The 72,089-nt window shown below is 41.4% G+C and overlaps 1 long non-coding RNA gene and 1 pseudogene across 1 annotated transcript; one reads left to right on the top strand and one right to left on the bottom strand.

The window, feature by feature from the left end:
• The first annotated feature begins 11,021 nt into the window (after positions 1-11,021).
• On the top strand, positions 11,022-15,205 carry LOC132020486 (uncharacterized). The gene is made up of 3 exons (XR_009404992.1): positions 11,022-11,076; positions 12,796-12,986; positions 15,044-15,205. It is a non-coding gene; the product is annotated as an uncharacterized LOC132020486 (long non-coding RNA).
• Positions 15,206-53,991: 38,786 nt separating this feature from the next.
• Positions 53,992-55,141, bottom strand: LOC132020238 (zinc-regulated GTPase metalloprotein activator 1F-like; annotated as a pseudogene).
• Between the last annotated feature and the right edge of the window lie 16,948 nt (positions 55,142-72,089).

The following is a 72,089-nucleotide window of genomic DNA, read 5'->3' as shown; positions in this document are numbered from 1 at the left end:
CCCTGGCCGTGGGGAGAGTGTGGGAGCTGAGTAGGACGCTGTGGCAGGCTCATCAGGGGTGGGGTGATCCATCCAAGTCCTGGGTCTGGCAGAGTTTACAATCAAGCCAGAGGGAACAGAACACTTTTGCGTCTCAGCAAAGCTTCTCCTTAGCCATTGGGCTATTTTTCCTTGGCTCCTTTGTCAAGCCTGGGTTCCTCAGTTTTGACATTTGTTTTTCCTTTTGGACTTTTCCTCTCATTACAAATAGGTGTTGTGAATTCAAGCTTTGGGCAAGACAGCTGCATTTTAGGCATGGAGCATTAGCTATATACGGCACCTAGGAAAGGAATCCTGTGCCTGGGACTCAGAGGCAAGGCCTGGGGTTTGGTGGGAGAATTGGGTAGGACAGGTCAACCATTTGGGAATAGGACTGGGTTTCTGGATTGCTAGGTGGGACAGCTATACAACTCCAAAGGGCTCTGCTCACAGAGAAAGAACACAGCTCGTGCTCTGGGCAAAGCTGTAAACTCCTTTCCTCCCATCCCCCATTCTCTCTCCACCTTCCGAGTTTTTAAGTGGTTGGACTAAGTGCCAATTTCCTTAGGAGCTAGGACTGGATCCAAGAAAGGCACTCTTGGGGCTGGGGGAGTTCATCTAGAATTCTGCTGCAGACATACGGACATACACGTACGGGAGCCCAGAGTCAGTATTCACTGTGACGTTGGAAGAGGAACTCTGCTTAAAAGGGCTCTGGGCGGGGACCCTTCTTAGAATTGGGTGGGGAAATGAGAGGAGACCTTGCTGCGATGCCTCAAGGATGTGTTTACCTTTCCCCTTTCCATGGTCCCTTCCATACTCATTCCTCCTCATGGGTTTCCCATGTGCCAGTGGTGGCATTACAATGATGATAAGGATGGGAGTCTGCAGTGAGGCATAGGTGTGTGAACTTCACCATTCTCTCTTGTGTGCCTTGGCTTAGAGATCAGAACTGCCTGGTGACAAGCACTGGATGGAAACAAATACTGCTCCAGTAATAGTTGGGTAAGCACTCCATAGCCCCCTTCTCTGTCTACTACCCTCAACCCTGCTGCTATTACAGAGATCTTTGGAGAGCTGTTCTAGGTACAAGACTGAGACTTAGAAGCCCAAGCAAGTCTCAGTCTTGAGACTATTGCCTCCCTGCCTCCAAAGCCTAGATAGATCTGTGAAAGAGCTCCATGTGTTTATCCATCTGATGGTAGATGTGAAGGTGGAACAGAGCTGATGAGATGGATTTGGCTTGGTCTAATGTGTAGGAAGCACAGGAGAGTGTGCCTGGCAAAAGTTCTGTCCTTGTCCTTGAGCACACGTGGTAGCACTGCCCACAAGAAATCACAGCCCTTGTATTCTAGTCCCCAGTATCACAAACTGGAAGCCAACTTTGATTCCTTTTTCTGCTCTTAGTTCCTCATCTACCTATTCACTAAGTCCTAGCAACTGTAACTCTAAAAGATTTTTTGGATCCATCTGCTTCTCTGCACACCCTCTGCTGCCTTCCTACCCCAGGCCACTGGAGTCTGACTTCCAATACAACAAGTGTATCTTCCTAGGTCTCCACATGCCCTCTTTGCCCCTCCCATCATCAGTGGTCCATATTGCTGTCTATCTGGTTAAAAAACTCCCCTACTGAATATTTTTAGTGTCATTCCTTTGTCGTTGGGGGAGGGGGAGAACCTTCTTAAGTGTTTCTGACTATTCTAAGAATCCCTGTTTATACTTTCAATACCATTTTCATCTCACCTATTCCAGACATAGAAAACTGTCCCCCCCCCCCCGCCAGATGGGCCACCTTCTTTCTCATCTTTTCTCATGCTCTTTCCTCTGTCAGGTACTTTTGTCCCAACCCCACACCCCTTTTAACCAACCCCTATGCAATCTTCACTTGTTTTCTTACCTGCCACTTTTTCCAGGAAGCCCCCCTTCCTTTGTATGGGTCAGTGGCCTCTCACATGTTCTGCAGCCACAATCCCTTTCTGATGATGCATTGTCATGGCCTGTTTGTTTGAAATTCCCCCTGGCTGCTAGAGCAACCTCTGCCACCAACAGGCACCTCCTTGGCTTCTGATAGGCTACACACACACAATTCCCCGTCCATTCCACACGTTGCTGATTGTTTTATTGGTTCTCAACAAAGCCAAAGGTGAAATATGTCAGCTCTTCAAGCAGTGATCCTGTGGGGTAGTGGTGTAGGAACTACTTATTAAGTTATGCTGGAAAACTCCCACATGGGATGCAACTTCACCTCCTCTCTTCATTGTTATGGTAGAAATTTTGAAGAAGCCTTGGTAAATATTTTTTTCTGTCTGAAGCCTCAATAGTTCAGCCAGGCTTTTGACAGGAACTATACATCAGATGACTCACTGTGGAGCCACTGGGCGGGGTCTGAGATGATGTGCTATTGACCAGGAGAGGATGCACACACTCTAGATGGCAAGATGTTTCTCTCCTACAACCAGCCCTTCCTGAGCACCTCTCCTGGGCCATGCTTCTGCTGGGTGCTGGGGCATAAGGAGACTCCTTGCCCTTGAACATCTCACTAGTCCCTAAGTTTTATAGGAATGGCTCAGATGGCACAGTAGGAGTTGAGAGAAGTGAGGGAGCACAGGCAGAGATACACCAAATAAATGAGAAAGAATGCTGCAGTTCATTTATACAGGCAAACTTCAACAAAGACAGCATGTGATTGCCTTGGAAGGTGTTCCTAGGTGGTAGAAATGCCAAGGGCCAGGGTGGCATTGGGAGACTGTAGTTTCCCCTATAATTTCTATCAGCACCCCATATTTTTGTACAATCATTTCTCCATTGATGTTAGTTAAAGCGTTATATAAATATATCCTCAGTCTGTAGATTGTTAACCCAAAACCGACACTGGACATTTTGTGGCTTCATTTCCTTTCTCCAGTTCCTTGCTAATTCACAAGTCGCTGATAGTTCATTCTTCGTTGGAAAATGAGGCACACTGGGCTTGTCAATGTCTGGGCACAGACAGATGCAGACGCCTGGGCTTGTGCAGACAAGCATACACTTTTATGTGCATACACACACGTATTTCCATATACACTGTGACACCATATTGTTGTCCAATTCTCTTATGTCATTGGGTAGGAATGTGTGAAAACACTCCAGGGACTGAGCAGGCTTGTGGGTAAGACCCTTCCTCCTCCTAGATGCTTGGCAGGCTTCTGCAGACTGACCTAACAAGGTCCCGGCTCAAGACAGCAGGACAATGAGGGCTTCAACATTATTTATGACAGCCTCTTTTGTATTGTAAGTGACCTAGGTACCCTGTTTCTGAGAGAGGAGTTTACATGCTGAGAAGACAGGAAGACATGTGGGTGTGGAGTGATGGATGAGGTGTTCGGGGGTGAGAAGTGCCGAGGGGATGGAGTGAGGGGACAGGTGCTGATCTTGAGGCTGCTTGCAGTGGTATTGGGACATCTCTGACTAAACCAATGGAGATGGAAATCCTCAGTGTTTATTGTTAATAAGTCTACCCCAGAAACAAGAAAATGATGCTATTAATAATAATAGCTATTAGTTGAAATAGCTAGGGTTTTGAGGGGGACACAATCAATATCTTCCCCTCTGATTCAAAAGCAAGAAAAGATGTGAGGCAGATGGGATCAAACTGTCACTTTCATGCCTGGAGTTAGTACTTCAGTGAGAGTCCAAATGGTCTTCTTAACTCCCTCATCCAAGACTGGACTTCAGACTTACTGACCTCAGAGTAGACTGGTGTCTGCAAAACAAGGCCCCTTGGTAGGTAGGGAAGGATGGGGAAGAAAATCCCAAATCCCTCTCCTGGGTATCTTTGCTAGATTAGCACCGGTCATTCATATACATTGTTCTTGTTCGCTAACCACTAACTCATTCTGTCTCCCCAGAGAGTAAGGAGAGGAGGGCCATGAAGGCCAGGTGTGGTCAGGGAAATCACCCTCACTGTCTGACACATCTAGTGCAGGAAAACTTGTACCCCTGCATGTTCCCATGCTTTTTTCATAGCGAACTATAGGCAGGGTAATGGGAGGGGTCTGTCCCCTCAGGGGAGATGAGGAGTTCTTTGTCATGACAGTTCTACTCCCCCATTTGCGAGGCTCTCCTTCCCATAAACCCCTGCTCTTATGGTGTTCTCCTTGGGCTGCTGGTGGGCAGGGTAGACTTTTCTCTCAGAAGGTTCTGAAATGAAGCAAATCATATGGTAATTGAGTCACTACCATGGACATTCTGTTAAAAGCTAAAAAGCTATTCCATTTTCTACTTCCGGCCCCAATTCTGTCTACATATGTTGCCTACTATAGCTCCAAAGAGGTTAATGTCCAGTGGAAAAACAGGAGTGATAAAGGGGATCTGTCAGGACAAAGCCCAACTGATCCAGAACCTCTGAGGTGGGGTGAGGTCGATGCTGTGAGGGGCTTGTTGAAGGGGCACCAACTGCTTCCAGAGAGGAGCTGCTGATCTGAACTTGGGGACCTGTGGATGCCATTCAAGACAGGAGTGAGGCTATGAATGAGGGCAAAGTCTCTCTCCTCTTTACCTCCCAACCTCTCTCTTCCATACTCTTCCGAATTAATAACCCCACCAGAACTTCCTAAGAAAAACAACCAAGTCAGAAAGTCAGAAATCACCCCACCTCTCTAAAGCCCAGCCCCGCCCCCGCAAACCCATATCTCTTAGGCAGTTACTCCCACATGTCACCCAGGCCACGGAGAGACTTCCTGTTCATTCCACTGTCAGGAACATTAGTCGTTAGCACTTTTTGGCAAGGGATCTTGACAATCACCTTGAAAAAGAAAACAGTACCATGGGTTAGTGGAAAGAATGTGGCTTTGGAGCCAGGCAGCCGTGGACTCTACTCCCAGCTCTGCCACTTAATGGCTGTGTAAGTCTCTGTGCCATTTAACCTCTTTGACTTTGTTTCCTCATCTGCAAAACAAACAACACAAGGATAATAGTTATCCTACAGGGGAGTTTTGAAAGGTGAGGGATTCAGTGCATGAAAATGTGCCAGCAAGACACAGAGTAGATAGGTTTGATAATTTGGGAAGCATCTACTGAAGGCTAATCTTCCTCTTGATAAATAGCAGAACTTATGCGAACAGTCTGAAATTACAGAACTCCTTTGGCATTTGCTCTGCATAAGGAAGTTTTTCTGAAACAGTCTTCATTAGGCTTTCTAAGGAATTACCTTTCTTCTGCTCTATGTCCATGCCTGTTTTTTCTCAGCGGTAGCTCCTCGTTAAAAATAATTCTGTAAGTACGCTCTCACAGTATCTTCTCAGCCATTCCTTTACTACACTGGCCCTCATTTGTAATGAATTGTGTATTGGGGTTGCCTATATGTGGCCATGAATTTTATAGGGTGGACAGAAGTCCATGGGACACAGGAGCCTGGCTGGGTCATGTCACTGTGGCCTTTGTTATGGGCCTGCCCTGCAGGTGACTCAAAGATCGTTTGTCCTTCCAGACTCTGGAGCTTAGATGGAGCCTAAGCAAGACCAGCCTACCCATATATAAATCATGCTCTGAGGCTGAGTGTGTTAGAAGGTCTCAGCATGTCATGTGAATGTTTCCCTATGGGTATTACTCAGGATTATTGGATGCAAGTAACAGATATTTAGCTGAAAATTCATGTAGTGAAAAGATATTGAGTAGCTTCCAATATTTATGGAAGACCAGAGAACCAAGTTTAAAAAATGTGTGTATTCCTGGGAGGTTAGGGCGCAGTTGAAATCCCTTTTTGGCACGGTTCCACTACTGGACATGGAGATTTCCAGCATTGAAACCTGATGCCACTGGATAAAAACTCTCTGTCTCTGTGTCATTGGATTGCCTGTTCAATATTCACACGCCAGAGTTGGAATGTCCCATTGGATGGTCCAAGTCACGGGCCTAGTTCCAGTGACCAGATAACAGGGATAGCCCCCTTTGGCTTTCCTCATGGGTTCACATAGTAGGGAGTTCCTCCAAAAGTAGGAAAGTCTTTTAAAGATTAATTTTAATATGCCTGAAAACTAGGTAGCTTTAAGTTATTATCATGGCTTTTGGTTCAACAAACAAAAAGTCTGATTGAAATGTGCTCCTTACCCCTACAACTTGGGTATAGAAGAAAAGTACCAACTTGGACTCAACTTCTCTCTTGTTTTTTTCTTCTATGAAATGGGAATTAAAATATCCTTATGCCTCTTTCCAGTTTGTTATGAAGATCAAATATAATAATGTAAATACAAAACCAACTGTTAAATGCTGTATCCAAGGAGCAAATGGTATGAAATTTCCCTTTACTATCTGGTAAACCATTGGCAAACAATAGCATCTATAATATGGGCTATTTGCTGTTTGGAGTGTGGTGTTGTGTGCAAGAGCATGGAGAATCTTATTCTGCAGTTAAGACGTCCAAAGCTCAGGAACATGAAATGTTGAGTGAGTCCCCCAAAGTCATACAGTTGGTAAGTGGCAGAGCCAGAATTTACACCCAGGTCTGTCTGATTCTGAGTTCTGTCTTCTTTCCAGGAGGCCTGGTTCTCATTCCTGAAGTTGGATGGATTGACTGGAAGCTCAGGAAGGAGGTTTCTCTTCAGGAAAGAAATGGAAGGATACAAGGGGGAGAAATGGAAGCCCACTTCCTGAGTTCTTAGAATGATGACTATTCCATAAGAACACGCTGAGCTATCAAAGCTGGAAGGCCCCAGTGAAAACCACAATGAACCTTCTCAGTAAGCTCATGAGCGATTGCACTGGATGGTTTTCATTTTGTAGATGAGGGAACTGAAACCGAAAGAAGTTAAATAATTTGCCCAGGGACCCTCAGCCAATATCTTCAGGGTTTGAGATTTAACTCAGGCATATTTATTGCTTTGGATTCTTAGTTGGAAACAATAGAACCCAATATTGGTTAGTTTAAACAAGGAAGTAATTTCATAAAGGATATTGTATGGGCCTGGCAAACCAGGCATGGAACAATATCCTAAATTATGCCACTGAATTAGTTCCGCAGCTTATACTGCTAATGTCACCTGCAGGCTGCTCATGCTAGAACTTCTCCCACTGCAGCTTCCAGGAACTGGATGTAGCTGCCACTACTCTTGTTTAAACCAATTCCTCCTGGTGCCACTTCCCCTGCATGAAAGAGTTTACAGAGGCTTCTCAGAGTCCGAGCCCAAGTTATGTGCCTGCAACTTAGCCACAAGGGCATTCAAGAAAGTGAATATATGGCTTCTACAGAGGGAGGAAGTTTCTTTCTCCTATTAAGGTGAGGGAAAATCTCCAACATGGCTAAGTGTTCCATAATACTGGGGGTGTAGAGACTTCGCTTGTTCTTAGCTAAATTCCCAGTGTGCTGAATACTGCTTAGCCACATAGTAGATGTTATGGACTGAAAGTTTACATTCTCCTCTAAATGTATATGTTGAAGCCCTAACCCCCAGTGTGATGGCATTTGGGAGGTGGGGCCTTTGGGAGGTAATTACATATAGATGAGGTCCTTAGGATGGGGCGTCCATGATAGGATCAGTGCTTGTATAAGAGGAAGAGAAACCAGGGTTCTCTCCCTTCACCATAAGAGGACACAGCAAGATGGAAACCATCTGCAAACCAGCAAGTGGGTTCTCACCAGGAGTTGAATCAGCTGGCACCTTGATCTTGGAGTATCCATTGCCGAGAAATAAATGCCTATTGTTTAAGATACCCTGTCTATGGTATGTTGTTTCAGCAATCAGAGCAGACTACAACTACAACTATAAGTGGATAATAAGTATGTATCAACTGATTGACCAAATGATTCTGTCTGATTTTCAAGTCCATGTCCTTAGCCACCATAATCTGCCTCTCTACAGGTGGTCCCTTGACAATATCTAGTACAAAATATGCAATTGCATAATAGTGAAATTATGTAAAGTCCCTATCCTCTATAAAACTACTTTCATGTATACATATTATTCACTCATTCTTTCAATAAAATGTGCTGTGGTGGTTCATGACTATGAGCTCTAAGAAGGAAGGACCATATCTTTCTTGTTCACCATCATATCAATTTTTTGAACAGTGCTGCAGAATAAACAATTGTTATTGGATGAATGACTAAGAATTGAAGTTGTCACTGCGGGGATGAATGGATCTGATAGGTAGGGAGAGAGGTGGTGTCAAGGATAGCTTCCAGGTTTTTGGCTTGAATACCTGGCTGGATGGGGACTGCCATTTACTGAGATAAGGAGCATGGGAGGATGAGCAGGCTCCAGAAGGGAGATCAGGAATTTAGTTTTGAACTTGCTGAGTTGTGTGTCTGTAAGACATGAAAGTAGGGATGTTGAGTGGACTGCTGGATATATGGGTCTGGAACTTAAAAGCAGTGTCTGGAATGGAGATATAAATTTGGGAGTTGCCAGCATAGCTAGTAACTGAAGTTATGGGCAAAGACATGAAAACATATGATATATGCAATGCATAAAACTACTCATGAGTCTACAGATAATTGAATAGGCAATTATATATTATATACATGTATAACCATACAAACAATGAGCTGAAGTTATCAGTAATATTCAGGACTGAAGAATACATAGTATCAGCCTAAGAAGTTGATTTCTGCTCAATGTTCAGTAGACACCAAAATGACAGAAACCATATATGGAGGTTGGAATAATTTAATTCCAAGTTGGTCTGTCTACAAGGACTGTATGAACACAGATCAGCATCCATGTTTCAGAGCTCCTCCTGCTGAGTTACTGGACACAAAATGTTAGATATGCTAGATGTTAGCCATGGTGCAGGCATTTCCTTCATGTCAAGCCCAAGAACATTCTGAAGGAGGAGCACAAAGGCAGGGCATTGGGAATGTCAAGCTCAGATAGGGCTGGGGGCCAGCAAAGAGCGCTAAGGGACTGTCTCAGGAATTTTGAAGAGAACACCCCATATTTTTTCTCCTCTCTGTGAAAGGTATTTTCAAAAGGCAAGGCAATCATGACATTAACATTGGTCCTTCCTCAGCTCACAGTCTGGGAATGGGTTCAGGCTACCTGTGTTAGGAGGTCCTTGTTCTCTGTAGTTCAGCCATCACAATCCACCATCTGTCACTCAGATTAAGAGCAAGAGTTATGGACTTGGAGTTCAAAGGTCACTTCTGCTATGAGTTTACTGGGCAGCCTTTGGTAGGTTACTTATTCTCTCTGAATCTCAGTTTCCTCACTCAGCTGAGGGTACTTTGGATGTAGTGAATATTTAAACAAATTATTATTTATGACAGATTTCAATCTTCCACGTTGTTAGATAGGTAGCCACTGGTGGGTTTTAGATAGGGAGGTGATGGGATCTGATTTACCACTTAAAAGATACCTCTGGTGCCATATAGGAGGCCAGAGAGGACACCAAGATGAAATAATTGGCTAATGATCAGTCCAAACATGGAGTGACGGTAGTTTGGATCAGGATAATAAGGAGCAAGGGAGGTGGGGTGATGGTTTTCCAGGTTTTTGTAAAGATTAGTTGTTTATCAGGAGCGTAACAAGTAATAGTTAATGTAATAATTATAATTATGGTTACTACTCTCATTCTTAGTAACATCAATCAATTACAGATAATTTGGCGATATATCAAAAACATGTATGTACTAGCTATTTTACTGCTTTTATATTAAATAAACTCTTGCATAGTGCTTATTATGTTTTGGAACTGAACTACACCCTGCACACACAGTACCTTACTTCATATGTGTAACACTTATATTATCCCCATTTTACAGAAGAGGAAAGAGGTTCAGAAATGTCGCATAGCTAGTAAGTGGTAGAGCTGTGTTTCAACTCCATGTAGTCTGGATTAACAGTGAACTTGAAAAAAACAAACAAACAGACAAAAAGCCAATGATTTTTAGAATTAATTTGGGATCAACTCTGTTTTTATGCCTCCAAGCAGTAACTGGTCTGGGAATCTCTTGCCTGAGGGTTTGAACAAAGATCCTCCACAGAATCCAGCTGTCACTCCCTCCACATGGGGACAGCTTAGGAAACACCCATTTTGACAATGACTATATGAACACATCACTAGTGAGCATCTGGGTTGAACGTCTCTCTTGGAAAACTTCTTTCAGTTCTCTGCAGTCTATGATTTCATCTGCAATCAAAAATTAATAATGAAACAAAATAAAATGAAAAGGTTTAAAAAATTGCCTGTTGAACTGCCAAGGGCCCAATTAGTCAGAGCAGACCTTACAATAATACCAAATCAGGGAGGAAGTCCGATAAGAAAACACCGCCTAAGATGATTTTTAATTGGCAGCAAGAAAATAACTTGAGAACAATAGCCTAATGGTGCCAATTCCCTTTCACATTTCTCACTAAATCAGTCTTTTCCTCATCCGGAATGCTCTACCCTCCTCTTGACCCACCCATTTACATAATTACCTTTGGGACTTGGCTGAAAAGTTAGCTCCTGCTCAATGCCTTTCCCACCTAGCATCCGTTTGCTTGGCCCTGATGGATTACATCATGAATCCCTCACTCACTCAGTGGGGGTTTTCTGGGTCTTAGATACTTCTCTGCTAAGAACACGTGGTGACCTGGGCACCATCCCTGGGCTCTGAGCGTTCAGAACTTTCCGTGATGATGGAAATATTTTATGTTTGCATTTCCCAATACAGCAGCCACTCGCTGTGCATGGTCTCAGAGTGCTGGGAAAGCAGCAGATGTGACTGGAGTACCGAATTTTTAAATGTTATTTAATTTTGATTAATTTCGACGTAAATAGCCATATGTGACAGAATAAGTTTAAAGCGAAAGGCTGATAACCAAGATAGAATTGCAGCAAAGTCTTCAGGGGCTGTGTTAGAAATGTGTTAGAGTTTGAGGGAGGGAGCCAGAGTGAGGTCCGTCAGCTCTCCTGGGCAGAGTCAGGGCTGTCTAAGGGACTGGCTATGCATAGCCCCCGGTAGGTTACACTGGCTCAAGTTCAGGGGTTTTCCACCTGTTATCTCTGTGATTACAGGCAGGTTACTAAAGAAAACTCCTGTTCTACAAACGGGGAACTTGAAGCTGAACTCGGGCAGAGGTGAGTGGAGCCGGAGGAAAGGTAGGTGATTCAAGATCTGGCCAATCTCACCAGTAGTCTCCTTAGCACCATGACAAAGTTTATGCACCGTTACTTTACAGGGCTTTTCTTCCCGAGAACCGCATTCCGGGTATGCATCTTGTGTAGGTCATTCCTCTTGTTCACTCACTCGTGTGCTTGCTCCAAAATGAAGCTGCTGTATCTTTTTTTTTTGTTTTTTTTTGCTTTATTCCAAAACAAGTTCTTTTTCCCTATCAAAAAAGTGTAGAAATCATGGAAAATTAAAAGGAAGAAATCCCAGAGTTTCAGGAATTGGGTGGATGATAAATTTAATATCTCTGTATAGGAATATTGGCACATCCACCCAATGTTCCTATAGAGATATTGCATTTAAAGGAGTGTACTGTACACTATATTCTGTAATTGCTACTTTATCATTAATTTGCTGTGAACATTTTAATATGTTGATGACGAACTTCGTAAACATGTTAATAACTATGTGTTAATGTGTTATTCCGTTGTAATGGACATGTAGATTGTTCGTAATTTCTCCCCATTCTAAAACATTCTATGGTGATCATACATCTTTATGTGCTTGTGTGATTATCTCTATAGGATAAATTCTAAAATGGGGAACTTTGGTATCAAAAATACATTTAAATTTTGATACATAAGGGGAATTACATTGACTCTGTAGAGTGCTTTGGGTAATAGGAAACTTTAAGAATATTTACTCTCCTAATCCATGAGCACAGGACGTTTTTCCATTTATTTGTGTCTTCTTTAGTTTCCCTCATCAGTGTCTTACAGTTTTCAGTGCATAAGACCTTTATGTCTTTTGTCAAGTTTACTCTCACGTTATTCGTTTTGATGCTATCCTAAATGGGATCATTTTCTTAATTTCCTCTGCTGTTGTTAGAGTATAGAACACACAACTAATTTTGGTGTACTGATTTTGTATTCTGCAACGTCATTATATTGGTTTCTTAGTGATAGCCATCTTCATGTGGGTGTAGGATTTTCTACATATGAAATCTACATATCATCTACAAAAAAGAGATAATTTTGCTTCTTCCCTTCTGATTTAGATGACTTTTACTTTTTTGTTTTTTCCTAACTGCTCTGGCTAGGACTACCAGGCCTATGCTGCACAGAAGTGGCAAGAGTGGGCATCTTTCTTTGTTTTTGATCTTAAAGGAAAAGCTGGCAGTTTTTCATCACTGAGTCTGATAGTAGCTGAGCTTTTCACATATGACCTTTATTCAGTTGAGGTCAATTCTGCCCTCCAGAAAAGTGTCTACTCGCGTGTGCTCCTTTTCATCGTGATGACACGCACCAAGGACACGAGATATGCAGCTGTTACCAACTTCTTTTATGTGAGTCAGAAAAAAATGTCCCTTTTGTTTAGCCCCCCCATTATTGCTGGCATCTGGCACCTACAATCTCAAGGTGACTCCTTACTCACAAAGCACTCAGCCATTGAATGTGCCTTGGCCTGCATTTCCATCACTCTTCTGTCCCTCTGTTTTTCATCTCGGCTACATATCTCACCAGATTCTGGGTGAATCTAAACATTTAGTTTCTTTGTGCCAAAATTCAAGTGATGTGTGTACTTCTGGGGGGAAAAATGACATAACAAGGCAGTGTGGCACCCTGAATTCAGAGCAAAAAACCACTGATGGGTCTTTACACTGTCCCTAGGAATTTCGTTATATCTGTTTACCCTTTCTTGTTTTCCAGGGCCCCGGTGCAAAGCGACACTCTCCCCACTCTTCTGACAAGTCCCCACACAGCCATGTTGCCCTGTCTCTCAGTAGAGGACATCAGGAGGTCTCTCGCTGTGACAGTGGGGCCACCACAAAGCAAAACCCTTTCTTCCCTTCCCTGCATTCTCCTGGTGCTCTAGAAGAAACAATTAAACCTCTTTGCTGGTGAGAGTGAAAAGTCACATCCACTTTGGAAACCTGTGTGTTGGTTTATTATAAAATGAGACACACATTTACCAGAAAACCCACCCAAGAGAAACTAAAACTTGCACAAGTATATTTCATAGCAGCTTTATTCATAATTGCTTAAATAAGGAATAACCCATCTGTCCATCTATCAATAGAATAATTAAACAAACTAAGATATTCCTACAATAGAATAAAAAGTAATAATAAGGAATCAGCTGCTAATAGGAGACAAAAGTACCGAGGTGAATCTCACAAAACGCAGAAGAGACTCTGTCATGTGATTCTGATCATATGAGCTCTCAAATAGGCAACCCTAACCTATGACGATAGACATCAGAAGAGCAGTAGTTGCCTCTGGATAGAAGGCTGAGAATAGCGGGATGGAGGTGGAGGGAGCTTTCTGGAGTGATAGGGAGTGTGGGTCATGAGAGGTCTATGCTTGTGTCAAAATTTCTCCCACTGTGTCCCTAAGATTTTTGTGTTTCACTGTGTATACATTTTAGCTTAAAACTGATACATTTGTATAGGCACAAAATAGAGATTATTGTATAGGAAACCCAATGTACTTATTAATTGAGAAATTATTAAAACATGACAAATTTTGCTTCATTTCTACTCCCACCCACCCTCTGGATTATTTTGAAGCAAACATTTCAGTATAAATCTATAAAGATAAGAGTCTGAGGGTTTTCTTCTCTTCCTATCTGGCTATCTTTTCCATCTGCCTGCCCTCATGGTCAACACCGTTCCCACCACCAGGACCACCTTCATCTGTTGTCTCCTTCCTGAGCTCTTGTCTTTCCAATTCATTCTCATACAGCAGCCAAAGGATCTTCAGAAACCCAATGTCATTCTGTTATCCCTTTCTGTACGCTCCTTAAAATTCTTCAATGACATCCTAATGCTCTAAAGGTAAATAGCAAAATCTTAAAGACTTATATTAACTTCTGTTGAAATATAACAAATTGCCACTGCCTTGGGGACATATTACCCATTTACTAGCTCACCTTCTGCAGGTGAGAAGTCTGAGTGTAGGGTGACTGGGTTCACCATTCAGGGTTTCACAGGGCAGAAATCAAGGGGTTGGCTTGGGCTGTGGCCTCACCTAACCCTCAGGATCTTCTTCCCAACTCATGCAGGTAGTTGATAGAACTCATTTACTTGAGGTTAGAGGACAGAGGCCCCCATTTTCTTGCTGGTTGTTGTCTGAGGATTACTCTTTGTTCCTAGAGGCTGCCCTCAAGACCGGGCCACAGGGAGCCCTCTCACAACATAGGCAGCTCACAACATGGCCAGTTGCTTTCCAGAAGGCCGCCAGGACAGTGTCTGCTGCAGCTGCTCATTCCTTTTAAGAACTCACCTGATCACATCAGGCCTTCCCAGGATCATCTCCCTTTTGATTAACTCAAGGACAACTGATTAATAATCTTAGTTACATCTGCAAAACCCCCTCGCTATTAAATGTAACATAATTATAGAGTGATATCCCATTGTAGTCACAGGTCTTGCCTACCCTGACTCAAAGGCAGGGGATTTCAGGGCATGGGTATCTTGTACACCATCTTAGAGTTTTGCCTACCAGACAAATGCTTCCCAGCCCTGCTGGACTGACTTCTGCCTCCTCTCTGGTCTCATTTTGCTCCAGTGTCTGCCTATCTTTCTCTGTTCTGGCCCACTATACCCTAGCTGCTGTCATGTTTCTGAATGTCTCCTGCTACCTCCTGCCTCAGGGCCTTTGCTTATGCTTTCTTTCTGACTCTTTCTCCCCCCCCCCCATCCTACCCACTGTTCATTTCATTAAAGACTATCCTTCCTTCAGTTCTTAGAACGGAAAGGATTTCCCTATATAGTTGCTGACTTGGTCAGGTTCATCTGAAATATGTTCTTAGAACACTAAGTCCCTCTTCACAGAACTCCTCACTTTGTGTTAAATATTTATCTGACTGATGACTCAATCCAGATCTCTCCCCTTCCCTAATGTACTGGAAACACCTTGAAGGGAGAGGCTTAAGGTACTTTTGTTTTATCCCTAGCATTGCTCACTTTACCTGGCACATCACAGGCCTCAAGAAACACTTTCTGGACATATGAATCAGCCTCAGTTTACTGGAGTGTCTGCAATGTGAAGGACTAGGTCAGCTCACCAGTCATTCTCCAGTATTCTGTGTCTCCAAGATCCTATTCAGCCTTCCAATTTACAGGTAAGGAAAGAGACTCAAAATATGAAGTGATTTCCAAGTATTTGGTGGAGCCGAGGAGCTGCTGCCCCCACTCTTTCCCCAGTATAGTTTTGGGGCACATTCTGGCAGTCAGTCAACCAACCAGTCATTGTTTCCTTTTCTTTTCCAAACCCCAGGCTGCCTGAGTGAGATTTCTTATTTACAGAAGGATTGGCTCTTCAGCCAGGATGACTGTCCAAGTGTGGACACGGCCTTTGAATGGTTTTTGTTGGCCAACTCAATGTGACCTACTCAGTGAAGAAAGACAGTCCCTTCTCCCTCTTGGCAGCCAGTTGAGTGATGTTGTGGGAAGATGTCATAGAATGCTGGCAGCCTTAGGGTAGGACTTCTTTGCATTGTCTACACCAGGAGTGTGTCGGCCTCCTTGCTGGACAGCTGTTATTGCTCATTGGCCTACAATGAACACCAAGCAGCAGACCACCTGAATGGAGGCCTGTTTCCTATTTGCCTGTAGCAGATGGCCTGTCCATCTCAGCTGTGTGAGGAGCGCCAGATGCCTAGAAAGGATTCTAGAGACAAAGAGAAGCATTTATTTCTCTTCTGGATTATTCTCTTTGACTTTGAATTATTGATAGAGTTTGGAGAGGAACAATAGATCAAGATGATTCTTGGTGTCCTATAACCTGCAGAGGAGTCTAGATGTGTCAAAGAAGGTACCAGATTCTCAAGGGAGGGAAACAACCTTGAAAGAAAAGAAAGAAGCAAGAAACCCAGGTGTGCCTGTCTTAATGCTTGGTGTTCCAAGACAGGAATGCAAATCAGGTTTTCCATGCAAACGGGCTACTGGGACTCTGACTTCTAGTAGCTCTGAATCTTGAAGGCTAGAAGCAAGAACAAACTGATATTTTAAAGCTGCCTCTAGTTAATTTCCCTGTAAGAGTTTGTTTGTTTGTTTTATGAAAAACATAAAATTTTGGAGGACATAAAGGCCAAACTAAAATCCTACCCTGGAGCAGACAAATTTGAGAAGGGGGAAAGCACAACAAAATTGCTAAATAAACTACTCTGTGTAACTGTGTCGAATGATATAACAAGTTGCAACTCTGGAAAGTTTTCCATGTTTGAGGCCAGTTGGGGGTTTGAGTTTCAGAATGTTGGCGATGGTAAGAGGGGGCTGTCCCTCAACATGGCGGAGGGCAGAGGAGTGGCTCATTCAGGAGTGGGATGCTGGCAGCAGGGCATGGTTGATGGACTCCAGGAGAAATGATATCTGATACCCACTTTAAAAAATATACTCCTGTCTCACTCCAAGTGAATCAGTGAAGTTTCTTTAATTGTCAGTAAAAAAACCCAATGCTGTCTAATCACAGAAAACCATTCTGGAAACAGATGTTGGGAAGCTCACAGGGATGGTGGAGTAAATAGACAATCAAGAATCAGAAAAGCAGAAACAAGCACTTCCTCTGAAATACAGAAGCAAGGTTTATGTTCCTTCTCTCTTGAATGGGTTCTTCATGGGACCCGGTACCTCGATTCTGTCTGTGTCTCTGTCTAAGCTTTACGCTACAGGTAGACAGAAGGTGATTACCCTGGCTTGGTAAGGTATGTCTATTCCTGGGTCATTTGGCAGCCCTGAGGACAGGGAGGGCATAGATTTGGTTACCAAGGCATTATCATAAGCTGGCAGCTGCCTCAATGTGGTTTCCCTACAGCTAGTCATCAGACAGTTTGCTTGAAAATGATCTTCCTCCACTACTGCATGAAAATAAGGAAAGAACAAGTGCCTATTGACAGAAGCTCTCCAAATCTTTAAAATTACATAGTTTAACTATTTTTAGGTTTGTTCTTATAGAATGAAACTGAATTTTAAAAGATTTTCTATTTTTCTTTTTTTTTTGAAGATTTACTTGTTTATTTGAGGGGGGAGAGGCAGAGGGAGAGGGAGTCTAAAGTAGACTCCTCCCTGAGTGCTGAGGCTGATGCGGGGCTTGATCTCATGACCCATAGATCCCAACCCTGAATCAAAACCAAGAGTCGGGTGCTTAACCGACTGCACACCCAGACACCCCTTAAAAATGTTTTTCTAAGTACTTTCCTTTTAGAGAATAGTATAGACACATGCTTCACTTCTTGTGTTAAATGTGAGGACACTCATTTTGTCTATTGTTAGTTCATCCTAATCAATGCAGTAAACTTTGTTTTATATAACTTATACCTACTTTATGCAAAAGAGTGTATGATTCTGGTTATATTGTACTTTAAACCCACAAAAACTACTATTTTTACATTTGTCGGCACTTTTCTGGAAGTAAGTGACAAAATCTAAGATTTGGCTTAAGCCAAAATCAGTGTTTATTGGCTCACACAAGTGGGAAGAAAGTCCAGAGGTGGTTGGCTTCAAGCACAGCTAGATTCAGGAACTTAGAAAATGATATCGGGGTTCTATTTTTTCCTTCATTCTTGCTCTGATTTCCTTTGTGTGTTAGTTTCATTTTACAGACACACTCTCTAATAATGGAGCAGATTGCTATGAAGAGGCCCCCATGCACATCCCCAGTAGAAAAAATAGTAGAATCCCCAGTAGAAAAAATAGCTTCTGTGTTCCAACATGTATTTATAAACCAAGGGAAGAATTTGGATTGGCTCTTGGTCCTGTCTCTGACCAATCACTGTTGTAGGAGGATGGAACACCAGTGTTCCTTCCAGGCCACCGACCTTCTTCTGTGGTAATGAAAGGTTGGGGCTCGGTGCCATGAATCCCAAAGATTCCCAGCTCACCAGAACCATGGGAATGGTTTTCTACTCCCCAATAGAAAATAGGGTCCTGGGAAAGCAAAACCCATAGATTTCTTCTTCAGTTATATTCATAATTCCTGAATTACATGTTTTAGAGGAATTTTAGAATTCACTTATCTGCCACTTCACTTTTATAAATCAGGAAGCAGACCCAATACAATCAAAGAGACACTACTTAGTTGTTCATTTGACAATGTTATGCTTTGCAGATGTAACTGTGGCCAAAACAACTATTGTCCTTACCTCCAAGAAACATTTGGTTCAGTAGGAAATCTATCCAGACAAGTAGAGTCTCTTACAATACCACATGGTAGGTGTTACTGACAAAGTAAGGATGGATGGTATGCTATGGGAGCACATTAAGAGGTCCACTAACCCAGTTTGAGGAATCATTTATGAGGGAGAGATATCAATGCCAAGACCGAAATGATGGGCAGATTAGCCAAGATGATGCTAGCTGCTGTAACAAACAAACCCCCACACTTGAGTGATAACAAGATGGAAGTTTGCTTCTCATTCACAGAATTGCCAGTATGATTGGTCTCTGGGTGACCTTCATCATTGTGATTCAAGGATCCAGACTCCTTCCATCTGGCAGTTCCACCATCTCCTAGGATTTGGAGTCCTCTACTTGCAGTTGTCAGGTGAGAAAATAGGAAGGAAAAGGTACACTTGCTTCTTAGCCACATTGGGCCAGAAATGACATGCATGTTTATTCTCACATTCTAGAGGTAAGATCTAGTCACAGCCCACCTCCCCACCACCAAACTGCCCAGATGTAGGGAGCTTAGAAATATAGTTACTGACTTGGTAGCCACAGCCCAGCAAAAATGGTACAATATGAAGGTGAACATGTAGTTTTGGTGTCCTTAACTCAGTGAATTAGCCAAACAGTGACGGAGGAAAAAGTTTGGAGTTGTAGCTAAAGGGTGATAATTTTTTTTTTTTTTTAAATAACCTCCACACCCAGCATGGAGCCCAACATGGGGCCTGAACTCATGAACTCAGATAGAGATCTGAGCTGAAATAAAGAGTTGGACACTTGCTGACTGAGCAACCCAAGTGCTCCAGGTTGGTACATGTTTTTAAAAAAGATTTTTACTTATTTATTTGACAGAGAGAGATCACAGTAGGCAGAGAGGCAGGCAGAGAGAGAGGAAGGGAAGCAGGCTCCCCGCTGAGCAGAGAGCCCAATGCGGGGCTCAATCCCAGGACCCCGGGATCATGACCTGAGCCTAAGGCAGAGGCTTAACCCACTGAGCCACCCAGGTGCCCCAGGTTGGTACATTTTTAAAAGGCCCAGAGGTAAGGGAAATCAGGATCCAGCTGGACTAGGGATGCCAGATTTATGTCAGATTTAGCAAATAAAAAGGGAGATTTTCTAGTTAAATGTGAATGTCAGATAAACAATGAATAATATATTACATTAAGTATGTCCCAAATATACCTGGGATACACTTAAACTAAAAGTCAGTCATTGTCTTTGTGAAATTTGCATTTAACCCAGCACCACGTATTTTATCTGGCAACCCTACATCTGGGGAAAGACCAGATGATTCAGAATGACTGGACTATAGGGATTGGGTGGGTGGGGCACGGGGATTGTGAAGCTGGAGAAGAAGGCATGGGTCAGGTTTGTGACCGTCCTTACAAGCAAATGTGACAAATTTATCCTGAGAGCAGAGGGGAGTCATCAAAGGATTTTAAGCAGGGGAGAAGGTATGAGACATGCTCATATCTTCATTTTGGGAAATTCTAGTGGTGGTGAAGAATGGGGGTTACAGTGGAGATTCCAGGAGGAGGTAACCAGGGGCAAGGAGGTAGTGGCCAACATGGGACCGAACGCAGGTTTCACGTCATTGTCCACCTGCTCGTGATTCTGCTGGGTACTTAGAAAGAAGTTTAGAACAGCGGAAATAGCCCGGGTGGGAGACCTGGGGGTCACTCCTGAACAGCCGGGCTAGAACTTTCTAGACCCCCACGGGTCCCCATCTCTCACTTCCTCGAGCTCTAGGACTCCACGTACTCTGTAGATGAGTCTCTCCTATCTCTGTGTTCCAGTTCCTCCCACACCCCCAGACACCGAAAGGCTGAGGGCCTCGCAATCAAAAGTCAGACCCTGCCTGGCTCCTGTACTTATATAACTGTCAGAATCTCCACCATGTTTTATTTCCATCAACAGTTTGGTGCTATCAGCTCCAGCTGCCATTGGCAAATCCATCACGTTAAGCCGCAAGAAGTCACACCTGTCAGGCCCAAGCTGTTTATCTCAATAATTCCCCCGCATAAAGCACAAACAGGGGACTATTTATTTTCCTTCCTGACATGCATAAGGCTGTTAAAAGTCTGAGCGTGCTGGCAGTTTACATGAAGCTAACCTTAATTGCATACTAGAGCGCCATAAAAGGAAGATCAGGCCTCATTAGCTAGGGACCAATTTTACATTTTTTCCCTCTGACCGAAACTGTTTAAAAAGTGTGGGGTACTATCTCCTCCCAACCAGACATAAATTTCAGTGCTGTCAAAATGCCCTTTGCTGATTCCAACTTCTCTCATGCTTAAAAATGTTCAGTGTGTCAACTTGGGCTACAGAAAAGAAATGTTCTACCTTCCTTGGTTTTCCCCCCAAATGAATGAAAATCTCTCAAATTCACAGCGCAGCCTCAATTACCCAGAGGACATGACCCTGATGAAAATTTTTTTCATGATTCAGAGTCAATCAAAATACTTTCAGCCCTCCTCATAGAAAATCTTCCTGGCCTTTCTATTGTTTATGGGACACCTGTGTTGTGACAGGTCCACTAATAAATCTGTGCATTAGCTCAGTATCCTCAACTGCAGTCCAAATGTCTACCACCTCAATGTTCCTCCCCTGCCTGGTGGTGGGGCAGACCTCAAAGCTCCCAAGGTCACTCTGTGACCTCCTCTCTGCTTTTCACGGGCCAGTGCCTGCTCAGCTACTGGGAAAATTCTACAACGCTCTCCCCCATTGCCTGTGTCAGCCCAGCTGCTCTCAGGAAGGAACTGAGGTATTTTTGCAGAGTCCTTCTCCCTAGAAAACCTCCTTCCGAACTCTGAGCCTCACTTTGTGGCGGGGCACCACGAAGCAACCCTGCACATGTCCAGTGTCTCTATAGCCCCATCAGCCAGGCTTGTGAGCCTGGGGTATGAAAGCTGTCTCTTGGTTTCTCTGCACACCTCTCCCGTCTCATTCCCCTTCCTCACTTCCAAGGAGCTTCTCCTTCCTTCCTTAGGTATCTGTAACATGAAAGCCACGAAATTTGAGATCTTTACAGAGATAAACTACAGCTTCTGTCTACCTGAATGGAAGGTATCCAGCAGCTAACGCACATGGAACGTGTGTACCAGGTGCTGCCCTCCATGGTTCTCATGCAACAGCTCATGTAGCTTTCACAACAGCCGGGGGAGTTAGGCTTTATTGTTATCTATGTTGGTAGATAAGGAAACCTAAGGTAGAAAGATGTAAGTCGACCATCTGGGAAGTGGTAGTTCTTGATAAACACCATGCTATATCGAGTCTCAGATAATAGGGTTTGTGTGTATCTGGAGTATTCTCTATCCTAATAAATTCCAGCAAGGAAGTCATATCAGAATTCTTAAGAGAGGTAGGACTACCTCCTTGGTCCTGAGAAGTAGCTGATACATAACAAGATGAACCTCCAAGTCAGCCAGCTCTAGGCCAGGTGTCCAGAACTCAGTCTGGCACGTCCACCTTCAAAAGCTGAGGTCTTTGAGGTACAACCACCATTTCCATTCCAGAAGCGGATTCTTGGATGCTCCTACTAAAGCCACTGTATGGTGTGCAATTCAGCTGATTCCCTCCCTGAGAAGCTAAGGTACAGATGGCTAGGGTTGGAGGGAGGGACACTAGGCTTGCGGCTGAAGGACTGGCTTAGAAACCTCACTTCATGCCTGACTTGCTGTGCACCCTCAGGCAAGTTCCTCGGCCTTCTGGTTCTCATTTGCCAAATGGACATTTGTTCATTTGCTGGAGACAAAGAAGGAGAGAAAAGTTGTAGAGTATTAGGAAAGTAGAATCTGGATTCCAACTTCCTGGACTTAAATCTTGGTTTGGCACTTCTAAGGAGAGCTGGGAACCCTGTAGGTCACTGAATTGTCTCAAGCCTCAGTTTTTCTTTTTGTGAATGGTGGGTAGTAACAGGGTTGACCTCACAGGTGATGTGGAGACAGCAGATGGAGGTCAAGCCCTCAGCTCCAACGCTTAGTCAAGACAGCAGTTTTGTTAATTCAACCTCCATTCTCTGGGGCCTGCTACATGTTAGGCTCTGCACCCAGAACACCTGCCAAGACAAATGAGGACGCAGTCCTTTCCTATCAGCCCCTTTACCTCTTGAGGGGGCTGACAAAATCAGTGGAGGTGATGCTTTACACAGTGTGGAGCTGCATGGGCGTGGGTCAGAGTTTTCACTCTTTCACAGAGCTGTGGGACCACCGCAGACACAGAGCAGAGTGGTTTAGAATGTGCTAGAAGGAGGACTGGACGGCCAGCCAGTAAGATCATGTGCAAGACACTTCTTCTCCCTGTCTCTAAGATGAGGGGTTGTACAAGAAACACTTCTGGGGTCTCTTTCAGCTGTAATCCTCTCCGATTTGATGTTGTACATTCCCCCAAATAGGGTCTTTGGATAGATCTCTAACACGAATTATTATTATTATTATTATTATTATTGAAGGCTTTGCCTTTTCTGCTTCATGGGGAGGACGGCACAGGGGTTCAGGAATCGAAGGTTTCCGATCGGTGGGTTGCAGTAAACTGGAGCTTTGCTTTGTGTTTGTTGGTACATGACCTAATCTTGAGAGAGGGGACTCAGCCCTGCCAGGGATTTTTCTTACTTTTCAAAAGATGGGCTCATTAATCCTTTTTGTTATTCCCAATCACGTCTTCCAAGCAATTAATGATGCTCCAACACCCTGAGGGCTCAAAGTTTTAGAAGCTTGCCCTGGTATTCTCGACAGGGAAGCTGCCAGTGGGCCTCAGAACCCTACCCAATATGTCTGCTCCAAAATATGCATAACCTCAAGCACTACTTGGGAGCCTTCTTGCCCTAGAATCTTAACCTGCTGATCCATGCTTCGCTGGCTCTGAGAGCCTAGATGCGGGAGTTGGTGAGGTAGGATCCCTGAGAAGCAACTTTCTCTCCTTTTTCCTTTCTCATTTCCTGCTTTTTCAATTCTCTGTGTGCCTTCCTCCCTTCTCCACTCCTTTTTATAGTCAAATTGTTTGGTTTCACATCCATAAATATGAAACATCTGTGGAGGAACAGTGGAATAGCGCTTTTCTCTGTCCCAAGAGGGTCTGAACTTGAGGTATCTTCTTTTCTCTATGTTCTAATTTCTTCCTTTCTTTCTTTCTCTTTCTCTCGCTCTCATCTACAAAGTGTAAGGAATACAGCCACTGGAATCAGAGATCTTTATTCTGAGTTCTGAGAGTTGTGTGCTGTGTGACCCTGCATAAGTTACTTAACCTCTCTGAACTTCAGTTTTCTCAACATCTATACTCACTCACATTGTGGTGATTGCTTTCTAACTTGCCTCTTCCAAGCTACTATTCTAGGGCAGATGGATGGAGCTTTATAAAAAGTAAAGCAAATCTTTTCATTGCCCTGTTCAGTATCCACCTGTGGTTTCCCAAAGCATTTAGAATAAATTCCAAACTCCTCGTCTAGGTCCGTGAAGCCCTGCATGGGTGTTACCCAGCACCAGGTGTTCTCACTCCCTAGGCTTCCTCTGCCACATAATTACTGCCCCAGGGCCTTTGCATCTGCCATTCTTCCATTCAGGATAGTTTTTCTCTCCTCTTTACCTAGTAGATTCTTTTGATTCCCAAGTCAATTTGAATGTCATTTCCTGAAATAGACCTTCCTTGACTTCCTCTCCAATCTAATTTGGGGCCTATGGTTACATTCTTCTAGAAATTTATCTATCTATCATCTATCACTCTATCTATCTATCTATTTATCTATCAGATGCCTAACATAAAGTTCACCATCTTAACCTTTTTTCTTTTTTTTAATTTAAAGAGGTGTGGAGAGGAACTGAGGGAGAGGGAGAGAAACTCAAGTAGACTGTCTCCTGAGTGCAGAGCCTGATGCAGGGCTCAATCCTGAGATAGTAAGATCATGACCTTAGCCAAAATCAAGAGCCACCCAGGCAACATTCACACTATTGTGCAGCCCTTGTCATCATCCATCTCCAGAAATTTTTCATCTTCTAGAACGGAGACTCTATACTCATTAAATAACAACTCACCATTCCCATCACCCCCGAGCCCCTGATGACCACCATTATACTTTCTCTCTCTAAGAATTTGACAACTCTATACTCATATAAGTTGAGTCATACAGTGGTCCTTATGTGACTGGCTTATTTTAATTAACATACTGTCTTCAACATAACATAATTTCAGTTAACATAATGTCATCCCTGTTGCCGCATTTATCAGTTTCCTTCCTTTTTAAGGCTGAATGATGTTCTATCGTATGTGTAGAACACTTTGCTTTATCCATTCCTTCGTGGGTGGACTCTCAGGTTGTTTCCATCTTTTGGCTACTATGAATAATGCTTTTATGAACATGAATATATAGTTATATTCTTTTATAGCAGCTTGTATTTTTCCTTCAGATCTTGTGCATTTATTCATTTATATTCATAATCCTCTAGTAAGCTTTAAGCTATGTGAAAGCAGGAACTGCTACCTGCCTTTTTTATTATGACATACCAACCACTTTCACATTGTTTGGCATGCAGGGTTATGACAGGGAACTCCATAGCTAGCTTGTTCATGTGCAAATTCTATCTCTACCACTTAATTTCTGTGTGGCTGTAAGCAAATGATTAACCTCTCTGTGCCTCAGTTTCAGTGGGAATAAAGAGAGTACTTGCCTCCTTGGGTTATTAGAGGGAATATGTGTAAAGGGTTTAGAAGGGAGCCTGACCTATAGTAAATGTTCAGTAAATGTGCACCATTATTATCATAGTCGATATTCAAATATTTATAGAGTCAATATGTGAGACAAATGAGATGACACTGGAGATGAATTTATCTGTTTCCCTCCTCACCTCTGTCTTTCACATGCATCCTCATCTTCCTGCCCTTCACACTAGGAGCAGATGCTAATGGAAGGTAATTTTTCTGCATCTCCAGATGCTCATTAGTATACCATTAGCAGGGCCTCTCTCTGAAGCCAGGTTTCTCAGTCTCCCTACACATTTGAATGACCTGGGGAGCTTTAAAAAAAAATCCTGATGCCTAGCCTGCCTGTATACGAGTTAAATAAATAACTCTGGGGATAAGTCTCAGGCTTTAATATTTTTAAAGCTCCCTTGGTTGTTGTAATGTGTAGTCAAGGCTGAGAACCACTGATCTAGAGCCTGAACAAAACAAGGAGGCATCCCTGGAGGACTGGATATGTGGGCTCAGCTGTTGAGAATCTGAACATCCCTGAATTTGGGGGAAGCTTCTGTAGTCTTAAAGAGGAGATCCGTCATTCACAAATGGACCACACATGGCTGACAGTCATGTGAGAACACTTTCAAACTTACTAGAAACTCAAAGAAAGACAGATTAACAACTGGGGTGAGTATTCATTTGCTTCTCCTCAAATTGGTACAGATTAAAAAAAACCCACAATAATACCTAATAATTAAGGTTATGAGGAACTGAGCCCTGTCACACACTGCTTGTGAAAGTATAGTTGGGACAGTCTGTCTGAAGGACATCGTGGCCTTAAATATCAAAATCTTTAAAGGCTTTTGTATCTTAGACCCAACAGTGACAATTTGGGAAATTGTCTTGAGGAAATATCCAGCAGATATTGGCACATATTTATCTGTGAAAATGACCATTGCTTCATTCTATACAATGAAAGCATCAAGATCCACTCAATGATACTGATTTGATAGATTATGCATCCCATGCCCTGTTATAGAATGGTGACTAGTGTAGGTTGAGTCTGTGCACTTTGGATTCAGAACACCTGGATTTGCTTTCTGTTTTTGCTATTTATTAACAAATAACAAATCTGATGGGCCTTGATGTCTTCATTTCATTAAAAGTATAGTAACATCATATGTTCTGTAGTGTGAGAATTAGATAAGTCTATTTGGAGTGAAAAGGACAAAGTCTGGAACACAGAAAGCCCTCAGTTTCAGTGTATGTTGGCTGTTTATCAGTGCTAGTTATATATTAGTCATTAAGCCAATCCTGTGGGATTAAATGGCACAGCAAATATTTATGAGATAACACGTTTCCTAGATTTCTGAGATGCCTATTTAACAAATTTGACATCTTTGTCATTGGGATGCCTCTGACAACTGAAAGTATTTTATAATTGCCAGAGGTCTGGGTGTAGAAAAAATGCAGTTTTTCATTTCCTGTGTAAACAGGCAAATCTCAAAGGTGCCAGTGTTAGAACTGGCAGAATGAGTGTTAATGGCTGGGTTGAAAGAAAAATCATGGTGATGGGTGGCTGTGATGAATCAAAGGAACATAAAAAATAGGCCAGGTCTATATAATTGTATCGCTGGTTAAAGAACCAACTATAATGTGTCTTGGATTCCTGTAAGAAATGCAACATTACCAATGTTTTTGATGTCACAGAGCATGCAAATGTTTGGAAAAACACCGACATTGGTAACTGAGACAAAAAGTCACCTAGTCAAGTTGAACTCCTAATGAGAAGCTTTAGGAATAACTATTTTCCTTTTCATATGTATGCAAAGATAGCATGTAACAATCTAAGTCTCTGAACCCTTTAAGAAAATTATAAAGTAATTCTAGGTGATATGCATTATGTCATAGTTAATAGGCAACATTATTATTTCTTAGTGATTCATAATGTAATGGCATATCTTCGCACTGATGCTGTTTCAGAAATGATGAAACATAGTACTCAGTGGCAGGAGATGTAGGTCACAGAGCAGCATGTGTAGCATCTGTAATATCTTAAGGTACACAAAAGTGCTTATATGTATGTTTCCACATGGGGCTGTTAGGACATTTGGATGGAAATGATAAATTGGTAATATTCAACTGAAGTATAAAATATATGTTGCTCATTTGTTTGTTTACTAAACCTTTCTTGAATGGTGACTCTGAGCTGGTTCCTATGCTGGTTCTAGGCTTATAGGGGTGAAACATATCACCTCTGCTAGTAAGGAGTTGGATCCTAGTTGGAAACAGCAAGAAGTCAACTTCTAATTATAAGCCAGTGGAGATGTGCCATCCCCCAGGTAATCACAAGAGGAAGGTCTTGAATGTGGCCGTTTGGGGGTCATTGGAGGTGAAAAAAGAGCTAAAGCTGTGGGAGGGGATAAAGTTATCAAGGAAGGATGGGCTTTGCCCAATCCTTTGAAAAACACTTGTGTTTAGGGACTGAAAAGGGAAAGAGAAGGACAAGGGGCTAGCATTTGCTGGGACCCTTCTAGGGCCAAGTGTCATGCTGTTGATGACACGTTATCCCATTTAATGCTCACGTCTTACCAGGAGGAACCACTATTTCTTTACTTTGTAAATGGGAAAACTGAGCCCCTTCAAATTTAAACAATGTGCTGAAAGATGTTACTTAAATTTTGTCTTTTCCATGAGACCTTCACTGATCATCTTTTTTAGAATTGCAACTTGCTCCTGCCTCCATGACACCCCATCCCCTTTCTCTTCTGATTCAGGAAAGAGAGCATTTCTCACGGTCTGATGTATTGAATTATTTCAATTATTTATTGTTTGCAATCTGTTTCTCCCGCTAAAACTCTAGTGAAGGGGGCAAGGATTTTTTTCCCCCCTGTTTTGTCTATTTGTGGAATACCTACCATTTAGAACAGCATTCTAACACAAAGTAGGGCCTCAATATTTTCTTTCTTTTTAAAATATTTACTTTGTTTTAATTAATTAATTAGAGAGAGAGAGTGGGGGGGGTGAGGGAGAGAATCTCATACAGACACCCTCCTGAGTGGGGAGACTGCTACAGAGCTTGATTCCATGACCCATGAGATCATGAGCTGAGCTGAAACCAAGAGTTTGATGCCTAACTGACTGAGCCACCCTGGTGCCCCAGGGCCTCAATATTTTCTAAGTGAATTCATTAATATAGCTGAAGGGCCAGCACAATATTTGAATCCCCAGTTCCCTCATGCCTGAGGATGTGAGCTCCATGCACTGAAGATGAAAGAGACCAAGAAGAGATTAAAAAGTCAGGAGAAAGATCAGCGTCGGAGGCTCTACAAAGATGGTGATGTAAGAAGTAGGTAGACAAGCAGAAGTGACTCAAGAGGAAAGAAGACTGAGAGCTTTGAGGTCACTGGTGATCAGGAGGATCCTATTTTAGGGGAGGATACAAGTGTGCAGAGAGTTATGTGGTGGAGAAATAGCAATAGGAGCCCTGAAATTATTAGCTGAGCTTGACCTTGAGAGGAAGGTACTAAGAGCTGAGATGAAGAAGATCTACTTTTCCCAGAGCTTTTACTGCAAGGCATTCCTGACCAAGAAGAAGTGCTACACAATCTCACTGCTCATTCCAGCAACAGCCTTGTGAGGTACATCTATGCCCCCTTTTGCAGATGAGTAAACCGAGGTTGAATAATTTACCCAAGGTCATTCAGTAAGTAGAAAGGCTTAAATTCACCCTCATGTCTGGGCCCCTGCTTATCCTCATTACACTACACTATTAATACACTTTAGTGGCATTTTGAGGTTGGTTGGTTGTTTTCCCAAGAGATTCAAACAGTCATCTCTCACCTCCATTTTCCAGGCTGGGTGAGAGCTTCAAATGTATGTAATGTCAAAGGAGTGCCTGGGGAAGGCTGGAACCTCAAATATGATGCTTCCTAATCCCTGTACACCTTAAGAGCATGTGGGTTACCTGATTAGAATTCCTATCTTTCTTCTCTTCCCTGGATAAATGATCCATCTTCCCACCTTTCCTTAGAGAACCTATTGAAGGAAAAAGATCATGGGGTCATGACTGTGATCTCTTTCTGGGTAACTGAGATGCAATCCATGTAGAGGAGGGGTCATAATGTCCCTAAGGTTAGCTAAGCCCCTCACCTGGTATTTTTCACACCTGGTGAGATTCTGCCTCAGAAACTGTTGACCAGAATCATCTGGAGCAGGACCTTCTGGGAAGGTGTTGACTGCATGTAGAGCCCCTAAGTTTGGGTTGCCACAATATTGGGTTGCTGCCCTGAGAAAAGAAAGACTTCCTTATGCTTGCATTTGACCTTGACTGAGCTCTGTGTGCCTTACCAATAGAGACTTTTGGGAAGGCCTGGTGGTTATGTGACATTCTGAATTAGAATTCATCAGCTGGCTTATGGCCACCAATACTTGGAATATTAGTTGTTAGCTTTTGCTCAGGGTTGATGAAAACTTCAAAACCCCATCACTTATTATTTAACTAAAAGTTATTGTTAGTATTAGTGGTATTCATATGGCAAAAATCAGATGTTTTGTGTATGGATAAATAAAACAAGTGGCTTGTATCGAAAAAAATTCATTTTTTTCTGATTATATAACTTATATACATTCATTATAAATAAAAATGTTACCATGACCTATAATTCCCCTCCCATCTATCCAACATTGGCTAACATTTTGGTTTCTGTCTTTCAGACATTTTTATACACGTATTTATGAATTTTCAAGAAAACAGAAGCTTATTATGACCTCAACTTTATAAATTGCTATTTTTCTTCCACTTTGAATATCACATTTCATAGATCATTTGTGCCAAATAAATATTTCTTGTATGCTTAAGTGAATTAATATTCTCCAACAACATAATTTTTAATAGCTTGAGAGGATTGATTTTTTATGATGTACCATGATTTCAATAATCCTATACTGTTGGTCATTTATATTGTAAATTACTTGGCAATTAATACTTGAGTTAGTCCATTCAAGCTGCTCTTAGAGAATATGATAAACTGGGTGGCTTATTAACAATAGAAATGTATTTCTTATGGGTCTGGAGGCTGGCAGTCTCAAGATCAAGTTACCAGCTTGATTGGTTCTAGTGAGAACTTCTTCTGGATTGCAAACTGCTAACTTTTCCTTGTGTCCTCACCTGGTGGACCCTTCCAGGTCCACCTGGTGGACCCCAAGGGAGCTCTCTTGAGTCTTTTTTACAAGGGTACTAGTCCCGTCATGAGGACCCTACCCTCATGACCTAATTACCTACCAAAGACCGCACCTCCAAACACCATTGCAAAAAGGATTAGGGTTTCAATATATGAATTTTGGGAGGACAAAAACATCTATTTTTTTTTTCAGCAGTGCTCCTATAGATAAATCTTTGGTATGCTCAAATATATCCTTATTATAAATTCTTAGTATAAAGTAGAATTACTTTACACCAGGGAGCACCTGGGTGACTCAGTTGGTTAAGGGTCCAACTCTTGATTTCGGCTTAGGTCATGATATCAAAGTGGTGAAATCAAGCCCAGCATCGGGTTCTGCTTTGGGCAAAGAGCTTGCTGAAGATTTTCTCTCGCTCTCTCTCTCTCTTTCTCTCCCTCTGCCCCTCCTCACTGCTCATACCTACGTGCTCTGTCTCTCTAAAAGAAAAATTTAAAGTAGAATTATCGGGATAAAGAATATATACCTTTATAAGGGTTGTTTCCCTTTTAGCATTCAAAGCCTTTTTACCCAAAGCTTTCATTAAAAGGATCTAAGAATGCTAATAGTAACTAGTAATGATATTCTATGATCTAGGTAATTGTATATAGAAGTGGCAGAAATAGTTAAAGGCAGGTTCAACCTACTTGTTAGTTAGTCATAGTATATATTATCTAGTTGCCATATTATAGGTGCAAAACGTACACCTTTGTGCGTGCGTAACACACACATGCATGTACTTCTGAGATACGTATGTCTTGATGATTCCTCCATTAGGCAGACAAAAGCTAAGTCTCCGCTTCTAAGTAGGCTCCTTTCTTAGTCTTGACCTTCCCTTTTGAGTCAGAAATGGGAATTGTCCTCTGCCAGCACTGACTTCCTTGGAACATGCCCAGATGGGCTTCTTCCTAGCCCCTTTTCTCCCCCACCCTGTAAGTGGAATTCAGGCTATAGGGAAGGGTGTAACCAGATCTTGGATCTGGGATAGGAGGCACCTCCACCCCACTGCAACAAAAAAAGGGGCATTTTTCTCCTTCTCATCCATAGGCTTCCCAGCGCTTCCTGGAGGTCACTTTTCTGCCTGTCTTCCTCCCTCCCTCTGTCTCTTTTTTTCTTTCTCTTTACACTGAAGCATTTTCCAATCAAGAAAATGAAGGATTATAAGGAGAAAAAGGTTAAATTTAATGCCCCCAAAACAGGATAAAGTCACACTGTGCAGCAAAAAGCCCCCAAAGCTCTTCTAACATCTATTTTCTGGGCAGAGAAGAGGCCCTGTTTGCTGCTTAAACCCAAATTGTGATCTTCAGGAGCTGCTGGGGAGTCAGAAGCTAGAATAATGAGATCCACACAGGGCTTTGGCAGAAAGTTGGGATCTAAGTGGCAGCTCCTGCTGTAATGACTCATGAAAGCCAGATACAACGGCAAGTTATTTATTTGATTTTTAATCGTAAAAGGCCTCTCTAGGTTAGTTGATTTGGAGACCGGAGATAAAGCTGGCTTTCTTGTAAAATGGCTATAAAAACACTCACGGAAAACCACTCTATTCTAACCTGGAGCCTGGTTGGAAGGGCCTTTATCAAAATGTTATTCTTTTCCAAAAGGCATTCATCATTTTCAACAAGACTTCGTCTCAGTGTCGTAAAGTGAAGTCTTGCCTTGGGCAGGTTAAACTAGCAGCATTCAGGAAAAAAATAATCCTTTTGACTGCATCCAGGGAGCTGTCACGATGATTAATTAGCCCCCACAGTCCCAGGTGGGTGATAAGGACCAACGTATTCTCACCTACTGTTTGCACTTAGTCAATGACACAGGCTTGGGCTCAGGTCCCCTGCATGCCATCTTCCTTCTGTGGTAATGACTGCCCTCAGTCCTATCTTAGGGGAGTCAATAGGCAGGTTTTAGTTTAAAACCTGGTGAGGCTGGAATCTAGCCTGGCTCTGTGCCCAATCTGCTCTGTTCCCTTGAGTAAGTTTCTTGGTATGCTTTGGTGTTCAGTTTTCTCAAACTTAGCATGGCTCCCAAAGTCCCTTAGTATTGGGCTGGTGCCTGCCTCTGCAACTTCATCTCCCTGTTGCCCCCGGAATAGTACACTATACCTGAGCCTTATAGAGCATCTTTCAGCTCTTTCAAGTTTCCCTTCATCCTCTTGCCTCTAGCCATTATCCAAGCCCTTCCCTGATCTACTCCAGAATATTCTTTCCTTTCCTTCTTTGCTTGGCTAATGCCTGATATCCTTCAAGCCCAAGCTTAAATAGAGCTCTCTTTGGAAATCTTGCTGGATCCTCCTCTGGTTAGTTAGGTTGTCCTGATAATTCCTCCCTTACTACTAGGTATTTCCTTAAAGTGGTGCTTACCACTCATTCGGTGATGGCTTAATTCACGGTATGCTAGCTCATTTCTGGCCTTCTTGAAATCAGGGAAAACGTCTATATTTCTCATAACAGTAGGTGTGGCACCTAAGTACATTGTGTGGCACATGGAAGAGGCTCAAAAAGTAACAAGGGGATGAATAAAGATATTAGATAAAATAAGGGGAAGAGTGTTAGATGAATGGCATACTTTGTTTTGAATATAAACACTATCTTAGTATCCTAAAATTTGCTTTATTATCCTCCACCTCCACTCACATGTACGGGAGTTTCTGGATATTTGATACTCACAGACTGATACATAGGAAATGATAGAGGTCACTATGAATTAGCAATGTCTTTAAATTAATTTGTATTTTATTAATCACCATAGCATCAACATACATTTGGAAATACTCATACATACAAGTAATAGGATACTACATCAAAAACAAAAACTTGCGCTTTAAAAAGTATTTCCCAGTGTGATAAGTGTCATAATATTGCTCTTGGAAGCATTGAAAGTGGTACTTCCCGCATACCTCCCTTCTCTCCCTACCCAGTTCTTCCTGCTGCAGTGGGTATGGAAATCTCACACCCACTTGGAAAGTTTCTCTTGGAAGAAAAAACCACTTCTAAGTCACCAAGAACTATTATTATTATTACTACTACTAGTAGTAGTGTGTCACGATTATTATTACTCCCATAGAAGGTTGATATACAGCCCTACAATTTGGAGAAAAGAGTGTTTTGAAGGTGTAAAGAAAAGCTGCTTGACCCCAGAGGGAAAAGAGACAGCAGTTCTGGGTCCAAGAACTAGCAGACATCACGGGCCATCCTGACTCTGTGCTACTGGGAGGGCTTAGACCTCAAATACATCAAAAACGCTGAGGATCTGAGCTCCCATCATGTAAATAAGCATTTCAGAGCAGAACCCTGAGTAGCCAAGATCATTGTAGTCCAGGAACCACTGTGAGATAGTGAGCTGTCATAGTTGCCAGGTCCTCAGGGCCAGTCTTCAATGGCAACATAGTAGCTGATCAGTCCCTGTTCCTTCTGTCCCCTTCAGTGGGAAACCAGGTTAACACCCTCTGAACTGTAGAAGTCTCTGGTGTTCTTGGGCAGTGTAAGGGAGGGAATTGCTGAATGGAAGAAATGGATTTGCTGCTAATTTCATAGGGGTTGCTCATGAAAAATTAGTGAGCAGGAGTTTTATAGCTGGGAAAAATACCTTGTACGAAGGCAAAGAGCTAAGAAAAGGTGGGGTTGATGGGGGAATGAGAGTAGCTCACTTAGTTGAGTTCATAAGGAAGAAATAAACAGCTAAGAGTTGAGAGATTAGATTTTGGAGTTGAACAGACTTGAGGCCTTTTTTTTTCCTCTCTCTCTCTGTGCATACTGATCTCTTATTTTCCCCCACTATTTTATTATAAAAAGTATCAAACATGCTCAAAAGTTGAAGTTATTTTACAGTGAACATATATTACTCAATTTTAGAATTAACAATTTAATTGTTTTACCATTTACCTATCTGTCTATCTGCTGATCCATTTTTTAAAAAGATTTTATTTATTTATTTGAGAGAGAGGCAGTGAGAGAGAGCATGAGTGAGGAGAAGGTCAGAGGGAGAAGCAGACTCTTCGTGGAGCTAGGAGCCTGACGCAGGACTCAATGCCGGGACCCTGGGATCATGACCTGAGCCGAAGGCAGTTATCCAATCAACTGAGCCAACCATTGTTCTGATCTTTCTCTACCATAGATATTTTTGCCTGTTCTAGTCTGATCTTTCTTCACTATGGATTAGTTTGCCTGTTCTAAAATTTTGAAATAGATTTTTATGTTTTATCCTCTTTTGTGTAAGGTTTCTTTCAATGTTTTTGAGATTTATCCATATTTTTGCTTGTACTGGTGCTTCATTCCATGTTATCACTGAGCAGTATCCTTTTGTATTTGTATACACTTTGTATGCCCATGCTTTGAATCTATTAAAAATCACATGTGTTTTTTTCTCCTTTATTCTTTTAATATGTTGAATTGCATTGATTACTTTTTGAATGTTAAAACTTGGCATTTCTAGGATACATTCAACTTGGGTGTGATGTGTTATCTTTTTCCTGTACATTGCTGGGTTCAATTTGAGAATATTTGGTTAAGGATTTTACATCTGTAATCATGAAGAATATGGGTCTGTAACTTTTTCTTATGTAATATCTTTGTCAGGTTTTTCTTTAGAGTTATGCCGGTCTCATGAAACAACTTATGAAGTATGCATTCTTCCTCAATTTTATGAAAAAGTTTGGATAGTGGTTTTTTTCCCCCTTAAATGTTTGAGGTATTGCATCATTGAAACCATGGACTGGAGTTCCATTTGTTGGGAGTTCTCTGATAATGAGTTTAACTTCTTCAGTAAGTCTGTGACTCTTCAGGTTTTCTGTTTCTTCTAGTGTCAGTTCCCAGTTATATTTTCAAAGAAATTTGTCAATTTCATTTGTCAAATTTTTTTTGTGTAATCATGCTCATAAAATTCTATTATTATCATTTTTACATCTGTAAGGTCTGTAATGCTAATTCTTATCTTGCATTTTTGATATTAGCACTTGGTGTTCTCTTTCTTTTAAGTCAGTCTTGCTAGGAATTTATCAATGTTTGAAAACCAAGAACTCAACTTTTGGCCAGGTTAATTTTCTCTATTGTTTGTGTTTTTAAAAAATGGATTTAGGGGGGCACCTGGGTGGCTCAGTGGGTTAAGCCTCTGCCTTCGGCTCAGGTCATGATCCCAGGGTCCTGGGATCGAGCCCCACATCGGGCTCTCTGCTCTGCAGGGAGCCTGCTTCCTCCTCTCTCTCTGCCTGCCTCTCTGCCTACTTGTGATCTCTGTCAGATAAATAAAGAAAAAAAAATGGATTTAGGAACACCTAGGTGGCTCAGTGGGTTAAGCCTCTGCCTTTGGTTCAAGTCATGATCCCAGGGTCCTGGGATGGAGTCCCGCATCGGGATCTCTCCTTGGCAGGGAGCCTGCTTCTCTTTTCTCTCTACCTGCCTCTCTGCCTACTTGTGGTCTCTGTCTGTCAAATAAATAAATAAACTCTTTTTAAAAAATGGATTTAAAAAATCTTTATTCTTTCCTTTCTTCTATGTTTCTTCTTCTTCTTCTTCTTCTTCTTCTTATTATTATTATTATTTATTTTACTCTTTAGTTTCTTACATTGGAACATTGAGTCCTTGATTTCTGACCTTTCATCCTGGGCTGAATTTTTCTCCCTTTTATGTATATGTTGAGTCCTAGCCCCCAGCACTTCAGCATGGGACTGTATTTGGAGATGGGTGAGTAAGGTTTAAGGAGTAACTGGGGTGGGCTCTAATACAACATGACCAGCTTCCTTGTAAGAAGAGGAAATGAGGACATGGATGCAGAGGAAAGATCATGTGAAAGAGGAGATAAAATGCCATCGAGGAGATGAGAGAGATCCTAGAAGAAACCAGATCTGCCAACACTTTAATCTTGGACTTTCAGCCCCTAGAATCATGAGAAAATGAACTTCTGCTGTTTGAACCACCAAGTGTGTGGGCTTTGTTATAGTAATCCTAACAAATTAATACTCTTTGTGTGTGTGTGTGTGTGTGTGTGTGTGTGTGTGTGTGTGTGTGATACAAGCTTTTATATCTATAAACTTTTATCTGGGCCACAGCTATCAAATTTGGATATGTTGTTTTTTCATTCAGTTCAACATATTTTCTCACTTCCTACATCACATGTTTTGTTCTTTACTCATGGCTTATTTGGAAGTGTGTTAGTTAATTTCCAAGTATTTGGAATTTTTCTCTATATCTTATTGTTTTTGCTCTCCAATTTTATTTTATTATTGTTAGAAAACCTCCTCTGCATTATTTCAGTCATTTTACATGTATTGAGACCTGTTCATGGCCTCATCTGTGATGTGTCTTGCTGAACATACCCTATGCACTTAAAAAGCACATACATTCTACTGTTGCTGGTGTTGTGTTCTATAAATTATCAATTAGGTTAAGGTGGCTGGTAGTGTTGTTCATATATTCCATGTCTTTGCCTATTTCTTATCTAGTTCTATCAGTTTCCAGAAAGGGTATGTTAAAATCTCTAACTCTGATTATGGAGTTGTGTATCCCTTTGCTCCTATCAATTTTTGCTTTATGTAGTTTGAAACTCTGTTATGAGGCACACATACATTGGTGATTTTCATGTCATCCTGAAAAACTGAGCATTTCAATATCATCAAATGTTCCTCTTCAACTCTATCATCTCCTCTATCTTGAGGTCATCTGTATCTAATAGTACTGCTGTTCCAGCCTTCTTATGCTTACTATTTGCATGGCAAGAATTTTCTGTCCCTCTACTTCATTCAGTCTGTGGCTTCATATTTAAGTTTATTTCATGTAGACCACATATATCTGGGTCTTCCTTTTTAAATTTGTTCTAGCAGTCTCTGCCCTTTAATTGGAGTCTTTAGTTTATTGATATTTAATTTAATTTTTGATATGATTGAATTTGATACTGCAATATTACTAGTTGTTTTCCATTTGTGTCTTTTGGTTTTTGTTCCTCTGTTCTTCTTTTCCTTCTTTCTATTGGATTAGCTGAATTTTTTTTAGAATAACATTTTATCTGTTGGTTGTTTAGCTGTATTCTTTGCATTTTTTCTTAGTGATTTCTGCAGGAATTACAACTGCATATCCCTAACTTTTAATAGTATAATTAGAATTAATATTATTACATTTCATAACTTTCTCATCCTTCATGTTATACTCCTCATGTATTATATCTACATATGTTATGAATCTCACAGTACAATATTGTTTTTTGCTTTAAACAATTGTATGTCCTAAACAAATTAAGAGGAGAAAAAAGCCCTTTGTATTTACCCACATATTTACCCCTCTGATTCTATTCATTCTTCCCTGCAGATCATTTGGTGTCACTTCCTTTCAGCCTGAAGGACTTCCTGTAACTATTTGCTTGTTTGTTTGTTTGTTTTTGCAGTTCAGGCCTCCTGGCAATGAATTTTCTTAAATCTAAAAATGTCTTTAGTCTGCCCTTATTGTTGAAGTCTATTTTTGGTATCTAAAGACATCTGGTTGAGAGTAGTTTTCTTTGAATACTTAAATGATTTTATTTCACTGCCTTTAGCTTTTGATGAAAAGTTAGAGCTCAGATAATTATAGTAATGTGCCATTTTTCTTTGGCTGCTTTCAAGGTTTTCTCTTTATATTTGGTCTCATCAGTCTCGCTATGATGTTCCTAGGCATGTTTCTTTGCATATATCTTGCTTGGTGTTCACTGAGATTCCTGACTCTGTATTTCAAGTCTTTCACAAATTTGGGAAATTTTTAGTCATTATCTCTTAAATCTTTTTTTTGCCCCACCTATTCTCTTGCTCCTCTTCTTTTCTGTCTTCACTGTATTCATGTAAGACCTTTTGACATTAGCCACCAGTGACATTCAAATAAAAACCGCATTGAGATACCATCGTACACCAGTTAGAATAGCAAAAGTTGACAAGGCAAGAAACTACAGATGTTGGAGATGTTGTGGAGAAAGGGGAACCCTCTTATATTGTTAGTGGGAATGCAAGGTGGTACAGCATTCTCATCTATAAATCAGGATGATGATGATGATAATGATGATGATAATAAATCACATAAAATTAATCTGAGGATTAAGTGAGATAATGTAAAGTGCTTAGCAAAATGCCTGGCACAAAGCAAATGCTCAGAAAGTGGTCGCTGTTATTAATAATTAGGCAGATAGATGCATAAAGCTATGGAGGAAGAATGATGAGTTGTATATGAGACTAAGAAATCTGGATTTTACTTGAAAGGCATGATAATCTACATAGTGATGAATTTTCCTACTTAGTTTAGATCTCCATAATCAATTTCTTAAGAGCTAAGAACCTCTTCAACTTTAGATGTGATGTTGTCCTTGGTGAGGTTTGCGTGGAGGTGACATTCTCTGGATATCATTTTATGCATTTCCTCCTTCTGACACAAGTGGTGCTACCTTTAAAATTTGTCTATGCAGCATGAGCAATGATTTTTCTTTGTCTTCAGGGATACTTCATATGTTGGCATACCTGTTATACTCGAGGGGTCTCAGGCTGAGTGGTTGAGAGATTTAGTGTGCATTACACAGCATAGAGCTTCCAAAGGTTTGATTTACTAGATCCTTAACCTGGAGGCCTAGTTTGTGCTTTCCATTGTAAACTTCATGCAGACTGAGGAAACTCAACATCTATGTCTGATTTCCCATCCATGAGAAACCAAGGAAGGCTGTCTGCATCCAGTGGGTCACCAAATTGTGACAGTTCTACTTTCCAAATATCACTCAAATCTTGCTCTTTGTCTCCATCTGGACATTGATATTACTCTAGCTCAAGTTCCCTTAGCTCTCCTCAGGACATCTTCAATTGCCTTTTCTCCCTTTCTCTAACACCTAATTTCTCCATCCTCCTGTCCTTTTTCTTTTCCCTCCATGTCACTGTTTTAACTGTCTCTAGGTATATAAATGTTTCCATTGCTCGAAACACATTTAACATTGTAGATCATAAATTTACAAACTCAGAGCATTGTACTTAAGATCATTCATGATCTGACCACTTAATTGTTCATTTGCTAATCCACCACCACCACCATTGGTCATTTACTAATCCACGAATCCTACCAATATCATAGGACAGGCAGAGTCTCTTCTCATATGGTATCTTCTTGTGTCATTTCTTCACTTTACCTAATAATAATAGTGATAATTAGTAATAATAATTTTTTGAATATTCAAGTGTCACTATAAAATTCACCGTCAAATTAATAATAGCTTGCAAGAACAAAAGAAGCACCATTACATTAAGTAAATGAACATTTTAATTATAAAATATATTACAATTCTAGAAACATCAAGGTGTGAACAAGTTGCAGGTGTGAGCTTTGAAGACATACCCTAATGGTAATATTTATTATTAGCAAAAGGCTCAGGACTAATTTAGCTAAAGAATATTTTCTTGCTAAAATACCTCCAAGGAGTTCTCAACCATGTAGTTCTTCCCCTCTGTACACTTTCTAGGTTGTTCTTTTGTGATAGAATCAAATTTCACAGAATCTGTGTTGCCCAAGTTTGTCGGGCCTGAGAAGAGGTAAGTGGTTTGTCTACCAACTGTGTAACATTGGCTGTGTTTTAAGGAAAAACTGTTCTTGAAATGGACCAAAAAAAAATCCAAAAGACAAAAAAATAGGAATAGTCCCCAAATTTATATTCTATATTGCTGGCCTCTGAGAATTAATTATTTTTGTTTCCTGGAAAGGATATTGGGAGTGAAAGTGAGGGGATTTTCTCTTTTTGCCCCAAAACATAATCTTCTCTTTTTTGAGGTATTACCAATGAGCTTATTACATCAAGGTAAATTAAATACTTGGGTCCCAAACCTCAGCTTTTTTTTTTTTTAACCATTTTTGTCCTTTTCATATTTTACCAGAATTTGAGTTGCAATTAAGCAGTCACAGATCTTGATTTGGTAAGGGAAAGAAAATTAAAATGGACCAAAAGAATTGAGGCTAATTGGCATTTCCAAATGATTTTCCCTTTGCAATTGGGGGAAGAAAATCTCATGAGGGAGAGTGGTGTTTGCTTTCTCCTTGCAGCCTTCTTTTTGTCTTTGCCCCTGAGACCCCTGACCAGGCCTCACCCCGGTTTCTCCATTCTTGGGCTTTAAGTGAGGCGGGCTTTGTTGCGAGCGTCTATACACATTTAATGAGACTTCTGTTGTCTGTGTTCAGAGGATTCCAGACCCTCCACTACATTTCATTTGGAATTCATCCGACGTGGGCTGTTCTCCAGGCTTAATGGCTGAGAGGTCCTTTCCAAAGGGGAAGGAATTCAGGGATAGAATTTAATAAAGTTTAGTATGAAAGCTAATTCTTCATAAAACCCTAAAAAATTTTCCCTAAAGTCCAGACACCAGAACTGTCGTGTACCTCAGGATTTCATCTCTGCCCTCCTCTCCTGGGACAATGAATCTGCATTTGTAAATAAGGAATAACTTCATGACAGTTTAATGGGTTTGGGAAAAATAATTGCCTTTCTCTCTTTCTTTCTTTCTTCTTCTTTTTTTTTTGAAAGTGGCTCTTCCTATCGTGTCCTGTTATGGTGACCCATGATGGTGGGTTTACTAGAGATAAAATCCTTAAAGTGAGACTAAAATAAACACAAAGATAATCTTGTTCCATTTCTGGGCTTAAACTGTCTACCAAAGAGAAGCACGTTCATTATAAAAATGAACAGGATTCCTAGGGAAGTAGTCCGAGAGGCAGAGCTGTGGGAGCTGGGCAGGAGGCCCCGAAGAAGCAATTAACTGAGGGTTGTTGTTGAGGTAGCCTCCTCTGGCCTTTGTGGCCTCCTCACTGGCCACTTATGCATTCCCACCCTAATGACACCTCCTTTTGTTTCAGCCAATTCATCCTCAGTGCTATCATTTAAAATTTGCCTTTGAGCTTCAGTATCCACTCTTACGTCTTCCCTTTGCTGATCTCTACCCGCCTTCAAGAATCATCTCTCTGGAAAGTCTTTTAGTTGCCCTCTCTGTTCTCTCCTAGCAGTTTGCTCAGGTGTTGTTTGGGCTTGTTGAAGCATCGATAGCATTTTTTGTCTGTTCACATGAAACCCTAGACTCTGAGTCAACTGAGGTCAGGTATGAAGTGTGTTCATTCATTAATTCATTTGCCAGTACACTCACTGAATCACTGAATCACATGGATTGTGCTAGAGATACAAGGGAGAGCTCAGCCAACATGTCCTTTTTTTCAGTCCAGTGAGGGAGACAGGACACACAGCAAGCAAAAAATAAATGCTCTGAAGGAAGCTTGTTTGGGCGGTCAAGATAAAGAACTGGGAGGGCTACTATATTGTAAGTGGAGTCATAAGGAAGCTTCTTGGGGAGTTGTGAAATCTAAGTTAAGATCTGAAGAAAGAAGAGTTAGCTTTAGAGCAAATCATACTGGTGGATCAATGATTCATTAAATAAAAGAACTTAAAGGGAAGGTCCTTAAGTTTTATTGTGCTCAGTTAAAAATACTGTGGGAATGGAGTTCTTGAGAATTGCCTATGGTGTTGCTGGAAAGGCTGTTCAGCCTTTCTGATTTCTGATCTATGGGCAGTGTCTCCTTGGAGTGCAGTTTTGAAGACTGCGGTTGTATCCAAGCTCAGTGGGGAAGAGTGCCAAGATCAATAAGACAGGTCTCGATGGGTGCAGAGACAATGGTGTCTAGAGTGCTAAACCCTTTCTATTCCTGTCAAATGGACTGACTGGCAGCAGGGACCATTTCTCATTTCTTCTAATCTTTCCTCTTTTCAATATTGATTCTTTTCCAAAGTTCAACTCATTTCTTCTTTATTCAATCAGCTTATTATAGTATCATACTTTAATTCCCCCAGCTATATATATAATATATGAATGTTCCCAAGTATATTACATACACATATGTGAATGTATGCATGTGTCCATATATAAAAACATATACATATGAATATGTACATATGTGTATATGTCATGTGCACATTGCACATTCACATGTGTTCCCAGCCAATTACATCTCACCTCTTGTAAATATGAACATTCACTAGCACTGCCTCATCTGATACTCAGTTACTCCCTGTAGTTTTAGCTGGAGCAAATATTTTATCTTATCTATGTATAACTGTTTCAAGCAGCCTAGTGAACCCTAAGGAAATAGTATTTAGGTTTAAAAGATCTGTATCTAAATCTTCGCTCTTCTACTTATTAGTAATAACTCCCCCGAGCTTAAAATGTAAACTGTAGGTTTAAAAATGATAACAGATATCACATATGCCTCACAAAAATGTCAGAAGATCAAATGAAACAATGCATATGAGGACATTTGAAAAACATGCAGATATTTAGGAATACAATATTCCACGAGTATGTTTCAATTACCCATTTTATTTGGTACCTCTTTGTACCTGGTACTCACATGTGAAAGATCTGAGGGACGGGCCTCCTTTGATTTATCTTGTAAATCATGATGCATAAATTAGTATTTATTTACTTTTTAAAAACAATTTATTTTTTAAATTTCTTTTCAGTGTTCTAGAATTCATTGTTTATGCACCCAGTGCTCTGTGTAATATATGCCCTCCATAATACCTACCACCAGGCTCACCCAAACTCCCACTCCCCTCCCCTCCCAAACCCTCAGTTTGTTTCTCAGAGTCCACAGTCTCTGATGGTTTGTCTCCTCCTCCAGTTTCCCCCAACTCACTTCTCTCCATCTCCCCATGTCCTCCGTGTTATTCCTTATGCTCCACAAATAAGCAAAACCATATGATAATTGACTCTTTCTGCTTGACTTATTTCACTTAGCATAATCTCTTCCAGTCCCATCCATATTGAAGAAGAAAAACAAAACTGGAGTCATTGCATTGCCTGATTTCAAGCTTTACTACAAAGCTCTGATGACCAAGACAGCATAGTACTGGTACAAAAACAGAGACATAGACCAATGGAACAGAGTAGAGAGCCCAGATATAGACCCTCAATGTTATGGTCAAATAATCCTCAACAAAGCAGGAAAAAATATACAGTGGAAAAAAGACAGTCTCTTCAATAAATTAGTATTTATTAAGTGTATTCTGCTATAAATAAAAATGACCCCATACATGTTTGTTTTTCCTCTTGGTAATGAAGAAATAAACTTTAACATGGTTTTAAAACTTTTGATCTGCTGGTTTTCAAAGTAAAGCTCTATTAGACTACAGTTTCTCTCATGCTAGGTCCCTTTTACAGAATCTAATATTTTCATATAGAGAAGAGAGAGCTTATCTTATATTAAGGTTACTATTAATTTGATGCAAATTAAGCACTTTAAAGTCACGTCTTGTTTCTAAGGGAAATAGACCAATGGAGAGAATGACCCAAACCTCCTAACCAGGAAACGCCAGCTATAAAGAAAGCACATCAACTAATATGAGAAATGCAATGTTGAGTTTTGCCAGCCTTGGTGTAGAGTAGAAACACAAGCAGGGAGTCAAAAGAGAAGTGGTTTTAAATTCTGACTCTTAAAACCCAGTGGCTGCATGATTTGGGAAGAGTGTACATCTCTGAGCCTCACAGGGAAGACCCAGACTCTTTTTTATGCACTAAGGATGCAACAATGAAAATAGCAGAGAACATTCTGGGAAGCTTAGCACAATGAAATAGAATAAAAAATCAATGGAAATTGCATCTGGGTCTATTATAATCAAACAATAGAAAAGATATAAAAGAAATCTTAAAATTAGCAAAAAAAAAAAATGCACATTGCATAGGTGAGAAAACCTTTCATCTGACTATAGACACTTCATCAGAAACCATGGATGCCAAAAGCCAGTGCAAGAACATCTTAAAGTGCTAAAAGAAAAAAAAAATCTGTCAATCTTGAATTCTATATCCATCAAATATATCCTTCAAAATAATGTAAGCAGAATAAAGACATTTTGAGATAAAAATAAGTTAGGCCAAGTCATTTCCACCAGCCCTGCTTTACCAAGAAATTCAAAATGAAGTTATTCAGTGTGAAGGAAAAGGAGTCTCAGAAAGAAAAAAGAAATGGACACACAATTCTTGAGGAATGGGTGAAAAGTACCAGAAATGGTAACTATCTGAAGTTCACTGTAGCCTAATAAAGTAGTTGTTCACACTCAGATTCACACACGAGGAAAACAGGGCAGAGAGAAGTTTAAAGACTTAGCCATAAGTTATAACTATAGAGAGAGCAGAGCTTGAGAGAACTCGAGAAGTTCTCATTTTTTTTTCCTTTGACTACAGCAACCTCCATCTCAAAAATGGTTTGGAAGGAGAGTAAAAGATTTGGAAGGGAAGGCCCACCCTTGTCCTCTCTTCTCTTCCCTGCATGAAAATATCACATAGAGCTGTGGAGAACATGGCCTTGTGCAGAACGGAAGGCTGATAGATGCAGAATGGGAGTGGTAATTGCTGGAGAGTGACTTTTTCCCCTTTCATGGTTCCAAGAGATTGTGTTTAGTGGGCAGCAACTCCAGTGGGGCTGATTGCTGGGACGAATAACAGGGAAATAGTACTGCCTTTGTCGTTGGTGAGCACAGTCACTGACCACAGTGAGCTTGCATGAACCTGCACAGAAGGGCAAGTGCAGCCAGTTGGGCAGCCTGCTCTAACAACACTCTGGAGAAACTACTTGTTTTGATCCAAGACTCTCATTGTCTAACTCATCACTCACTTTCAGGCAATGTAGGCCATCTGTCCTAGCCACATCTCCTTGCCATCATTGAGTGGACTGGATTCTACTAATTCTCTGTGCTTGAATACTACTATTTCCTCAACCTCAGTCTCTAACAGTAAGACTAAACCTTATTTATCCTTAGCCCGATTTCTATCCTCGTTTCCCTTACATTTACCCCACCCTCACTCAGATCTGACACTCAGGAATTCTTTCTGTTTGAATCCTTTTTGGTTTTCAAGGGCCAAATCCTGTCTCACTTCCTTCAGACAGGCTTCCTTGACTTCCCTAGCCCCATAGCATCTAGGACTCACAATGTGTGATACCTTTCTAGAAAAATCCCTGCACCAATTCTGTCTTTTCTTCTTCTCTGCCTCCCTATTAGAATAGCTAACATGTATTAATGACCTATTACTTGCCAAGAACCACACTAAATTATTTCCTACATTATTTAATCTTCATACCAAGCCCATATTGTCCTTTCCATTTCACAGATAAGGAAATCAAGGTTCACCGAGATTCAACCCCTCACCCAAGCATCCCAAGTTGTCTACAGAGCGTATTAGGTAGTACTCTTCTCTTATAACATTTTACCGTATTTCAGATCCTTTGGGTGCAAGTAAAAGAGTCATTTCCAAGAAAAATTCACACATGCACTGACACATACATCTTCATTCACTTTTTTTTTCCTCTCTCTACTGTCATCCCTTAAGGGCTTGGGTCCTGTCTCAGTGCGGTCTTGTGTCTTCTCATAACAATAACTTCAATAAATATGCCAATTGGCTGAGCAATGGAAGTTTGGTGTTCCCATGGTGATGGTGATTAAAAACAAATAAGTAGCTGGTCAACAGTTTGAGGTTATTTGCAAAAGTGAAATATACCTAATCAGGTGTAGAGATTGTGGCCAAAACTCTAGTCAAGAATGCAAGGTTCAGTGGAGTCTTGTACCCCGTGTTTATACTGCACACCCTCCCACACCCCCTTTTAGTTCTATTACAAAAATGGAGGCAAACCTCTAACCGCTTTAAAAGACGAGAAATGTGAACTGATTTTTCATGCAGTAGATGAGGCCAGGACAACCAAAACTGAAAGGAGGATTTTGCAAACATGAAGAAGTTTATTAGTCTGGGCAGAAAGTCAAAAATCACTAATTTTTCCTGCAGAGATGTTTTGTGCCTCATTCTTGCCCTCTTGGGCTCTGAAGCACACTGAGAGCCGTTAATTGAATTTTGCACGATGGAGATCATGGCTCCCTGTTCTTTCTACACTGGGCATGTTTCAGGGGTATCATAGCCTCATTGCCCCCAAAATGTAGCCACTGCCCTCCACTTGCCCTCTCCCCATCCAAAAATGTGTATGCATGGATGGCTGAGGAGTCGTGGCACCTTATACATGATCCATTCAGACTGTCAAGCATCTTTTGTTTGGAAGGAAAAGAGATGTGACAAATGTAAACACTGGAGGATGGGACCTGCTGCAGAGGACGGATGCCATGTCAAACCTGATAAAGCTGATGATGCATTCCTTTGCTGTTAATCAGCTGGCTGCTCTCGCCTTCCAGCTCCTCTCAGCCCTGTTTTGCTCTACTGTGATATTTTCTTTCATTTGGACCCTGTAGGCATGCTCTGGAAGCAAGGTTCTGATTAGTCTAAAACTGCCTACCTTATGTTTTTATTTTCACCCATGTTTCTAGTTTGATGCCAGGCCACAAGATATAGATCAAATTAGATGAGGGCCTCTTGTTTCCTAGGACACGAGGCAAAGAGGATTCCTTTCTGTCACCCAGAGTGGAAGGACCATCTGGTTCAAATGCTGATGGAGGCCATGCCTTCCATTATTGAGGTCCTGGTTTCTTAACATTTCCTGAGGCAGAGGTATATGTTGGAAAATTGGGGAACTATCAATGGAAAGGAGTAGCTCCCGCCAAGTTGTGAAAACCAAATCAGCATCTTACTCCAACTCCATCCCTAAAACATGACTAAATTGACTCCTGGCATGTGGAAAGTTGCACTAAAGTAGGACATGGATGGTGCCTCTTCGAGTGGCTGTCCAGGTGTGGGTTATCAGTTGCTAGCTCTGGCTCTGTCAGTACATCTGATGTCTAGTCCATTCGTACAGCTCTTGCCTCAGATAAGCTACAGTGTAAAGTAGGGATTAAGAGAACAGGTGTTGGAGTCAAACAGATTTTGGCTCAAGATCCAGATGCGTCTTTTCACTCTTAGTTGACCAAGATTGCGCTTGGTTGCAAGCAAGAGAAAAGTTGACCCATGAATAACTGGGCAGTTGTTCATCCTATACAACCAGAAGTCCAGGGGGAGGCAGGCCAGGTCCATCACAGTGGCTCAGGGATTCCACTGTGGACCAGCTCCTTTCAGCTTCCTACCCTGCATCCTTAGGGGGTTGTTGTGTGACAAAAATAAACCCCAATGATCTCCATGGAATGTGGTTTATTTTCAGGAAAAGATACAAAGATGGTGAGATAAATAAGCACAATCCCTCAGTGTATCTCAGCATTCCCAGGAGAGATGCTGCTCTCTGTTTCAGCTAGAACTTCCCTAAGTGTGTTCCAAAGCAGAGGCTGCATAGGGCAAAGACCTCCAGAATCCTCCCCTGGGTCTTGTCAACAAGCAAGGCCATATGCATGTTTGATGTCTTTTGTCCTCTTGCTATGCTCACTTATTTAAGAATGACTCAACTCTGAGCCAAATTTCTAGACTTGACTTTACAACATTTTTACTACTGCATAGCCATGAGTCTAAGCCGATGTGGTGATAGATGGGGACCAGAAGGAGGGTAGTGGTGGTGGGCTTAGAGAAGAAAGAATCTGTGAATGAGACACTCTTTTTGGCTAGAGGTTGATTGGATGTGGAGTGTTCCAAGTTTACTCTGGGTTTTTTAGTTGGAGATGCTGGGAGTATGGTAAGGCCGTGAATAGGAATGAGAAAGTCAATAGGAGGAATCTGTTCAGGATGGAAATGACGAAGTTCAATCTGGGACACACAGAGGTTTTGGGGTTATACAAAAGCATATCTAGGGGGAGATATTCAAGCCACAGCTGGAGATCCAGGCCTGGAGTTCAAAAGCTACATTGGTAGCATTAAAATGCAGGAACTATTTAATAATATTAATGAGAGAAGATAGATATTTTTAAGCTTTGGACTGCAATGGTGGGGTACTTTCCCATTAGTTATGGGCATCCATCCTGTGACAGAATCCACAAGCTGAATAAAATGAAGTCTGCAATTATCTGGTGAATATGATCTTTGTGGAGAGCCTATTGAGGGGAAAAATACAAACCTCTGATTCCCTGTAACTGCAGGAAAAGTGGGGAAGGGTGGGTATTTCTGAGTTCATAGGAATACATAATTACTTGTGTTATGTAAGTTTTACAGGCTTTTTCACACATCAATTCATTTGAGGTTCACAAGAACTCTATAAAGAAAGCAAGGGAGAGCTTTTCTTCATTGATAAGTGAAGGAAGAGAGATGCAAGCAAAGCCCATGATATGTCCAGACTCAAATGGCTGAGCCCACAATAGATACCAGAGCCTGCACCAATTGGCCTAGTGCAATTTCCACTGGGCCTGATAGCTCCTCCCTCTTGGAAGGTGCCTAAATATAACTACTTCAGAGCACTTTACAATACTATCTCCACTGGTGGCTTTGTAGTAAATTAGGTAAATGATCCTTAAACTTCAGTTCATTTGGGGGACTTGTAATATTTGACCCTCACCCTAAAAAATTCACTTCACTATGTGTACTAGCCAGTGCTCTTCAGAGAAACAGAACCAATGTGTTATATATCTTCTATCTATCTATTGTCTGTCTACCTGTATATCTATCTATCAGTTATCTATCTATCATCTAGAGAGAGAGAGAGATTTATTGGAAGACACAGACATAGATATTATGAGGAACTGGCTCACAAGATTATGGAGACCAAGAAGCTCCATCACCAGCTATAACCTGGTGAACCAGGACACCTGGTATGGTTTCAGTCTGAGTGTAACAGCCTGAGAACCAAGAGAGCCACTGGTGTAAGTTTTAGTCTGAGTCTTAGAGGAAATTGATGTCCCAGTTCAGAGAGATGCTCCAGTCAGACAGCAAAAGAGAATTCCCCCTTTCTTCTGCCTTTTTGTTCTATTCAGTTCCTCAGTGGATTGGATGATGCCAACACACACTGAGAAGGGCAAACTGCTTTACTCAGTCCACTGATTCAAATGTTAATCTCTTCCAGAAACACCCTCACAGATACACTCAGACATAATTCTTAACCAAATACATGGGCATCCCATGGCTCAGTCAAGTTGATGGATAATTTTCACCATTACCGTATGTCTGCATTTTTGCAAACATCTCAAACGAGTCTGATATGGATGGTTCACCCTCCATATTTTTAGAATCGCTGAAACAGGGGGACTGGAGGCGGGGGAAGGTGTCTTAGTCCCATTCCTTTCCCACTACTCTCCCATTCTCTAGATGATGGGGGGTTGCTTATCTGATTAGCCAGATTCTAAATATAGACCAGGATATGTTTACTAATGGACATGATCATTACATTTTAAAATGTCAAGTAGTTGCACTTCTTATCCTATTTTCTACATTTTGCAGCTGCGTTGATGAGACATCACTAAGCTAAGCCAAGATCCCTCAGTGTCTAACTACTTTGTTGTCTTTGGTTTTATTTGCATGCTTTCTTAAATGCTGTCATGAAAGCTGGTCCCCTGGATGGTATGGCCCAAACAGAAGGTGATAATACCCAAGAGTTGTAGCTGGGAGGTAGGGTCTTTGTAGGATATTAGACTAATTTGCAAGCTTCCCCTAGTCTTAACCAGAGCACCACATTGGATATATGAAGTATTAGTCCCAATAACTTTTTTTTTTAACCTTGTATACCTTTGGTTTTGTTTTCTATGTGTTTAGCATCTTCAGGATTAAGAGCTAACATTTACTGAGTGCATACTATGTGCCAAACAGTGAGTATTTGCATAAAGTAACTCATTTTGTTTTCGTAATGACCCTGAGAGAAGGTACCATTTTTATTCCTTTTTTCCAAGATGAAAAAATTGCCCAAGGTTTTCTTATGGTAAGTGAGTAAGATTTGAACCTAGGGCTCCTGCTTTTAACTGCACATACCTTGTCATTCCCTCTCTCCTCTTACCTAATGTACTTTATCGTCTTAAGGAACTGCCTGGGATAGGGGATGGGTAATAAGGTAGAATAAGGTAATAGGGTAGATGGGTAAGAAGGGGATGGGTAATAAGGTAGGATGGTGGTAATAAGAGGATGGATAATAAGGGGATCGGTACTAAGGTAACAAGGTAGAATGTTGGAATCCTTGGGTCCCCTGCACATAAACCATCTTAGGATCATCAAAACTCTGCCTTGAACCCCTGAGAGAGGCCAATTCAAAGTAAAAAAAAAAAAAAAAAAAAAGAAGAATGCAAAGCCATGATTTGTGTGGCTAGAATCAAAACTGTATTTTGAGTTGCATTAACTAGACAGGTTTTTTGTTTTGTTTTGTTTTTTGGGGTTTTTTTTCCATAGCTGCCTGACTCTTCTGAACGGGCACTCAACTCTGGCCCCTCTTAGCTGCTGCTGAAATTTCTGTAACCTCAGTGGTTCTGGGATCAACAGATGATGAAACATTTTAGCAGCTCCACTTTCTCTGAGCCAGCAGACAAGTACAGGGCCAGTATTCCCTATCTCAGAACAAACTATTAATCAAAAAGAAAGACCACAACCATAAACCAACATGAATTGGGTACTATCGTCCCTGAATGACTTTGCCCTGCCAAAAGTGTTTTTGGCTTGATAACATTGGTCGACACTGGCCTTAGCCCAGCGGTTTTCAGTTTTTCTTTATGGAGTCAAATAGACTAAACTCAGCACTTTCTCAGTCTCTCGAATAAGTGCATTGACATCATTTGGAAATTATAAGAATCCACATATCAGGCCAAATTCCACCCTGGGTTCAACATCCGCTCTCCTCCACCCCCGAGATCAACCCCCAAGAGTATGGTTAAGTGAGGGTAGAACTTGGCCGGAAGCTTGTTATTTCTGCAGTTTTAATTACGCATACCTCATCCATTTGACCAAATTAGGAGCGAAGGTTCACAGAGGGAACCTTCGCCTATTGGCTTGTTACAATGTCTGGTTCTTCAACTACCTAACTTGGGAATTCCAGGAAAATAGTCAAGAATTGACATTTTACATTTTTTAGGGCTGGAAAGAACTTGGCTCATTAGTATCTAATCTAAACCCCATAGTTTTGTAGACCAAAAAACAAAAACAAAAACAAAAATCTCCTGAGATCTAGAAAGAAGCGCTCAAGGTCATATGAAAGGTATGGTGAGGCAGGTCAAAAAAGCCAGGAATCCATCTCTCTTATTTAGGGTGCTTTCCACACACCCAGCTAGAAAAGGGTGATTTATCACATAAGTTTGCTCCTGCTATATGCAGTAGTGGGAAGGACCTAGATTTTAGAGCCAGGGAAAGGTAGGAGTAAATCCAAGATCATATGTGCCTAGTTTCTTAACTTCTCTGGGTTTTGGTTTTCCTCCTTATCAAATGGAGAAGACTGATACATGCTTCCTAAGGATTTTGTGACAATGAACTGAAATGATATCCCCCAAGCAATGAAGACACAGTAGCTTTTTGGTCTCCTCCTTAGGTCTCCTGGGTTATGATGAGCATAAACAGGAATTTGTTAGGTTACCTGTATGATTTTGAGTAGATTTGGCTCAGGAGAAGCTGGTTTATAGGCCTACATGTTATCATTAGAAATGACAGTTTTCTTCCGTGGTTTTCTTAGGCCAGATCCATGCTAGTGTGACAAAATTGGCTATCAGCAGCTCCAGGCTTCTATCTTACAAAGTTTCAGTCCAGAAAAAGAAAAACTTCTCTTTCCCAACCTTTTTTTTTTTTACACTGGAGTTCCCAGAATTAAGTCACACTTAATACAGATGTAACAAATCAGGTACAAAACCACTCACTGTGCCATACAGCTGGGTGATAGATCAGAAGGTCAGGAGGTCAGGAGGAGGTCATATGCTTGCTTCTGGTGCTTGAAGGTAATGGTGAGAGAGGATGGGGTGAACCTCCAGGATCATATTGAGAGTGGGGCAGGACTGTTTCTCTGTAAGACAATCCAGATTCTCTTGGCAGGATAAAAGTGAGTGGACACCAGAGAAGCAAGAACAAGTTTCACTTCCCTTCTTTTTCCTTATTCTAGGTTTGTCAACACTCAGGAGGATGTTTGTTCTCTCAAAACTGTGATATAGTTTATCTATGCAAGAAGGAAATAGGTAGTATTAAAGCTGGTGCCTCTTGGGCTGAGTAATTAGACTTTTATGGTTAAAAACAAAGATTTGGTCAGAGGAAGTTATTCGTTTCTGCTAACTATGCTTTATCTTTCTTTATAAAATCAAAACAGCAAATTATATGAAAATAGACAAATAATGCTTACAAATAGGGACACCAAGTGCCACCCACCATGAAATGTGAGTCGTCACACTCTAGCACTATGTCCTATTTAGATGTAATATTGCTTATTAAGACAAAAAATTATTTATTAAACATTTAAAGTGTGTTAGGCACTGTGCTCGACTTAATTGCAGAGGGCAGAACAAGTTCGTCAAAAATAGTTTTGAAAGTAATATACCTTGAGATTCATCAAATGAAAAACTGTTTATTGCAGCCCAGCCATGTGTTGACCATCTTTCTAGGCAGGACAGGAAGTGAAAAACTAAATGCCTGAAGAGCATGGTAATTAAGTACACAGGCTTTGAAGAGAGAAGTCTATGTGTTCAGTGGCTTCATCCCAAATCTACTGCATGACCTTGAGGAGGCTACCACTGAACTCAAGTTCTATAAAATGAGCCCAAGAATCACATTTATTTTCCAGGGTAACTGTGAGCATTATAAGTCATAATGTATTTCAGGTTATTTGGCACACATCACACGGTAGGTTACAAAATGGTTGACTATGTAGAAATTTTTGCATTGATTTGCTACCACCCACCTCCAAGCAACAATATGCACATGTGTGTGCCTGCATGCGTGCATACACACACACACACACACACACACACACACACACAACCGCTGATGTAACAGAAGGTAGGCCTAAATATATGTGTGTGTGTGTGTATATATATATATATATGCATGAATATGCATAAATATATACAAACATATAAATATATATGCTGTGATCACACAGGGCCAGAACCTGAAACTATTTGTAACCTCCAGTTGTTCAGGTTATCTTGCTACCAGTGCATTGCCTGCAGCTGCCCCCATGGCCCACACGTCCATACACATGTGAACTGTGAATTGATGATACATGAGAAACCAAGCAGACAAAACACTTGGGTCCCCATGTAGTGCATTGTTGTGATGCTCACACAGAAATTATTGTTTGCAATCAGGCCAACCCAGTTGCTAATTGTGTGACTAAGAAAGTGGGAAGGGCTTTGAAAAAGCAATGATAAGACTTTTGCCTGTGGTCACAGTGCACTAATGAGTACTGGATTTACTTTCCTTGTTGAACAACTAAATACTGGACAAAAGTGTGAAACTGTCACAGTGCATGACATGGAGAAGCTGGCGACTCAGGGCAGTGATTCCTGAGAGAAGAGAAATCAATGCTTGCCCCAGATTACTGCCAGGAGAAACATTCCAGAAGAGGAGGAGGAACTGAAACACAGCCCAGGAGCCTCCTTGAGTTGAGGTTGGACCTTTTGGAGGCCAACACAGATAGAAGGCTGAACTGAAAACTGCATAGTTTGGATCAGCTCTTTCTTTTTCTTCTTTTTCTAGTTTTCTGGAGATGGTAACTTAGATATTTGATTTTCAGAACTTTCCTCTTTTCTCATACAGGTATGTGGTACTATAAATATTTTTCTAAGCACCGTTTTCTCTGGATCTCACAAATTTCGTTAAGTTGTATTTTTATTTTGTTCAAAATATTTTTAAATTTTCTTGAGATTTCTTCTTTGACCTATGTGTTACTTATGTATTTATGTATGTATTTATTTTCCAGAGCACATTATATTTTGTTGTATGAATGTCAAGTGTTTTCCAATACTTATTTACTATTTTATGTACTTCACAAAATAAGCATTATTTTATACTATACTGTAATTCATAACAGAAGGGATACAAAAAATAGGGGCTTTCAATACACCCAGTATCATCCAGTCCTTTCGATAAGAAATGTTCCTAGTGTTATGGGAGAACTTGTTCTTCTTTGAAATATGTTGTCCACCATTTTTCTGTTTCAGTCACAGTAGCTATAAGTAGTTATTGAAGGATGTCCTCGTCTAAATTCCCATCAATAAGAACCGATTGATTTTTTTGTCCCAGTATCTTCTTTCCAGCTCACTGGTCTCCAGATTACAGAGCTCACGGACACCTTGGCTGATTGTTGGTTTGGGTGTGTCTTTGATCAACACCCATCCCTTGTAGTCACTGCCCTTGTTTCTCATCTTCTTCTCCCACGGAAGATTCTGAATAAATACATTTAGATTTTCTTCCCTCATGTTTCCTGGTACTTAAATGCAACTGTGATAATGCCTTAATCAGGGCAAAGTTGTATGGTTGGTAAGTGATGGAGTTTTTGTCTGCAAGTGTTTTCCAGAGAGACTGTCAAAGGCATGAAGATCTAGTTCATTGGAGAGATCAGCTCACTTGATCTTTTTTTTTTTTTGGTAATTTCCCTGTCCATTTATTGATCTAATAGTCATTCTTAGTTTTGCTTAAATTCCCTTGTGAAACCCTATCTCTTTTATTAATAATGATGATACCTGCCAAAGCAGCTTACCTAGAAGCCTCATGGATAAGGGTATCAGATTTTTCTTCTGCTAAATGTTTTAATCCATATTTTGAATCCCTAAGAGTTAAGATCCCAGCAAGATAAATATCAATCCTTAATTCAGCATCAACCCAAAGCAGAGAAGCTACAGCACCAGTATCGCTCATCTAATGGCATATCATCAAATTTTCCCTTCTCTGCATCAAATTCTCATGAACTCCAAGGCCATCGTCTTTTACTGAACAGCAGAGGCAACAGTTTAAAGTTCCAACCTTTCTTGGTAGAGCACTTTGGCTGACAGCTAAGGACTTCTCCACTGTACTCCCTTTCTCAAATTTGTTTGAAATAACTATTCCTCTTTCACTATGTTGCTCTGTCAAGATATCATTCAAAAGTATTTTCTTTCTAGCACCGAAATACCTGGTGATAATTGTGGCTGGGATCTTAGCACTGGGACCAGATTTTTCCTCCTTCTCTCTTTCCTTCATCTCTGTGGGGCATCTCAGCAGAGTCCTCCTCTGCCTGCTCTTCTTCCTCATCCACATCTCTGATAGCCTGTAACATCCCGGCCAGCTTCACAGCATGCCTCCCACTTAGCTCAAGAGCTGGGACCCTCTATGTTATGTAGAAGCAAATTGTTTAATCTCCAAGTATTTGGGGATTTTTCCAGCTATATTTTTGTTACTGATTTCTAGTTTAATTCTACTGGGGCCTGAGAGCAGACATTGTATTATTTCTATTCCACTACCTTTGTGAAGATGGCCTGGAGTGTGGTCTATTTTGGTGAATATTCCATGTGAACCTGAGGGTTAACTGTGGGCACTGTTGAGTTCAACTCTGTCTTCACTGATTTCTGCCTGCTGGATCTGTCCATTTCTGATAGAAGGGTGTTAAAGGCTCGAACTAGAATAGTGGATTCTTCTATTTCTCTTTGCATTCGTATCAATTTTTGCCTCAGGTTGTTAGGTGCATACACATCCAGGACTGTTATTTCTTAGAGAATTGGCCCATTTGTCATTATATGATGCTCTTCTTTATCCTTGATAAAGTAAGAAAGGAGAGAACAATGGTTAAAGACAAGACTATCACTCTGTTAGGAGTTCCATCATGGAAAATAACAACCCTGCTTTCTTACCAAGAATCAGCTCTCTGCTGCACTGATGGTACTTGTGTCCATGGCTGAGTACCTTTGGTTAAAGCACCATCTAGAAAGTGGTAGATCTCCTGTCAATGATTCAGTTACTCAGAAGACTCTATTTCAAGGAAAAAATTTATCGAGTGCTACAGCTGTTTCAGAAAAACCTTCAAAAAACACATTCTGGACTGCCTGAAGAAGATCCTGGCCAGGGCATTGCTTCAAGAAGATGGATGAAAGAAAGGGAACTAATATAAGTTAAAGACCCTTTATGAATCAGGTACCATACCAGATGCTCTGATATATATTTTCACCCAATATTATAACAATATTTATTCACTGCTTACCATTTTCCAGTTATCTCTTTTAACCTTCAAAACACACTGATGAATTGGATCAAGAAGTGTAGAATATTGGTTAAAACCATGGACCAGACAGCCTGTATTTTGATTCTGGTTCTGCTTCTAGTGTGTTATCTTGGGTGAATTACTTATCTGATTCAGTGTCGTCATCTGTGAAATGAAGGCAGGAGGAGCTCCTCCTCCTAAGCTCCTCCTTTGCGCGGTGGCAGAGGCAAAGAGCTCTGTCATTGTAAGCTATCACTCCCATTACTAGCACTAGAGCAGGTTGGAAAACTAAAGCTTGAAGAGCCTGAGTCTGGGGTCACACAACCAGGAATTTGTCACCTTGGGTGTGGAGTGGTAAGCAGTGAAAGAAAATTTGAGTTGGATAAGCAGACACAGCAGGGAGTGCACTGCAGTGCAAGACAAGAAGATGGCTGAGGACAGCCTGCGGGGAGCTTAGATATTGTAAACAGTGCCTTGGAGATGGAGTTTTCTGCCAATGAGTTTTTTCCCAATTTGTTTTCCTACAGAGACATCCCTACAGGTTGCTTTTTTACTGACAAACATGCAGGATGTGTTCTCCTGGGAAGATAAGTGGGGAAGCCCCGCTCCCCACTTACTGGCTCCCCAAGTACACATGATGAGTCATGGACTATTTTGGTTCAGGTTTAGGAGGATAACCTGGTGAAATTCCAAGGCTGGCTGGTGCAAAGAGCTTTCTTTTTTGCTTTCCTTATGGAGTTAGTCTTTGTCAACAGGGTTTCCCAGACAGGAAGAGGAAATCGGGTTCCAGTAAAAACAAGTCACTTGAGGAGAGACAGGAAGGAAGTTGTGTGGCTGTTTGGTGCTACTTGCTTTGGTTCTGGGTCGTCTTTTAGTCCCTTCCTGGTGACTAAGGAATTTAACCAATACTTTGGAATAAAGCTGAGAAAGACCCTGCGGGCTTCTAGAACCTCACCTTTGATGACTTGGTGGGGGCATCCCATTGTGCCTGAAGCCTCTCATGCTTGCTATTCCTACCAGCTAAGGAATTTTAACACTTTCTGATATCTGGGTTCTATATAATGTTTAATTTCTTCAAAGGCTTCTATGGTTATCGTCTCTAGGATTCACAACAATCTAGCTGTCGTGGGCAGGACAAGAGGGATTATTCCTATTTTGAAGATGAGAAAACAGTTCCTAGGAGAGCACCTTTCCTGCCTGAGGTCACTTAGCTGGTGAGTGGTAGTGTTGAAGCTGAACTCAGAGCTTCATAAAGAGCCTGTTAAACTGTTTGCATGGGGCGGTGGTGGGGGCAAGTATTTGTGGGAGGGGGAGCTGGTGCAACTATGGGAAGTGAAGCTGGACTCTGACGGGTGTGAACACAGGGATGCAGTTTTCTGCACCTTTGCAGCACCCTCCTGCCTAGCCCTGTGTCAGCCTGTCACAGCTGGTCTCAGACAATTGTTAAAAAGGCATTAAAAGGAAACCACTGGAAGTCAGGATTGGCTCAGCGCTAGAGGAGGGCTGAGCAGGAGTCCTGGCTGGGGAGAGTCCAGGGGACTGACATGGGAGTCTGATGTACCCTACAGCCTTAATGAAAGACTGCCTGAGGCATACACTGGTGAACTGTCCTGTGCAAGAGCATATACTATGTCACTCTGCCTTGTTCTGGTCAGAAAAGAAGGGCCTGGGACCTGGAAGCAGAATGAGATGTCTTTCTCTGTCTCCATGTTGCCTTGATGTGTCGTCAGACAGCAACCCTTCAACACACCTCTTTATCTTTCCTGCTTGCACCATTCACCCTTCCCTCCTGCCTGATACCACAAATCTTCCAGGTACAGTCATTTTATCCCCCCACAAGCTGAGAACCTTTGGATGCAGTTTAAGAAAGACAAATAGGCCCCCTTTATCCTTACTGATAACAGGGTAAGGAGGCAAGAAAACTTTGCAGTTAGGTAGCCTTGAAATCTCCTACATTAAGGACTTCTGTATGCACCCTGGGCCTTAGGGCAACTCCCTGTCCTGTCCCCTCTGCCGTGGCCCAAACCACAGGCCCAGGTGTGCAGTTCAGATGAGTCATATTTGGCTCCTCAGAGAATATGCAAGGAAAACAGTCTGCTCCTGGGATGCTGAAAGAGGGCCCTGAAAGAGCTTATTAGGTGTGAAATCCCAGGCAGCAGTGACCTGGGGCTGTCAAAGAGGGCACTTTGTTCTTCTTCCTCTCCACCTGGTTCAGGTGGATCGTCCTCTGCTCCTTCACATGGAGGTATGCCAGCTTCTTAGTTTCTTCTTGCGGCTCCCAGTTTTTCACTAAGGGACATCACTGCTGTTTCTGCAAGTACAAATGGTTTGTTTCTGGAAAGACTCTTCCTAGTTTTGAATCGTTAGCCTGGGAAGAACCTAACCTGGTGAGAATGTCTGTCATGTTGAGCAAGTACCAGTGAATAGTAGTAGTAATGGTGATGGTAATAACAATGGTGTGCTTTAATGAACACCTACTATGTGCCAGACACTTTTAATTGCATTGCATACTCTATTTTGCTTAGTTCTCACAGCAAAATGAGGTAAGTACGATCATAATATTTTAAGATGAAAAGGCTGAGACTCAGACAGTTTATGTCACTTTCCCAGGACAAAGTATGTGTGGCAAGTACATGACAGAACCTGGATTCTGTCATAGGACTTTCTGACTTCCCAGTCCAGCCTGGTTAACACTGTGTCTCAAATTTCATTTGTGTGTGTGTGGATATTACATGATGGCCTTTGCTGGTGTGTCCTCTTCTCCAGTTGGAGTTCAGTGAGGCTGGTTTGAGGGGTCATGCATACTCCTCTTCCACCCCTGCAATGGGTCATGCCTCCAAGCCCATGAACCCATAGGTGTGCTCTGGGGACTCCCCTGATCCCACCTCCTGCCATCATTTTACCCGCTCCTGTTCTGGTTTCACTGACTTCTTCACCATTCCTCAAACACATCAAGCATTACCCTGTCTCAGGGAATTTGTGTTTTCTGTTCTTTCATTCTGGAATATTCTTCACATTGACTTCATGCTAGTCTGCTCACATATCACTTTAGCTAACAGGCTGTCTCTAATTTTGTGTATAAAAGAGCATCCTTTCTTCTCCCACCATCCTGGGCTCCTATCCGTTTCCACTGTTGAGAGCTTCTTCATAGCTCCTGCCACCACCTTGCAGAGTCTACAAGTGGACGCTTGGCTAATGTTGTTCCCTGCATGTCCTCCACATTTAGACCATTACATAGCCCATGATACACTGAATTAATAGCTGTTGAATGACTGTACTGGTGAATGAAATGGCCCAGGCACACCACTCCAGATTATGAAGCCAATGTCACATTACAACTTAAGGCAAATGTTGACATATCAAAGTAGAAACTGATAAAAAAAAAAAAAATCCAGTGGGTTGTTATTAAATACAGCAGCTGAAAATACTGCAAAGACTTTTTTAAAAATATGAAAAAAGTATTTTCCTTATGCTCATATACAGATTATGTACTTATAATTAGTACATGAAAATTTAGAATTTTGGACTTCTTCCCAGCAAGAGTTACTTATTATTATATGTATGAATGTGTACATTGAGAACTCCATGTAGAAATTATATATTCCTTCTCCATGAAGTCTTCTAAGTATCCCAGTAAAAATCAATAACCTATGCCAGAAGATGCCAAAACACTTTACCCATACCTCTTTAATAAATAAGGCAGCTAAGCCAAAGTGATTCAAAAAACACTGGATATGAAGTCTAGCACATATGAGTTCAAATCTTTCTTTTGAAATTCCATAGCTAGATGATTGGATAATCCATATAACCACTATCAACTTCTGTTTCCATGATGGTGAAATAATGTGGTTAATATTTCATTTATTCAACACATATTTCTTGAGTATTTATTGTGTGCTAGGAATTTTCTCTGTGTTTATGATACATCCTAGAACAAAAGCTACAACAGGTATATGAGCTCATGGAGTTTATATTCAAGTGATAATGGGTATGAAAAGCATACATAGCATCAAATGCCAAGTTGATGTTAAATATTCTAGCAGATCTTAGTTGCCCTCCTACCATCTACCTTCCCTTTGTCTTGAGTTCTAGAACCTCAATTATGTTTTGGTGTCTGCCTCTTCCACATGTTTCTGGGAACATTGCCCACCATCATAAACTCAGGAATAAGTCCTCACCATGGTCCCATGCCTATTTTGCCAATGGTTGGGGTAGAGATGGGAATGTGACTCAGGTCTGGACAGTGGTGGGAAAGGGGGTTTACAAAGGAGAACACAGAAGATATAGCCTCATTTTGCCTCTGGAAATTGTCATATCCAGGTGTTATATCTGGAACTGGCACATAAGAATGAAGTAATTTCCTAAACAGAGGAAGAAGGCAACACTGAACACACGAGCAGAGAAATGGAAAAGACCTCCATTCTTGATGATGCTGTCAGCCACAAACTCACCCAATTCTAAATCCTCCCCCATCCTTGGACTTGCTGCTACATTTCTGAATTACTAAAGCCAGTATGAATCAGCATTTTCTGTTATTTGCACCCAAAGATACTCTAACTGATATGAATTATTATGATGATACCATTTCTTCTGATTATCAGGGAGATCTTTGAGAGTTGGGTCTGTTTCATGTTTACATTTTTTTTTAATTTTTTCAATTTATTTATTTTCAGAAAAACAGTATTCATTATTTTTTCACCACACCCGGTGCTCCATGCAATCCGTGCCCTCTATAATACCCACCACCTAGTACCCCAACCTCCCACCCCCCGCCACTTCAAACCCCTCAGATTGTTTTTCAGAGTCCATAGTCTTTCGTGATTCACCTCCCCTTCCAATTTACCCCAACTCCTTTTTATATTACTTTTTATACTACTTGGTATATATAGCACCATGTTTAATATAAAGTATATGTCAATGAAGATGTATCTACCACCATATATTTATAGCTTTGTGCATATATGACTCTTTAGACTTTTGGTAGGTCTTGGGTTCAGTGTTTTATGCAGTTATATCAGAGAATTATAAATAACAACTTCCAAATGTTTAGATATGGCAGATACAAAATTTTTAAAGAACCCCAGTTTTAAAATCCACACAGTTTAAGTCCAGATCCTGAGATTCAGTGTGTCTGAGGTGGGTTTACCTGAAGCAATGGCCTTCAGTACAAGTCAATACAAGTATCTCTTATAAAACCCTTGAGTGTGGCTGAGCCTGCACCTCCACTGCACAAGCAAGGACAGTCCAAACCCTGATGTTGGCTGTGTGTTCATGCCAGTGAGCTGCAGTGAGGGTGGGGTCCACCCTGCCCCATGATTTTGTTCGATGAGGTCATGGGAACTGGACAAGGTTTGCCCTGGTTTCTGAGCTGACAGCCTGAGGTTTAGTGACATAGTGTTGGCGTGTCATGGGCCAATTACTCTGCTTTCGCAGGTGGAGAAACGGAAATGAAAACAGCAGAAAGACAAGTGGTCCATCTCAAGGGAACACAGGATTTACAGGGAGAATTCTTACTGCTCCCAGAGTGTACTTGCCTCTATACAGAGAGGACCCTTTAATTAAATTCTGCTTCATGTTCAACATCTATTCCATGTTAGGCAGCGTAAGGGATATAAAGATTTAAAGATACACTCTTCCCTCAAGGGACTAACCATCTGGTAGAGAATATTGAAAGTAATATAATTCACTCATACATATGCTCTCTCATTTCTTCCTTCCTTCCTTGCTTCACCCATTCAACCAACTTCTAGAAACTTGAAATAAAGCATCAAGTGATGCAGCATTGGTCTATGCGTCAGTGGAGCTTGTATTCTGAGAGAGAAGACATATATGAAAGTGTTAACTACCTAATCCATGACTTATGTACACTGGTGGTCCACACCACAAAGGAAAGAAGTACATAGAACACCACGAGAACACTAACAAGGGGTCTGATCCAAACTGGGGATACTATTACCTCTCCTTTACCCATGCACAAGTAAGTAACTTGCTCAAGATAACCCGGTTAGGCATGATGGAGCCAGACTGGCTTTCTCCAGAGTTTCTAACCATTTTACTCTGCAGAGAGATATCACGAGCTCTGGAGCAGAGAGTTGGGTAAATAAGCCTGGACCCGGGAAGAAGCTTCTGGGCAGGGGCTGTACCATAAACAAGAAGGCAGTGAAGGCCGGCAGAGAAGTACACTGTGCTCTTGAGGGACCTTGACTGCATCTATCTGACAGAAGTGTAAATGACTTCCTAGGGAGGCTGCCTTTACCTTTAGAGCCTAAAAGAAATACAGAAGAGTTTCCACAGGGAGACCAAGATCAAGGGTGAAAAGGGCATTCCAGGCAGAGAAAAGAATATGAGAAGAAGTCGGTAGAGGCAGAGTGGTTACTTAAGAGGACCCTGCCAGCTCTTTCTCGTGCCTTGCCTGTTGCTTCCAGACATCCTCAGCAGCACATGGGGTATTTGCAGGCATGCCGGCACACACTGTATTGTAGCTAGTTGTTGAATATTCATAAGGACCCACATTTCTACAATCTCTGAACAGGAAAGAACCAAACTCAGCATATACCCCAATATGGGAACAGTGTATTTCAGCTGGCCTCCTGGTCCTTTCCTAGCCCAAGTTTGAGGAATGAAACACTGTAAAGGGACTCGTTTAAGACACAGGTGGGAAGAACTGATCTAAACGCAGGGACCTGGGTTCCTGGCTGGCTTAGTTAGAGGAGTGTGCAACTCTTGATCTTGGGGTTGTGGGTTTGAGCCCTATGTTGGGTATAGAGATTACTTAAAAATAAAATCTTAAAAAATAAACACAGGGACAGAACTTACGTGCTATCCCCCAGAAATCAGGAAACCCTCAGAGCCCACTTGATCTCTGGCTAACACATTCCCAGACTTTTAGAACTGAAAGGTACCCAGAGATCATGTAGCACCAAACTCCTGTTTTACCACTTAAGACTTGAGGTTCAAGATATGAAGAGGCCATCTTGAAGTCATGCAGCTCTTTCCTCAGGAATCTTATTCCTTCCCACCACCTCCTCCTTTCTTCTTCCACCTCAACATCTCCAGTAAATTTCTCTACCCTCAGGCACATACTACCATTTATTATCCCACTGTAAGGCTTTGTACTGTGCATCTATCCTCTCTACCCTGGCCCACACCTTTGCTTCTCATGTTTGTTTTGCCATGTTTTACTTTGTTGTGACCATTTATGGAGCATCTCTGTAGCTCAGAAATCCCTGCTAATTGATTTACATGCATTATCTGTTGTAATCCTATAATCCTGTAAATTATAGATTTTCTTATGCTCTTCTTGCAGATGCAAAAACAAGGGACCTTGGGAGATTAAAGCACTCTTTCCCAGGTGACATAGTATTTATTTGAGCCATAATTTCAACCCTTGTCTACCTGACTCAAAGCCTGTGTTCACATCGAGGCAACTACACTGTCTCTACCCACTGTTTCTCCTTCATGGAAGCTTGATTTCTTTTTTTCTTTTTCTTTTCTTTTCTTTTTTTCTTTTTTACACAGAGAGAAATCACAAGTAGGCAGAGAGGCAAGCAGAGAGAGAGAGAGAGAGAGAGAGAGAGGAGGAAGCAGACTCCCTGCCAAGCAAAGAGCCCGATGAGGGACTCGATCCCAGGACCCTGAGATCATGACCTGAGCTGAAGGCAGAGGCTTAACCCACTGAGCCACCCAGGCACCCCAAGCCTGATTTCTTTTAGGCTAGAAGCATTGAGTGGCTGGCAAACTATATTCTCCTTGAGACATGGGTGTCCCTATATATAAGTAACAGGTTTCTCTTTCATAAGTGTGCTTCTTATTGCTTCTTGGTCTTTTGGTTAAAATCAAGTATAAAAATGTATATTTTCCATGTGCCATCTATTTTAACAATAGCTGTTGTTTTCAGGCAAGATTGAAATAGAAATTCATGCTATATTGTAATAGATTCTCTTCTTCACCTAAGCAAGTACTGTGGTTTTTTAATATTATTTTTTGTTAATTTCTTATCTAAAGAAGTTGTCTAATCCTCAGAACTTTGGAGGAGGGGGAAAACATTGCTACCTTGACTGTCAGTTTTGGATAAGCACTCAATTTCCATAGTTTCTATATAGCTCTTCGGGAAAGATAGAATCAATTTTATCTGGTACCCAAAAGGAAGGGATGCCACATTTCATTGTTTTCTATGTCCTTCTGGTGGAATGTCAGCAATGGCTCTTATTATGGATCCATTTAGCCTGGCCTGGAACTAGAGAACATTATCTCCCTTCCCAGAATGCTCTTGGAGGAGCCTACATATCAAATTACCATACATCACCCAGGAATGCCAGGACTCTTGCCACTTACTGTGAATTTACAGTTCTTCGTCCTCTTCCAAACTTCTAGCATTTCTTTTGATGTGAAAAAGCAATTTAAAAATGCACCATATCTAATATAACACATGGACATATTCACCACACACATTCTTTTAATTAAAAGAATCGGTACACTGCCTTTTGCTGACAGTTAACACCAATGCTTTAATGCCATTTTCTATCATTGATTTATGAGGTGCATACTCAAAGCAAATTAGGGAATAAATCATTGATGACATTGATTTGCTTACCAGCCCTCTAATAAATGTGTATAATTAATTGTGGGTGTGCTACCTGCCCCTGCTCGTTGAGACCTTCCCACAGTTTTGGCCTCTTCTCTGTTACACTGCTGGACTTAATGGAGAAGGATTGGTGGTATACTTGAAGGTGTCGTGCGGGTGAGAGCTTAAGCCATCAATATATCTGAGACTCTGAGGTGGAAAGGAATTTTCACACACTTCTCATGAAGAGACAGGTGGAGAGGGAGTTTCTGCTTGCGTGAGGCAGCTCATTATTTCAAAGGATTTGCATGGTAACACCTCTGGAACCAGTTATTTCTCAATCAGGATGGCCATGGAATAAAGTGGTTTTTACTTTCATGGTCATGCTGGGAAAGGGCTTTGGTCCGCAGGTGTCAGAAAAGAACAGGTGGTCATGATTTTGTTTCATTGGTCAAAGAATCTGCTCTTAAAAAAACAAGTTTTTTTTTTCTTTTTTGTGTTTTTTTGTTTTGTTTTGTTTTGTTTTGTGTTTGAATGCAGGAAGGGAACTCAGTACCCTTCAGCAGGTGGGGTCTTCAGTCTCAGTAGGGTGAAGTGGGAAGTATACTGCCTTTAGAGCCATTTTGGTGTACCTTTCACAAGTCATTTAACTTCTTGGTCTCTGTGTCCTTGTCTACAAAGAATGAAATAATAATTATACCTACCTCCTTACGGTTGCTCTAAGGATTAAATGAGATAATTTGTGTGAAGTGTTAAACCAGAGCATGGCATATAGTTGGCATTACATGGTCACCATTATTATTTATTATTCTGGAATCCAGGGATGGGCTTTTGTGTGTCTGTGAATCTGAAGATCTGTGCAAAGTTTGTGTGTGTATACATGTTTCTGGGGAGTGGGTGCATGATATTCATCGGTGTCTCAAAGGGATCCCAGACTTCCCAGGAATTGAAGACTTCCTGCCCAAGGGGGTCTCCTTCCTATTTTTGGAACATACCTACCTTGGGCTCTACTTCTTGCTTTGAACATGAATATACTGACCCACATCCTTTTCCTCCTTTCCAGTAATAATAATAATACTAACAATGATAGTAATAGCCTAATAGTTACAGAGCTTCTATTATGTGGCAGGTCTCAACTTACATAAAGAACTAATTTTTCTCTGAACCTCATTTCTCATCTCGTAGGGCTGTTATGAAAATTAAATGAGCAGATATGCTATTGGTATATAGGCTGTGATCAGGATATCCTCTTCATTTTCCTATTTTGCATATTTTTTAAGCCTCAATGAATAAGAAGCATTAAGAGAATAAGCCTTTCTTGCTTTAAAACATTAAGTTCTTGGGTTGTTTGTCATTGGAACATGGTGTAGCCCATTCTGACAGATACATTACTATATCCTTCAGTGCCCAGGATAATCAGGCATGTAATTAAATATTCAATAATTATATGTTGACTAACTCAGTGAGAGAAAGAAGAAAAGAAGGGTGGGAAGAGGAGAGGAGGAAAGAAGTTGGAGAGACTTAGGACGAAGTTAACTAAAGTGACTTAGAATGGGTCATCTTCTCTAGAGATGGCCTAAACAATAAATATTCTTCCATGTACAAAAATAAAGATCTTCTAAATCCTCCAAAAGACTGAGATATAATTATAAAAGAAGAGCATACTTTGGGTTTGTGACAGGATCCAAGAGACGTGGGGCATTCTGCTCTTTTTTGGGTGGTCATCAGATTAATAATCACTGTGATATTTCCAATCCTCTTTGGCGCCCGTGGTCTCCTGAGGATGAGACCAGAAGAGAGTTTAGACCAGAACCTGGCACATAGTTGGCATTACATGGTCAACAATATTATTTAGTATTCTGGAACCCATGGATGAGCTTTTGTGTGTCTGACTCTGAAGATCTATAGGATGATCTGCAAAAAGATTCTATTGCATGTAGGCCTTTGAGCCAGTATTAAATTCCTGATCTTTCACAGAAGTACCCTCTTCCCATACCAGCCCTGTGTTGATTACATCCCAGTTCTCATTGGAGTATGGCTCATACCTCAGTGTGTCTGGCTCCAAAGTCTCTCAGTCATGATGTACACTGGGTCTCAGCATACTCCTTTGCTGCATGGCCACACAGAATAAAGAATAAGGCCAATTAAAAACAGATGCCTCGCACAACCATCAGGAACTCTCTCTCTATTTTAATCTCCTGAAGCACTGTTTCTCAGAGCTCAGGAAGACTCTGGCTGGTGACATAGCAGTGTGAAGGACTGATGAATTGTTGGCATTCTTTTGTTCTGAGGAGAATAAACTAGTTTCAGTTAAAATAAGAACCAGATTGCCCCAAAAAATGTCTAAGTCTTGGGACTTGCCAGTTAAAAACAACCTCTAGAGTGTTTGAATGAGAACTTTTCCCAAGGATGGCTTTGGTGAAGGAGGAGAGGCTGCCAGACACTGCATCATTAACTAAATACCACAGAAAATGGCTCTGTGTTTTATTGCTGTGTGTGTGTTAAACTATAGAAGAAATTGGAAAGCCCAGTTGTATTCAAAGAATGGAGAACAAAATGCTCCAGCTGTTCTGTTTGGGGAAGGATAATTCATAAACAGAGAAACAGGCAACACATTTCTGGATATGACTCAACAACTAGTTGGAGACCATCATGGTGGCAGAACTCTTTGGGCCACCAAATGTCACTCCCCACCTTCTCCCCTCGGATGTGTCTGAAGACATGTCTTAATTTGATCCTGGAGGAAGTCATGTAGCATGCATGAGACTCAAATTACCTTTGTCCTTCTGGTGACTGTTTCTTGCTTATATGGGCCATGCAGAGTGATATACAACCTAACACAATACCAGGGCGGCTGCCGTTGCTCCTAAGTTTGGGTTTAAAAAGAAAAAAAGGAAGAAGGAAAGTGGCAAAATGTGCCCCCCACCGTCTCCTGTTAGAATCATATTAGATCTTCCATTCAAGTCTGGAAAAATTCATCTGATGACATCTGCTTGACCTCCTGGGAAATAGAGAAGGGGTGGGGTTTGCCAACAAGATAACTTCCTCCTTCCTGCGCTTCCTGCAGCCTCCCACTCCAGCAGCGCCCATGGCTGCCTTCCAGCTGGGCCTGGATCCTCTGCTATCATGGACCCCACCCCGAACATTCATGTCTGCATCTGGAGGTCTGTGGCCTCTGGCTGTTGGCCTACTAGAGCAAGGCAGACTTTCTCAGCTCAGCAAAGGCATCTGCTCTGGAGATAAGAAGTTAGAGAGGGCTCAAGAGGCCAGTGGGTAAGGAATTCCAAGGTCTTTGTGGAGCTCCCAGTGAAAAATATAGATCAATACTATTTTTATAAAAGAATTCCTCCTTTAGGAATTTTGGACTCTGTTATTCCCTTTGCACAAAAAATATGGAAAAGATAAGGAAAGTCCATTTCATTCAGTTGTTTGTAGATTGTTTGCTACCATTCAATTGTTTTTGAGCTATGAAACTGGCATTTTCATATGGTTCAAACTTGTACATTAATTTAACATATTTCTGAGTACTGTGGATAAAAAGAATAGAAAGAAAAGTTCCTTCAGGGGACATAGCATCTAATAAGGGAGATGGGCATTTAAGTGTATGTCACAGAACTTTGTGAATACCTAATTGTAGATGGTGTGGCAAATCCTGCTTGACCAGAATGGAAGATTGCCAGAATTATTTCTTAGTTTTTGCATACACGTGAGCTTTTTTGTTTAAGACTAGTTGCTCTCTAACAGCTCCTAGAGTGGAGAGAAGGAAGTGTATAGCATTTTTTTTTAACTCAGCTTTTTATTTTTGAATGATTTGGGGTTTGTAGAAAAGTTGCAAAGATAGTAGAGAGATTTCCCATATCCCATCATCCAGTTTCCCCTAATATCTTACAGTTCCATGGTTAAATTTGTTGAAACTAAGGAATCAGCATTGGCACATTACTATTAACCACACTATAGACTTAATTTCATGTTTTTCCACAGCTGTCCTTTTTCTATTCATATTGCATTTAAATGGGGTGGTTTTAAAATGTGTTTGCAAATTTTTTGACTTTCCTTTCATGGAAAGCGGGGTCTATGTTCTCTGAAAACCAGACAATCTTTGGTGACTGTTTTGGCCAAGGTACAGTGGAAGTGACAAATGCATGACTTTCCAAGTGTAGGTCATAAGTGGTGATTTCTCTTGAGGACTCCAGTCTTCATATAAGTAGGCCAACTTCTCTGAGCTGCCATGTTGGGAGGAAGCTCAAAGTAGCACACCCATGCAGAGAGATCACATGGAGAACCCTTGAGATAACATGGGGAGAGATACCCAGTCGCACTCCAGCCTCTCAACCCCCAACTTCTCCACACTATTCCAGCTTCAACCACTGTCAGACTGTAACTGAATGCAACTGAGTGAATGACACTGACCCAGCCAATACTTGCCAGCCAAGTATTTCCTGAATTCTTAACTCAGAGATGCTGTGAGAGGCATTAAAATGATTGCTGTTTTAAGCTACTCTGTGTTGGGTTATGTTAAACTACTCTGAATATCATTTCATAGCACTAGATAAATGGACTAAAAGGGCTCTACCAGCAGGTCTTAAATGAAATGTGAGCCTCATTCACACATAGTAACCTCTGAAACATTCCACTATTTCATTTTTCACACATTCACTGAGCACCTATTATATGCCAGGTACTGACTATAGTAGATGTTAAGAAATTAGGTGCCTGATATAGTTTCTGACCTTGAAGAATGAAAAGCAGATGGTTAAACCAATGGCCACAGTATTATATGTTAAGGCAGTGTCATGAGATGAGAGAAAAGGGATAAATTTTCCAGATGTGCTGAAATCCCTTTGCATGGGCCAGGATTCGAAGGATGAATCAGAGTTCCCATTGGGGAAGCATATGAGAGTGCATGGTGCATTTGAAGAACCCAGAAGAGCTCTGTGTAGCTGGAAACACTGGGTTTATTTGCATACATGTGTGTTTGGGGTTGGGGGTGGAGTCAGGCATGGAATAGGAAGTAAAAGTGGAAAAAACTAAACAGAAAGTCTAAGGTCAAGTTTCCAGAGTGGAATCTGAGGTGAAAAGTGGAATGTCATGTCTTTTAGCCTGAATCTGATTATTCTTCTAGAAACTTTTCAAGAAGATGATAGTCATTTATTTATTTATTTATTTATAAAAAGATTTATTTATTTATTTTAGACAGAGAGCGAGTGCATGACTGGGGGAAGGATCAGAAAGAGAGAATCTTCAAACAGACTCCACACTCAGTGCAGAGCCCAATGCAGAGCTCTATCCCATGACCCTGAGATCATGACCTGAGCTTAAGATCATCAAATCAAAAGCCAGCCGCTTAACCAATTGAGTCACCCAAGCATCCCAAGAAGATGACATTTAAATGTTAGTCACTAGTGCCCTCAGGAATTTGGGCTCAAAATGTACATCCACTGTGTGTAGCTTGACCTCTTGGAAGACTAAACTTTGGAAATGACTAGCAGTTAAGTTCCTGAGCAAGTCTGTCAAAGTGCTGGTCAAGGGATTTATGAGGTTTTATTTCCATGATTTGTCTTTTCCGTGGAACCCCGTGTGTGTTTGTGTGTGGAAGGGGTGGAGATGAAACACATGTTTTCAAAAGTCAACAGAGCTTAAGTGAAAGGAAGTCAAATAAACTCTTTGAAGGCAGCAACCAAGGGCAGAACTGGGAAGAAGGGTGGAAGGAGAGTGAGCTTGAAGGAGACCTTCAGACCAGGTCTCTGGCTCCAAAATCCCTAATCTCCTTTCCCAGAACTTTGATGCATTCTTATCATTATTGATGATAAAGCTGTACAATTAACTAATACACACATAATGCTTACTGTGTACCAGGCACCGTCCTTGTACTTTAGGTTATCCATTTGCTTAAACTTGGAGATAGTTCCATCCTGTATTCTGTCGGTGGTGAATACAGTTGCGGAAGTAACTAGAAATGAGTCTTTAGAGTGGGTGACCCTTCACTTTGGCATCTTAGTTTATTCTTTGTTTTCACACCTGTTGCATTCCACTTGCTCTTGAGAGGGGCTTTCTGGCGCTTGTCTGGGTAAGAAGTGGGCGTTTAGGTGAATCTAGCTCCTCAGATAAAAATCTGTGATTTGCTTTCTTGCACCCTTCTGGATTCAGTGGCTTCTATGCACACCTCCCCATTTCTTAGAGTTTCTGGCCGGAGCAGGGAAGGAGGCCTTTTCCATTTGGGTTTCATTTTTCCACCTCCCTTCCTGTCTCCTTCTGGCAAAGACTGATGTGTCTCTTTAACAGCTGGACACCTGTTGCCAGAAGAAATAATTCCCATGTGTGCAGGGTGTTACCAAAGGGAACAGAGTGGAGAGAAGAGGGAACGGCTTCCGGCCAGCAGCCCAGTGGACAAGGGAGAGGAATGGGAAGGCTCTGCTAACCCTGGAGGGTGAGGCAGATGTTTTCAGGGAGAGGATCTGCCTGGGAAGGAGCAGGGTCCAGGGGCAGCTGGGAAATAACAAGGGATGGGAAGAGTCAGGAGGCAGAGGGGACTAGGAGGCAGCTTCCAACCGGAAAGGGAGGGAGAGAGTGGCTGGAGTTTGAAGAAGCACATGGGGTGGGGAGGTGCTGGTGGAGGAGGCAGGCGTGGGCGGTGGTGGCAGCTCCCTATTGTACAGCATCTCATTGCTTACACAGCATTTTGACCTACATTGTAGGACGTGTATAACATGTTAACCTTAGTGAAAGTCTCTGGGTCTTGGTTCCCTTATTTGTAAAATGATGATAGCAGCACGTACTGGGCAGTCTTCCCGAGGCTACCCACTTTGCTGAAAAGTAAGGCGAGGCTCACATCATAAATGGGTAATAATAATGCTTACTGGGTATCCACGATGAGCCAGGTAACATCCTGGATGCTTTTATGTCTGTGAACTGAGACAGTTCTCCAAGGTAGGAAGAGGAAGCTGCTCTTTTGAGGACAAAGAAACAGGATATTGTGAATTCCTGCATTTTAAAGATACACACTAGCCAGTACCAGTTTCCAGGTAGGCATACAAAGGCTGGAGGCAAGATCAGTGCAAACACTTCCCTTGGTCCAGGACTGTTCCAAGGGCTTTGTGCACATGATTTCCTTACATTTTCACAGCCAGGAGATAAGCATGCTATTATTATCATTCTCTTTTTACAGATGGAGAAACTGGGTCACAGATAGGCAAAGTGGTAGGGAGGTAAGTTGTGAGTGAAATCTGAACAGAGGCAGTGTGGTTCTAGAGTCTACAGGTTCATCTACCATGTTCTACAGAAGTGAGTGAAAGAAATCTGGCTTTGTTTTGAATTTCAGGTGACTGACTCCAATTCTGTGTCTTTCCCACTAAATCAGACTTCCTTCTGGGCTTCACTGAAGGGACAATGTATACGTCCTAAGCATAGTGGAAGGCATGCAACACATGCCAGGATGAGCTGAACAGGTGGCCCTCTACCTTCCAGGCA

The sequence above is a fragment of the Mustela nigripes genome, chromosome 6 (genome assembly GCF_022355385.1).
Source record: "Mustela nigripes isolate SB6536 chromosome 6, MUSNIG.SB6536, whole genome shotgun sequence".
In the NCBI taxonomy this organism is placed as follows: Eukaryota; Metazoa; Chordata; class Mammalia; order Carnivora; family Mustelidae; genus Mustela; species Mustela nigripes.
This window is presented reverse-complemented; position numbering and strand designations above follow the sequence as displayed.